Source organism: Bos grunniens, chromosome 8 (assembly GCF_055505025.1).
Source record: "Bos grunniens cultivar Pamir isolate PY7600 chromosome 8, Bosgru_T2T1.0, whole genome shotgun sequence".
Lineage (NCBI taxonomy): Eukaryota > Metazoa > Chordata > Mammalia > Artiodactyla > Bovidae > Bos > Bos grunniens.
Genome location: NC_141172.1, coordinates 58,805,004 through 58,865,951, shown reverse-complemented (window position 1 = coordinate 58,865,951; position 60,948 = coordinate 58,805,004). Strand labels below are relative to the sequence as shown.

Sequence of the window (60,948 nt, the reverse complement as noted above, 5' to 3'; positions counted from 1 at the left end):
CCTGATCTTCCTTGCTTCCGATGGGGATGACTCTAAAGAGCCATCCCACCCTGAGAGCTTCCTCATGACAGAGTTCTTCCTCTGCTCAGCCCTGCTTCCTTCCCCACCCCCTACTCCACAGGTGTTGATCTTAGCAGCACTCCCCAGTCAGCATCCTGCATGAAAATCTCCCCACCAGAGCCGACTTCCTGGGAGACCCAACCCAGGACAGAGAATAATGGTCAGTCTCGGCACTGATACATGAACCTCATGTGGGGTTCCCAGAGCACGTTCTTCTCAAGTGTTTCCTGCAGCCTGACTCCCAAGGAAAGTAACTCAAATTCCTTTTGTTCAGACAAAGAAAAAATTATCCCTTACAAACAACTTGCTAAATTCGATTCTCTTACTTTTCAGTTCTATGAATGGAACTTCATTTGTATTTACTGTATGAGTGTCTTTACTCCAACTCAGAGCATTGGCAACACCCTGGGCATATGAGTGCGGTATCAGGTCTATGAGGTTTTATCCGAGGACAAAGATGTTTGATGTCTGGAAAATATGTTGGCTCTTAACTACAAACAAAATAAATTAAATTAAAAACTCTTAAAAATCTCTTAATAATTGTATATTTACATGCCTATAAACGGGAATATATGTCAACCACAGTAATGGGTAAATTTCGGTATTCACGTGCCATATTTTAAAACACTTGGTACTTAGGTACTTCTATAGGAACTCCTGGGCTTTAATGATTATTGGTGAGAAGACATGGAATTACAAATTAAATAAGTCACTTGTAAGTCAAATAGTTTTAATAACAGAAGTAGAAAAATTATTTCAGATTTACCACAAGATCATACTTATAATGAGATGTAGGTACATTTTGACATGTTGTGGGGTGGGAACTCTGAGAGTCCCCAGGCCTGTGACAGCCTTCATATGGACCTGATAGTTACAGATATATTGGGTTGTAGTGCCTAAAATTTAATCAGCACACAGGTGCTCAATAAGACACACAGACTTCGCTCCCCAATTAACTTTCAACCTTCCCTTGCCCACCTTCACCTCTTGTGCTCAGAGAGACGTGGGGCGTGTGGCTGGTAGACTTCTTTGCGAGGTCCAAGATGGGGACACTTTTCCCTAAGAGATAACCCTAACCATGCCACCCTGTACCTGTGGGTGGTAGAGATCCCCAGGCAGGGGCTCTAGGGCCCCTTCTTCTCAGTCCTTATGAAAATGATGAAAGCGTGGATGGAGGGGGCTGAACCCACACTCTATGATGAGACCTCTGCATTTCCCGTGTACTAACAGGGACTATGATGCCTGCAGGGATGACAAGGATATAGAAAGAACTCGTATTGCAACTTCCTTCATCTTACTAATGAAGCATTAGTACTTAGGATCTTTTTATTAGCAAATTATCCTACTTCTCTTTAAAACAAATCTTTTTTTTTTTTTTTTAATACTACACATTTCTTCTCTTATTCCCCTACGTATGCTTACATCTGACTTTCAGGTAAACAAATCAGCAGTCAGTTTTTATATTTTCAGAACCGTGCTCACCACTAATCAAGGTCAGGTATTCCCCAAGAACATGGCTCTCACGAGGCTACCCTTGCAGGGGCCTGTGACTCAGCACCCCCTTTTCAGATTTTCGTTTTTAAATTGAAGTATAGTTGATATTCGAGGTTGTGTTAGTTTCTGATATTCAGCAAAGTGATTAGTTATATACACACACACACTAAGACCAGTCTTTATCAGTTGCTTTTGATAGAGATTAGGCTTCAATCTAAAGCTCCTCACCTCCTCCCAGCCTTCCCCCTCATCCACTTCTAAGGGAAACACCCCATCCTCAGGCCTCCTAAGCAGGCTTTGTCATGTCCCATACCACCTGACTCACCTCACTGGCCCCCGGTGAGACTACCTGAAAGATTCCATGTTCCTAGCCACCAGAGATCTCCAACTATCCAGAAGCCAGTCACCTGCCTGGCCTGTAACTCTGGAGCAACTTCCACCTACAGCATGACCCTGTTGCTCTTTCACCAAACCCAGAGCTCTCTTGGCCCCTCATGTCCTCTGCTTTAGCCTGTAATCCTCACTCAGCTCAGTATGATGCTGAGGGACTGCAGGGAGGGCCAGCACCTCTGGAGCAGAGGGATGACCACCTTTAGCCTTGCAGAGACAAGGGCAGAGTCCCCTTTAATAGATACCATTGTGGTCAAAGCACAATCAGACCTTAGTTCTCTCCTCTCCTCCCAGGAAAGTCAGCAAGGCAAGGACGGAAACTTCTTAATCTAAGGAATATTAGTGAGTTGAGATTTACACAGAGCTGTCTGCAGCTTATCTAATTGGGTTTATGGAACACGGGCCCTACACTCCTGTGAGGCCTCCACCAAACTTTAAATTGCTTCTGGGATTAAAACTGGCCCCGAACAACCAGAGCTCTAGATTGCTCCATGGCTCCTTGACAGAACCTCTGGAGAGAGGGCTGGGGCAAAGAGCATGACCGCCAGGACCTCGGAAAGCAGTTCCTTGAGCTGTTCTCCCTCCTGCTAGCTCACTGCGGGTGGACAAGGCCAGGGAAGGGAGCAATCAGAGCCCCTGCAGCTACGGCCAAGGCCCAATTCTCATTCACTGGCTGTGAACTCTGAAGGGACTGCTCGGCTCCAAGGCAGCTACACCGAACTTGCTGCATGCTTCCAGGCACAGCCTCACCAGCAGGGGATGGTCAGGGCAGGCAGTTCAAGCCATCACCTCCCAGCCATCTTCCCTGCCCAGGTGAGCTCCTGTCTCCACCATGGCCTCATCCCCACGTGGGCGCAGACCTGTTTCTCTCTGTGGCCAAACCTTCCTCAGATTGGTGGGGAGCAGAGGACAGGTGGCACGAGTGAGGACTGGTCACAGCTTCCATCTCTCTGAAGGGTTTTAAAGGGAAGGGAGCAGGCACGGCCTGGAAGCCTAGACCCACTTTGGGACAGAGCAGGGTTGAGGAGTGGGGATGATATTAGAAAAAAGAAGTTTCTGTTCAGTTTAAAGGAAAACTTTCCAACAATAGAGGATCTCTGATCAAGGAGTGGGAGCCAAGGTATTCAAGGTATTCAAATAACTCAAGGTATTCAAAGGAGCAATTGGAAAAATTGGGTCTCATAGAAAGTATTTACACAATGGAGGCGAAAGAGGCAAGACCAGTTATTTTACAACATTCCTGCCTAGTCTGACACTCTTTAGTCATTTTCTCAAATGTTCCTGACACCTACAGTTAATCTCCTCTAATAATTGCATGAGGGTAGCTTGAGACTCTGCCTGGTTTCTCCCACCCAATTTCCCCCAGCCAGCACCAGTGTAATAGTCACAGATGCAGTGAATGAAGCCCAGGGACACACTGCTATGAGGCAGATGTCTTGGAGAAATGTGTGACACCTCTATTTCACATGAGTGTCCTGGGGAAGTGAGGATGACCAAGACTTCATAATCAGTCCTTTGCTCCTCAGTAGACCTGCTCTGGCACGAATGGAGCAAAACTACATTCAGAGAGATGAAGGGAGAAGGTGAGGAGCCAGGCTCCAACCTAGCCCTATCCTCACTGAGCTTTAGTTTCATCTTTAGTGTGAGAACTCCAGGCTTGAGATTTTCTCTAATGTGCTAGACCTACTGCTCTATGGTGACTGAAGTGCATCCTACTTGCATGTCTCCTTTGAGCCACTCTTCTGCAAAGCTGGGTAGAATTTTTTCTGTGGGGGAGAAAGCATTGTCATAGCACTGCAGTGGCTTTAATCAGCTCAGGAATAGAAGGACCTGAGCTAGGAGCTGTGACTTACAAAACCGCTCCAAAAGCATGGAGCTTGGTCCAAAAGTCACTGATGCTCATACTTGGAGGCATGATGGACACTTGTCCTTGGACCCTGTCCCTGCTTCCCAGCCCCAGGAGCTGGTAAAGCCTGAGGAAACTGCAGTTCTGGGGGCAAAGGCCATGGGTAGAGAGAGGGGATATGGACTGGCAGTGGTCTTCTGACCAGAAACTCCTTATTGACAGTGCAACAAAGGGAGGTCGCCAACCAGACTCACAAGAAATGAAGTATTAGCCAGGCACCAAGTAACTAATGTTGATGCTAAGCAGACCCTAATACTCCTGGCCTCTGCTCACCACATTCTGTGTAGGACTCCATGTGGAGCCAAATTATCATCAGAAAAGTATTACACAAGCACAGAATTAGAGCCAGGAAAGTGAGTGAGGTGATGGCAATTGTCAGCATCACTAAGTGTGACAGCCTGAAGCCCCCAAGGACCTGCAGGGACAATGTGGGGACAGGCAGGCCTGGATCAGGCAGCACACCCTCAGAATTCCTCTCTTACAGTCCTCATGGGGATCCATCCTTACACATCCCTTTCTTCAAGTGAGTTAACATTACTGATCAGGCTAAAATTCTATGATATATCATGGTTTAATTAGATTTCCAGGGTCTACTTTTCCTGCTCTAAATTTAATATATCCTGACTTTTAAGGTAACTTTAGTGAACAGTGAATTTCATCCTTTAGATGCAAATACTATAAGTTAGCATGTCAAAGGTCAAATTTAATTATAAGTTCTGGAAGTACATATTGATCCCCATAAATATGTGTTTCCTGTCCTCAGTTTTCCTGAGGGTAGAAGAGATAATTTAAAATGAAACTGGCCAACCAATCCACTGTGGCAGGATTCGTCTTGCTGGGGCTGTCGGATCAGCCGAAGCTGGAGAAAATGTTCTTTGTGCTCATCCTGCTCATGTACCTGGTGATCCTACTGGGCAACGGGGTCCTCATCCTGGTGACCATCCTTGACTCCTGCCTGCACACGCCCATGTACTTCTTCCTGGGGAACCTCTCCTTCCTGGACATCTGCTACACAACCTCTTCCATCCCTCTAGTCCTAGATGGCTTCCTTACTCCCCGGAAAACCATCTCTTTCTCAGCCTGTGCCATACAGATGTTCCTCTCCTTTGCCATGGGAGCCACAGAGTGTGTGCTTCTGGGCATGATGGCACTTGATCGCTACGTGGCCATCTGCAACCCCCTGAGATACCCTGTGGTCATGAGAAAGGCTGTCTATGTGTCCATGGCTGCCAGCTCCTGGCTGGCTGGTGGAGCTAACTCCTTGGTACAGATCTCTCTTGCAGTACAATTACCCTTCTGCGGGGACAATGTCATCAACCACTTCACCTGTGAGATCCTGGCTGTCCTGAAGTTGGCCTGTGCTGACATCTCCATCAATGTGGTCAGTATGGGGGTGGCCAATGTGATCTTCCTGGGGGTCCCAGTTCTGTTCATTCTTGTCTCCTACATCTTCATCCTTACCACCATCCTGAGGATCCCCTCAGTTGAGGGGAGGAAAAAGGCCTTCTCTACCTGCTCTGCCCACCTCACTGTGGTGGTCATCTTCTATGGGACTATTCTTTTCATGTATGGGAAGCCCAAATCTAAGGACTCCCTGGGGGCAGATAACCAGGATGTTTCAGACAAGCTCATCTCCCTCTTCTACGGGGTGCTGATTCCCATGCTCAACCCCATCATTTACAGCCTAAGAAACAAGGATGTGAAGGTCACTGTGAAGAATCTAGTGAGTCAGAAATGCTTCCCTAGGTGACAGCGGGAGAGAGCAGTGAGTGTACCTTGCAGTTCTCTGCACACAGGAGATCCCCTAGGGAATGGCCACTTGGTAAGTATAGACTGGCTCCATGACCCTCCACAACAGTATCTTCACAAGACTGATCCCCAAGATGCACATACAGATAGGGCTTTTCTGAATATCTGAAAATGGAACATCAAGTCTTTAGAATGAAGAGGGGCTATGCTAAATCACCTAGAAGCAAGGATAAGTAACTATTACAATTTATTTTATTCTGAAAAAAAAATTAAAACTTTATACAAAAGTGCTTCTTTCTTTGTTCATGTGCAGACTAGCTCCAATTTGTACGTGTAATCATGCTGTTTTCTGCTCACTGTATAATGGGGAGCATGGCAGTGAGGAAAAGTCACTTCTTTTTAAAATTTATTTCTTTTTAATTGGAGGATAACTGCTTTATAATATTGTTTGTTTCTGCCCATACATCAACATGAATCAGCCACAGGTATACATAAGTCCCCTCCCCCTTAAACTTCCTTTCTGAAAAGTCATTGATTAACTGGTGTCCAAACCAAAACCCAATCTGCCATTTTGGAAAATTACCAAAACCAAAACATCCCAAATGACAATATTTAACCCCCTTTTCACCGCAGGGGCTCAGAGTGTTTCTCAGAGCCAATTTTATATCCCAAATATAAAATCCCAGCACCCATTTTTGGAAACTCCTTCTTCTCCTCTGTACATAGAGCACATCTATTCATATCCAGATTTGCAGAAGAGTTGTTTCAACACCAACTGAAATTAGATATTGCAGGCCAAGGGCAAATATTATAGAAGTCTGTATTTAATTATTGTTGTTGTTCTGTTGCTCAGTCATGTCCAGCTCTTTGTGACCCCATGGACTGCAGTGCACCAGGCTTCCCTGTTCTTCACTACCTCCTGGAGTTTGCTCAAACTCATATCCATTTGGGACAGTGATACTCTGAGTCCTTTCCTTTCCCTGGAATTAATGTTTGCAACCATCCAAACCTCCGTGGTCATACTTGATCATGTCTAAGATTTGGATTGGACATGGGCACCAGCTGCTAAAAAATCTATCTGTAACAACCCTTGTGGTTAAAAGCATAGACTGTGAAGCCAGACTCATATCGAGTGCCCCTGACTCGACATTACACTCAACTGGCACATTACAAACATGACTTAATATCATAGACTCTTGGTTTTCTAATGTGTGAAACAGTGATGATTAAACCAACCCCAAGGAGTTATGGTGGGGAATAAATTAAAACAGGGCATCATATATATTAAAAATGCACAGTGGCCAGCAAAGAATAGCCTCTCAATTAATAAATGAACAGTGTTTATTATTAATGAAATATGTTAAATAATTCCTTTGAGGGAACTTCATGACACAGAGTTCAAAATCACACTTAACTGGATCAATTTCAGTTTATTATTGCAGCACATTTTTAGCTAGATTTCTAGCTTATGAACCAACAATTTCTCTGGGCATTTTCCCATCACCCCTCATCCTCATCACAGAGATGAGGGACCCAGGTCTGTGCTGTCTGATGCTAACTCTGTCTAGAACAAGCAGGTTCTTTCTGCCAGGTTTTGGGGATTGTCATTAGTGCCCAAAGACTCACTGAATCTATAACATGCAAACATGGGAGCTACAAGGAAATCATGTTTGAACATATGTCTTGGGGAACTAACTGTACATAATAAACCAATATATATTCTATAGTATAATATATAGTTAATGTAGATATTAAGTCTAGATAGGGACTAAAGTTTATTTTGGCAGAGAGTGTTAAACAGAAAACAAGTCTGCAAAAATAAAAGAACAGCCAAAGAGCAAAGACAGGAGATGAAGGCATCTTCCTATGTTCTCAGTTCTTGGTTTCCTTTTTCCCCTCAATCTGGCCACATTACTGCACTTTTGCCTCCAAAGGACACCCCTGCATCCTGATACTAGATTCTATTTTTCACTAATCTAGATTGTTACTTGCTTTGAGGGGGGTAATAAAAGTCACATCTAATATGATTACTAACTGGTGTGAAATAGATACGCTCTTTCCTGTGCAAGTGCAGAGTGCCAGGCCTTGTGCACTGCAAAAGTCTTTTAGAAATCAGTCTTGAAATAATCATTCTGAAGTCAACATGTAGTGCTTCTTGCAATCAATTATCCATTCCTGCTACAGTGGATTTGCTCTCTGTCGATTCTATCACCCGTAAATTTGGAACATGTCTAGGGGTTGATGTATTACAGGAGGTCTAGGTTCAAATCTTTGCCCTCCCACATAGAGCTGGGTGACCATGAGTGTGTCCTCTGTGCTTGAAAAATATTCATTCTCACAATGAAGGGGGCCTACAGAATATCTCAGGTGACCCCCACCTGTGAATTTCCCTGAACCTATGGTTCCTTTCTCTTGTGGGATGGTGCCTTGAAGAGAACACAGCAATGTCTTATCATAGTATTTAATTATTTGAAGCTGAGTGGGGTATCTCTCACCTCCTTAACACTCTATGTTCCAGGAGATTCTTCAGAGTCTCCATCTTCCCCACTAGGCTCAACAAACAATAAAATGATTCAAGAAGTTGATGTTATCCAACCTCTGTTATTGGTACAACTGAGTAACCATGATAGCAGAAGGCTATCTATGGGCTAACCACCAGGGCCTCGCATTCACAGAGGCTGATGTAGCTACTTCAGCAGCTGAATATTCAAACTGGCAGCAAGAGACCAACCTTCATTTGAAAAGACTCACCAGCCACCTGGTAGTGAGCTGATTGCATTAGACCATTTTCCTTCTGGAAGGGACAGAGACTCACCTTGACTAAAATCAACACCTTTTCTGAGTATAAGTCATCTTTCCTCTCTGTAGGGTATTAGCAAATATCACTCTCTGAAAGCTCATGGAAGGTTTGATTTAACAGCATGGAATCCTGCATAAAATCTCATCAGACCAAGGGGCTCATTTACCAAAGTAGATGCTGCTGTGGAATCACGATTATGGGTTCCACTGACCCTTCCACATCATGCACCATCCAGAAGTAGCTGGCCCAACACAGTTGACATAATGGCCTTTTGAAAGCTAAGGCCCTAGCTGTTGCAGATGAAAACAACAATGAGATACCACTACACATTATCAGAATGGCTAAAATTTTAGACTGACAACACCAAATGTTGGCAAGGATGTGATATGAGACATCTTGTCCTTTTATGATAAGAATGTAAAATATTACACATGCTTTGGCAAAAGACCTATCCATTTCTTAGAAAACTAAGTGTAAACCTGTGTTATGATCCAGAATCTCATTCTCAGATATTTAGCCAAGAAAAGTTGAAATATACATCTACAAAAGGACTTGTATGAAAGTGTTAATAATGGCTTTATTCATAACAGCCAAAACTAGAAACAGCTCAGATGTCCATCAAGAAGGAGAGGATAAACAAAGATGTTCATTTAATGAAATACTACTCAGTAATAGAAAGGGACAAGCTAAAAAAAATGTAAAAACATGACAGATTTTAAGAACCTTATTCTGAATATAAAGACTTGCACATGATTCCATCTATTTGATGTTTCTGAAAAGGTAATACTTTACAAAGAGTGAAAAATATTAGGAGACTAAGACTGCTAATAATCATAATAATGAGGACTGACTGGTAAGGGGCATGAGAAAACTCTTGGTTGTGCTGTAAACATTCTATAGTGATAAGATTTGGTTACATGGGTGTGAACATCTGTAAAACCTCATTGGATGATATACTTAAGATTTATTTTATTATGGTTAAGAACACAACATGATATATACTCTTTTAGCAACATTTTAAGTGTATATTACACTACTGTTGACTATAGGTACAATGCTGTACATGGATCTCTAGAGTTTAATCATCTCGCTAAACTGGAACTTTATACCCATTTATTAAGTAACTCACATTTGCCCCTCCTCCTGGTCACTGGCAACTACATTCCATTCTGTGATTCTATGGATTGATTTTATTGGGTTAGCAATGAACTTAAGATTTATGCATTTCACTGTGAGTAGATTCTACCCAAAAAAGTGGACTACTAACTATCTGTCTGTCTGTCTAAATATACAGACTTTTTATAGTGACTGCTATTGGCAAGCCACAAATTTGTCTAGTAAATTTTCTAGCAGCTTCATTATAGAAGGAAGATGTATCCCATCGGGTGCTTGTTCTTGTATTTGTTACTATTTCTTTCCCATAAATAACAGTGAAAAGCTCCTCTTATAAGTAGGTCATCTAGGGCCTGAGATTCCCTGGGCTTCTTGGACTGATGGCAGAGTCTGATTTGCCAGGATAGCTTTTGGTCATGATTTTATTATATACTTATTGAGTTACTGTTTAATTTCTATTATTTGTTGAGTTATTGTAGATGGTTGTGCTTAGTTCAGGCTCACATCTTCAGTGTAACTGAGCACATCTGTAATGACTTATTGTCTTCCTATCTTTAAAGGGCTAATTTGTAAAAGAAGAAGTAACCATGTCCTGTTGTTGATTTTCAGTTGCTCAGTTGTGTGTGACTCATTCTTTAGGTTAGAAGCAGCTACTAAAGGTAACTGGTTATATAAGAGAGTTACATAAGGCCATGAAATCCAGTAGGAAAGAATTACTGGGGTCATCTTAAAGGCTGCTATCACATCCCAGATTCCTGTCCCATGATGTTTTTCACACATATGACATACTGAGGCTGTGGAAGAAATATTAAAGCCCAAGCCCCATGCCAACCTCCATCCCCAGGATGGTAAGTCCCTTTTTCCCATCCGTTGCCTGTCTCTTCATGTGTAAATTCGCCCTTACTCTCCCTGGCCAGAAAATATCTCCTCCTTGAAGTTTCCCCATGGCTCTGGGTGGAAGTTCCCCCAAGCATACAAATCATGACTTTGAGCACTTGGTTTAGAAACAGTGTGTCCATAGAGGCTGATTCCACAATGCTGTGACCACAGAGTATTCCTAAATAACTCTTCTCTCCCAAGCTGCTGATTTCAAGAAGTTAAAACATTTTGAAGTTTGTACAAATTCAAGCAGCACATGGAAATGCTTCCCCTGATGCCCTTCAGTGGCCTCAGAGTGGAAAGTTCCAGCAGGAACAAAGGAATGAGAAAAAGAAGCTTTTCCTGGAGTGCTTTCAGCATAATTGGATCTTGGGGACATTGTCCCAAAAGTATAAAAAGTTCCCTAACTTTGTATGCTTTCATTTCCGAACTTTTAATCACTTTAGGGAACACAATAGTCCCAACTGCAGTTCTGATTTCAAATTGCCTTCTACATGGACTGGTTGTTCCTTTAGAAAGTTTGCCTAAAACACAGAAGTAAGACAGAGTGGGAGGAATTGGCTTTCACGCCTTCTTCTCATCAGAGCTGGACATCTCAGCCTGGACCTTTCAAACTAGTGATGATATTTCTGGCCCATGTACTGTTCCCAGACCATAGGGACCCTTTCCCAGTAGGTTCCTAAAAAAGGTAAGTGAGGGTTCTTATAAGAGTAATCCTCAACCTTTTATCAGCACAGGGATATGTCCAGCTTCTGACTTGATTTTCTGAAGGGGTTGGGGGTTGGGAAGGGAGGAAATGAAACAATTTCAGTGATATCACAAAGACCAAGGGCCATTCAAAACCCCGGGTTAGAAAAACCTAGATGGCAAGAAGCCTCTGAAACTTTTGTCTCATTTCATGGATTCCTCTAACTTCAGAGACACCCCTAGGATGAAATGGTCCCACAGTTTCAGAGCCTCTTCTGTACAACTCCAGGGAGCACCATTCACACTATAGCCACAGAAATGGCTGCAGCTTTCCTGCTGTTATACTCCAGAGGTGCCATTTATATTGCCTGTAATGAAAACAGTTTCTGGGAGCTGCTCGTCAATGGCCTGGTCTCTGGCAGGCCTCATGGGCTGAACAACCCATACTTTCTGAGCCCTCCTGGCCCACTTCAACAAGCACAGCTCTACTTTATACTTGGTGTGATGTGTGCTGTGCTAAATCACTTCAGTCATGTCTGACTCTCTGTGACCCCATGGACAGTAGCCTGCCATGCTCCTCTGTCCATGGGATTCTCCAGGCAAGAATATTGGAGTGGGTTGCCATGCCCTCCTCCAGGGGATCTTTCCAACCCAGGGATGGAACTATGTCTTTGATGTCTCCTGCATTGGCAGGCAGGTCCTTTACCAATAGCGCCACCTGGGAAGCCCACTATATACTTGGAGTGGGGGTTCTGAATTTAAGGAAACAAAAGTTCTTTCTCTTAAAGAGTTTGAACATCATTGATCTGTTCCAATTCCAAAGCAGAAGAGGGTAACCTGAGAGTCTAAGAGAGGGAAGGAGCACTGAAGTCTACACAGCAGGTTAGAATGCAGCCCAAATCTCTGTGCTTACAGACCTGATGTATTTGCACAAATTCAATGCAATTTTTAAAGGAAGCTGACCACTGACCACCATCATATGGACAAGAAAAACTTAGAAAACTACCTGCTTGGTTCAATACGAAAAAGAATTTTCTAATACTCTAGAGCTCTGAAAATATGGAGTAGATTGTTTAGGAATGTAGTGGGCTCTTCATCACTAGAGGAAATCAAATTGAAACCGAAAAACCATGCATCAGTGTGGTGCAGAGAAAGATCTACAATGGGAGACAGAGTTGGACTAGATTACTTGGGGGGCATAATCAGTGACAGGATATAAGTCTGAATGACGTACCTAGAAGCTCAGCCAAAAGATTCAAGGACTATCAGTGTCCACTGATTCCTGAGTGGACATTTATGAAGAGGGAATGATAACAACAACAAAAAAAATAGTAACATAACAAAGATGTTGTTTAAGGGTACAAACTTGCCATTCCCTTCTCCAGGGGATGTTCCCAACCCAGGGACTGATGCTGGGTCTCCTGCATCGCAGGCAGATACTTTACCATCAAAGTCACCAGGGAAGACTTTTTTTTTCCTTCAGTCATGTCTGACTCTTTTCCGTCCTATGGACTGTAGCTCACCAGGCTCCTCTGTCCATGGGATTCTCTAGGCAAGGATACTGGAGTGGATTGCCGTGCCCTCCTGCAAGGGATCTTTCTGACTCAGAGATCGAACCCACATTTCTTACGTCTCCTGTATGGCAGGAAGTGGTTCTTTACCACCAGTGCCACCTGGGAAGCCTACAACTTGCAACAAGTAGTAAATACCCCAGTGATCTAACACATGGTATAATGAATACAGAGAGCAATACTGTACTATAATTACGTGATATGATAAATATCATGACAACAATCATATTACAATATATAAATGTATCAGAGTAACACATTGTACACCTTAAATTTACATGTTATATGTCAAACATATTCAAGACTGAAAAAAATCGTTGTTTTAGTTATCCAAGAGAACTAGATTTCCAGAAACTGTGACCCACTGTGGATTTCTGGAGACAGTCCTCTGTCTGTCTTCGCAGAACATCAGATTCAAACTATTAGGAACATAACAGCATTTCCAGATCACAAAGTTACTGTGGAGGCCTGCCCAAGTTCTCTCTCCATGTTCAGTGTCCTTTGTCCTTAAAAGCCAAGCTAGATTCTACACCGCTTAAGGATTATTTCATGACCCCTGTTCTACACTGCACGCCCATTTGGATGTCCTGGCCCCTCCAAAATCCTTCTGCTTACCCTCTCTGACAGGTGCTTGGGCCATGGGTCACCCTGTTCCTCACAGGAATTCTCACACTCATATACCGGGTGATCAACAGGCATTTTGATGAGTGGATCGATGTTCAAACATGGATGGATGGATGGATGGATAGACAAGACAGGTGGCTGGACAGACAGATGAATGGATAACCCTGGAGTTTGCATTGCTCATGAGGAAAAGAGGTCTTGGGAACAAGAGGAATATGTTTTCTGTGAAAATGATCTGGAGAAACAGAGTATTCACAGCTAATGATTTCCCTAGTCCCTAGCACAAATTGGAAGAACATGGAGCAAACTTAAAAGTCATTTTTCTGACCAAAGTTTAATGAGATCAATTGCCATATAGCACATAGAACCACTTAAATGAATGTGTTGTGTATACTGTCTCTGATCAAATGCATTAAATAATCAGAATTGTCATTTAAACAGTATAAATTTGATATTCTATGACCCCAAAGTAGTTTCTAATTTTATTGCTCCTTTTTCTTGGAAACAAATAGAGACTGCCTTCAGAACTGTTTCCTAATCACTCAGCCAGACTGGAACTCCTGAACAGATGCCCTGGAACTGTGTGAGACAACGGATGTGGAGTCTGGATCACTGAGTATTTTATTCAGTTGAAAGAGGAGACATACCATGGAAAGTGCCAACCAGACAGCCTCTGTGACAGAGTTCATTCTCCTGGGCCTCTCAGCCCACCCAAAGCTGGAGAAAACACTCTTTGTGCTCATCCTGCTCACGTACCTGGTGATCCTACTGGGCAATGGGGTCCTCATCCTGGTGACCATCTTTGACTCCCACCTGCACACACCCATGTACTTCTTCCTGGGGAACCTCTCCTTCCTGGACATCTGCTATACAACTTCCTCAGTCCCCCTCATCCTTGACAGCTTCCTGACACCCAGGAAAACCATTCCCTTCTCAGCCTGTGCTGTGCAGATGTTCCTCTCCTTTGCCATGGGGGCCACAGAGTGTGTGCTTCTGGGCATGATGGCATTTGACCGCTATATGGCCATCTGCAACCCCCTGAGGTACCCCATAGTCATGAGCAAGGCTGTCTATGTGTCCATGGCTGCTGGCTCCTGGGCAGCTGGATGGGCTGCCTCTATGGTTCAAACATCCCTTGCGATGAGGCTGCCCTTCTGTGGGGACAATGTCATCAACCACTTCACCTGTGAGATCCTGGCTGTCCTGAGGCTGGCCTGTGCTGACATCTCCATCAATGTGGTCAGTATGGGGGTGACTAATGTGATCTTCCTGGGGGTCCCAGTTCTGCTCATCTTTGTCTCCTACATCTTCATCCTCACCACCATCCTGAGAATACCTTCAGCTGAGGGGAGGAAAAAGGCCTTCTCCACCTGCTCTGCCCACCTCACAGTTGTGGTCATCTTCTATGGGACCATCCTCTTCATGTATGGGAAGCCCAAATCCAAGGACCCTCTAGGGGCAGACAAACAGGACCTTTCAAACAAGCTCACCTCCCTCTTCTATGGGGTGGTGACCCCCATGCTCAACCCCATCATCTACAGCCTCAGGAACAAGGATGTGAAGGCTGCTGTGCGGAACCTGGTGAGTCAGAAATGCTTCATCTGGTGATGTTTGGAGGACAGATGTCCCTGTAGTTCTGCGTCTCTTGGCTACTTTCACTCGTGAATCTCAGAAGAATGTGCCTCTCAAAGAAGATATGTGTAAAGAGTCATCACCAGAAAATTGAATTACACATACAAGGGAGAATTTCAGCCGTTACCGGACTTAATCTTTGAAACAATGAAACCTAAATAAAACCTGATGGGAGTGTGCCTTGAGGGGATAGAAGTGGAATGCAGCTGAAAGAACAATTTGTGATGTCCTGCTTCTCTACTGGGCAAGTCTGAATTCACCTTTGTGAGCAAGTTGCTCCTTTGCTTTGAGAAAAACAGACTAATTTACCTTTGTGTTACATAAAGATTCAAAATACTGCTCTAAAAGGAGGCACTGAAGACAGTGTGGGGTGAAACTTCATGACAGCAGTACAAAAAATAGTCTTCACTGTAGGTGAAATGGCACATCTTCACATTTTATTTGTCTTGGAGGCAAGGTTGAGACTGGATATGAAAAAGAAGCTGTCTCTGAGACGGAGAAGTTGGGACCTTGTAGATTATACACAGGGCGCTTCTTCTGAGGGCAAGTAAGGTGAATCCTGCAACACGTGTGTGGAGGGTCTTAGCCTCGCATCTGGATGCAAGCTTTGCTTTCCTGCCCCTGGTAAATCCTGAGTACACAGTCTGGTGCTATAGTCTGGAGAGTTAAAGGGTGGTTCTATGGGAAGAGCAGAGTCGGGGCAGCACGGTGATTTGAGAGATGCTGGAGTCAAGATGCTCAGATGTGACCAGCAAAAGGTGGAGCAAGGCGGCTGGGCTGAGGAGAACTGGGCGGCAAAACTGAAAGGTGGGGCCCATTCATATGTACTGACAAGAGGTCCAGAGGTAAAATGTGTGAGGATCTCAGTCAGTAGTGACGCAAAAGGGGACAAAAACACGTAAGGGAAGGAAATTGCCTTATTTTCCTTGAGGCGATCAGATGCCCATTTTCCCCTGAGAATCAAAACTTTGCAATGAAAACACATGCTCTCAGCCTGCCTTGCCGGGATGTCCGGGGTCCTCTTGCCTGAGAAGTGGCCAGCCATACTCTTGTGGGCCCCACAGCGCTTTCCTGTGCATTGCGGGCAGAAACCCAGACACAGTCACCACCCTGTGGTCCCTTCAACAGTCTCCGGGCTGTAGGAGTGCAGGGCATGTTCCCGTTTCACCCTTTCATACCCAGTATTATCTGTCCCACCCTAGGGGGATGTGCCTTTCCCTACTGAGCACAGAGTCCACTCATGCCCTTCTCAGCTCACTAAAGGGAGGAGGACATCAACTTGAGATTAGTTCTGACCTTTATAATCAAGAGTTTACTTAAAAATGAAAGGTACTTGCAGAGCAATCTTCCTTTTCAACACACTTCATTTCACTGGTTTCTGGCTTGGAGATCTATGCCAAGTTCCCACCCACATCTTTCTAAAGGACCCAAGGAGGTGTTCCTCTAGTTACTGAAAGAGCTGCTGGCAGACAGCCTTCAGCTGTCAGTCATCTTTGGAAATTCGATAAGAGGGCTCTTAGCTGAAGAGACCTGACTCACTCAAGGTCATACTCCCTTCCCCAAGGCAGCCTATATCCAATGACTGATTGGTAAAGGGATATAAACGTCTCCTTCTACTAGAGACATCTCTGAACAGCCATCCCAGTACCAGGGTCCCTGTGGGGTTGACTGAGGCCTTTGTTGAGACTGCACCACAGCCCATCGTCCCCCTCTGCCAAATCTTCCATCCTCATCCTCTCTTCCACCAGTATTGAACCAAAGAGCTCTCCCTAATAAACCTCTTGCACTCCAATCTCTTGGAGAAGGCAAAACTCACTCCAGTACTCTTGCCTGGAAAATCCCATGGACGGAGGAGCCTGGTAGGCTGCAGTCTGTGGATTCTCGAAGAGTCGGACACGACTGAACGACTTCACTTTCACTTTTCACTTTCATGCATTGGAGAAGGAAATGGCAACCCACTCCAGTATTCTTGCCTGGAGGATCCCAGGGACGGGGGAGCCTGGTGGGCTGGCATCTATGGGGTCGCACAGAGTCGGACACGACTGAAGTGATTAGCAGCAGCAGCAGCGACTCCAATCTCTGTCTCAGAGTTTGCTTCTGGGCAAAACCAAACTGTGACACCATGCAAAGTCCAATGCTCAAGTAATATGTGTTATCTTTTTAGAATCCTGGACACTGGTGATACTTAGCAAAATCATGGAGAATAGTAGGAGGATGAGGTGGCACCGTGTTGTGTTAGCATCAGAAGCTTTGGAACCAGACCTTGGTTAGATTATAGCTCCTCTCTTCATCACGGTTGTAACCTTGAAGTTTGTTTTATACTGTATGTAACTTCTCTGAAATCTTCCCATCAGCTCCCCTCCCCTGTCCATCTCTCTAATTTAATGTTTCCCAATCTTTTTCTTGTCATGAAACACATAGAAAATAATAGAGTTTGTATAAAAAAAAAGTTTGGGTTTTTAATGGCGTGATTAATCACTAGTGATCAATGTGACCTCCAGCAGCCCTCCCCTCCCTGGAAATCAGGGGTTAAGACTGAGAGTTCCAACCCTCTACTCAGAGTTGGTTCCCCTGGCAATCAACTTCAGTCTTAGGTGCTTTCCAAAAGTCACCTTGTTAACATAGACCCAGTTGTGGCTGAACTGGGCTTGTTAAGAATAACAAGATACCCCCTTCACTTTATGGCTCTAAAGTGTTTTTCAGAAACTGAGGATTGAAGACTAAACACTATGATGGAAGTTGCTCCCATTGTTCTTATCACTAAGGAAATTCCCAGGATTTTAAGAGCTGTGAAGGACTTGGCCAGAGAAGGCAACGGCACCCCACTCCAGTACTTTTGCCTGGAAAATCCCATGGACGGAGGAGCCTGGTAGGCTGCAGTCCATGGGGTCGCGAAGAGTTGGACACGACTGAGCGACTTCACTTTCCCTTTTCACTTTCATGCATTGGAGAAGGAAATGGCAACCCACTCCAGTGTTCTTGCCTGGAGAATCCCAGGGTCGGGGAAGCCTGGTGGGCTGCCGTCTATGGGGTCGCACAGAGTCGGACACGACTGAAGCGACTTAGCAGCAGCAGCAGCAGAAGGCCTTGGCAGTTGTAAGCCAGATGCTGTGGACAAAGTCCAAATATATGTGATAAAAATATCTTGGTCATCTGAATGAACAAATATATATTTTGTATAAATCACAATGTCACAGAATCTTAGTTTATATTTTGCTGATTATAGTCCTGTAGTATCTGTCCCTGTGTTTCCTATTAATTGATGATCAGATCTACATACTTGAGAGGTTTTTGTTTCAGTGTAGTGATGAGCCCATGGCTCCTGAGATCTTTTGACAGGGCCCAAGTATTTTTGATGGTTTCTTGCTTTCTGATTATGTCAAGTTGTTCCAGGCTCAACGTGTACAGTTCCTCTCCAGGCCTGGAAACAACCATTTTTTCTAAGGAGCTCTTGTTTCCTTTGGTATTCAAAAACCACAGTCTGGATGCTAGGGGTGCTATCGAGATGTCATAGTTTCTAGGCCTCTTCAGTGGAATACATATGTACAATTCAAATTAAGATCCACAGAATGTTTACTTAACCTCACTGACTTCTTCCCCTAAGTGTATATCCTCATTCCAGAAAAAAGCATGGAGAGGGCTTAAAGTTACATCAACACAGTAAGATGTCACGAGCCACCACAGACAGCTTCTATAAAGAGCAGAAGCAAGTCAAGCTGTCCCTTTGATATATATTTGATTCCCCTGTGCCTGGCAGTACTTAGGCCAACTGTAACAACCGAGGCACGGCGTGTGCCCTTCTCTTCCTCTTGCTCCTGAGCTTTCCTGAGGAGACCCAAGCTCATATGTAGAGTACTGGAGGGCAAAGGGCTGGGGAGGAGTTCAGGGAGAAACCCAAAGAGGGAGGAGAGGGAAAGAATGACTCCAAAGGCATCTTACAGCTCAGGGTTGACCTCCCAGAATCTTGGTGAGCACAGTCACCAGTCTCTATTCACCATGAGCGGTCTCTGATCAAAAGGCATATGGTACAGACCAGAAGGAAGCTAGCAGGTCTTCTCTGAATGAGGCCGAAAGTCCTGAATTCTGCAGTGCTGCTCTGCTCAAGATAGAGGTTTCCAAACTTTAAGAGATGTTTGTTGAATATTTGAAAGGGTGAAAATGTTGTAGCCACGCATTCCAGGAAACAAATTCACTCAGAAGGACAATGCAGATGGTGGAGTGCAGTTTATTACACCGGCAGGCCCAAGGCAGAGTCTCCTCTTAGCCAAGGACCCCGACCAGTTTTTGTGAAAACCTTATATACCCTAAGTGTATTTGCTCAAACTCACCTCCCCAAATTCCTTGAAACTAGTCTGAACAAGGTAAAAGAGAGATACAATCAAAGTTAATCCATGATTCATGTGTCACAAGACTAGATAAAAGTGGATATTTATCAATAGACCTGTGGTCATATTCCGATAAACTTAATGGAATTTACCAGTTTGTTCTGCTACAGAGATAATTAGCATATTCTTTTAGGCAACGGAGAGTCCAAGTACAAGTCCTGAGGCTCTTTTATCCGGGGGTCTGGTTTTCCATTGGTATGCCATTTCTATAGACACTGGGCACAAAGTTCAGAGTCCACTGGGAGGGTGACCATGTGTGTAGCCTAATGTTCGCAGCCTGGCCTAAGATGGAGTCCAGCTCTGTCTGTTTCCTCCTTCAAAACCATAGCCAGAAGCTTGGTATCTACTGTCAATGGTCTCCAGGGTATTAAAATCATGCTTTCCAACAATTTACACTGCATGTTTGTTTATTCATTTATAAATGTATAGATGTTCTATATCAATATGTTAGGATGCACATTATAAAATGTTTACAAAAATAGAAATTAAAAAGATGGATAGAGATAAATAAAATATAAAAAATAAGAGTTAACACGGGGAAAAAAGAAAACAAAAGTAGGTCACAAATTCACTTAATAACTCATTTAGCAACTGTTCATTGATGCCTACTGTGAGTCTGGTACATTTTTCATATATCTAGGATACATCTGTGAACAATATAGGAAAAAAACCTCTGCCTCTGTGAAACTGACATTCTAGCAGGAGAGAAACAGACAAAAAACAATGACTAACATGTATAAAAAAAACAATTGAGGGTGTTAGAAACTGCATGGACTCGGGACTGAGGCATAAAGGAGGACTGAACACACGCATCTAATTTTGCTCCTTTGTGAAACCCGCAAAAACTACCATAATACGTCTTTGTTTTGCTTAATTTTGTTTTTAATGACAAAATCAACAAGGTTAAGGAGAAGAAGGGAGATATCAGAGTGAAGACATTTTGAACACTGGAAAGTGAATGGGCTAGTGGCTGATCTAATAGAGCCAAATCCTAAGCCAGAAACTAGGAGAGCTGAGCTACAACCAGACCTACAGCACCGAGGACCCGCTGTTCCAGGTCTCTCTGGGACCAAGGATAAAGATGGATGCTGCTGAAATAAGGAGGATTGGGAAAAAAACTCTAAGAAACACAGGTCCTACACCCCCTCCCTCATTCTGTGACATTGGTTGACTGTCCCTTACCTACCTTAACAAAAATTTATTCTCTGGAGAGGATAAGACACATGCACCAAAGAAAGATTTCAAACAAAAGGACATCATTTCTGCAATCAGCCGACCATTTTCGGGTCCAGAGCTGCACTACCTGTGAAACCAGATTCATTTATGACCGCCCCAACCCCTCACCACTGAACGCCCTGTGAAGGCCTGGCCTGTTGTAGGCACTCTGAATTTATTTGGTGGGACACAGACAAGAGGGAACCTTCTAGGACACTTGCTTTTTTCCAGTCCTGAGATTCTAAATTTGGAAATGCCAGGGGTGCTAAAGGGTTTGTCCTGTGGGTTTCACATTCTTCCAGCTCTATTGTGGGCTCTGCTGAGAGTTCTCACTGACTGGGGGGGTCAGGTTAACTCTGGCAGGACCAGAATGACCCTTTTTCTCTAATGCTTTCTACTAGCTCAGCAGGATGGATACAAAGAGAGGGAGGGGGAAAGAAAGTGCTTCTGGCGGGACTTCAGAATAATTGGATCTTGGGGACATAATCTCAGATGTATAGAGTTTCCAAATTTTGTCACTTCAACTTCTAAACTTTAAATCACCTCAGGGACTAGAGTAATCCCAGTAGCAGAGTGGGATTTAAATGGCTTCTGGTATGCAATGGACAGTCCTTTGTGTATTTTTTCTGAAACAGAACAAAGCCAAGAAAATTTAGCTTTCATCCATCTCAGGTGCTAACTCCTCTGGCTGCTACTTTCAGACTCGATTGGCTATTTTAGGCTTCTTCCTCAGACAGAAGAAAAGTGATTTACTTTATTGACCTATTTACAAAAAAGGTAAGAGAACACTATATATATATATATATATATATATATATATATATATATATACACAATACTATATACATTAACTGTTGTGGACCCAGCATCATAAAGGACATCTTAGTGACAGACAGTTCAAGAACAAGAAATTCAAGAGGTCATTTAGTCCCTGGGATGGAATACCTTTCAAAACAATCCATTCCAGAGTGAGTATGAGGGAGCTGATGGCCAGAGAAGAAAAGGGACTTAACGATTGCCAGGCCATGCTGCTAAGTAGCTTCAGTTGTATCCGACTCTGTGTGACCCCATAGACGGCAGCCCACCAGGCTCCCCCGTCCCTGGGATTCTCCAGGCAACAACACTGGAGTGGGTTGCCATTTCCTTCTCCAATGCATGAAAGTGAAAAGGAAAAGTGAAGTTGCTCAGTCATGTCCGACTCTTAGCGACCCCATGGACTGCAGCCTACCAGGTTCCTCCATCTACGGGATTCTCCAGGCAAGAGTACTGGAGTGGGTTGCCATTGCCTTTGCCAGGCCATGAGTGATTGGCAAAGGCCAGCTCTTTGGGTAAATGCTTCTGAGGAGCTTTGGAAGGTGAGCGAAGGAATAAATGAATGAATATCCCAGGGGCTTGGGGGCTGTAAGAGAGGGAACTGTGAAAGAGGAGAAAGGTAACATCCAAAAATGCTTGGAGGGGAATGGTCAGGAATTAAGCACAAAGGAGATCAGTTATTTCCACCAGTCCTGTGCCCCAAAGCAGGTGAAATCATACAAAGGGAATGTAACACTTCTCAAAAAATTGATGAAAATAAATTGGCCATACATGGTATAACTTGAAGTAAATGTGTGACATCAACCTTGAACATGATTAGAAAAATTCAACCCAATCTGGTAACACTTTCATGGGCAGCCAAACACCATAAAGTAGATTTTGAAAAATTTCTCTCCATTTTACTTAGAACAACACAAAGAACTGCCCAGATTGCTAGAAGAGTTCTCTAAGCGCTCAGCAGGACAAGTTTCCTCACTGGTTTTCTGGCCTCTTTGGGTATCAGAGAATCATGAAGTTGGCTTTTTGAGTTCAAACAGGTGACAGAGAGGAGACACTATGGACAGATCCAATTGGACCTCCCCCCTGGTGGGGTTCGTTCTCCTGGGCCTCTCAGCCCACCCAAAGCTGGAGAAAATGTTCTTTGTGCTCATCCTGCTCATGTACCTGGTGATCCTGCTGGGCAATGGGGTCCTCATCCTGGTGACCATCCTTGACTCCCACCTGCGCACACCCATGTACTTCTTCCTGGGGAACCTCTCCTTCCTGGACATCTGCTACACAACCTCCTCAGTCCCCCTCATCCTTGACAGCTTCCTGACACCCAGGAAAACCATTCCCTTCTCAGCCTGTGCTGTGCAGATGTTCCTCTCCTTTGCCATGGGGGCCACAGAGTGTGTGCTTCTGGGCATGATGGCGTTTGATCGCTATGTGGCCATCTGCAACCCTCTAAGGTACCCTGAGGTCATGAGCAAGGCTGTCTATGTGCCCATGGCTGCTGGCTCCTGGGTAGCTGGAAGCACCAGTGCCATGGTGCAGACATCCATAGCAATGCGACTGCCCTTCTGTGGGGACAACATCATTAACCACTTCACCTGTGAGATCCTGGCTGTCCTGAAGTTGGCCTGTGCTGACATCTCCATCAATATAATCAGTATGGCGATGGCCAATGTGATCTTTCTGGGCATCCCAGTTCTGTTCATCTTTTTCTCCTATGTGTTCATCATTGCTACCATCTTGAAGATCCCCTCAGCTGAGGGGAGGAAAAAGGCCTTCTCCACCTGCTCTGCCCACCTCACAGTTGTGGTCATCTTCTACGGGACCATCCTCTTCATGTATGGGAAGCCCAAATCCAAGGACCCTCTGGGGGCAGACAAACAGGATGTTGCAGACAAGCTCACCTCCCTCTTCTATGGGGTGGTGACCCCCATGCTCAACCCCATCATCTACAGCCTCAGGAACAAGGATGTGAAGGCTGCTGTGAGGAACCTGGTGACTCAGAAATGCTTCAACTGGTGATGGTGGAGGGGTCCTGATAGTTCACCTGAGGGTCTCAAGAGCATAAGATGAAGGGATAAGTTCATGCAAGTTTCCATAGGTACATATAATTACACAAAACCTCATTATACCCAAGAACTTTGTGTGAATAGAAAAGCAGTCAGTGTGAATTTTCCCATCAATCTCTAGGCAATTATACAAAAGTATATTCTTGCTGATCTACAATCTCTAGGCAATTATACAAAAGTATATTCTTGCTGATCTAGTCTTTTACTTCTCTGTATCTTCCATGCATACTAAACAAATTGATGTCAAAGAAAAGTAACTCTTCAAGTTTTATTTTCTAATTCATAAAAGCTCTACTCTATAGAGCTTTTCATAGTCTATAATTCAGTCACTCCTTGGCTCACTCGCTGACCATATTTGAATGGGTCCATACTTTTATGGTCACCTGTCAGCTCTTCCTACTCCATATCAAACAACAGTAATATTTTTATCTTTATCCTCATTGTACTTTATTTTTATTGTCATTTTAATTCTTTTTTAAATTTTATTTTATTTTTAAACTTTACATAATTGTATTAGTTTTGCCAAATATCAAAATGAATCCGCCACAGGTATACATGTGTTCCCTATCCTGAACCCTCCTCCCTCCTCCCTCCCCATACCATCCCTCTGGGTCATCCCAGTGCTCTAGCCCCAAGCATCCAGTATCGTGCATCGAACCATTTTAATTCTTAAAACTGTTTCCTGAATCATTCTCTTCCTATGTCTCCATAATTAGCCTCTTTCCCTTGCCCTTAACCAAGGGCCCAATCAGAAAATCATTTACATCCTTGGAGCAGAGAGAAAAACAAGGTGTGGCAGACTGATGCAAAGGTAAAAGGTTCAGGCCTTTTTCTTTTCCTTTTCTGAAAATGTTATTCATCCTTGGCTTCTTTCCCTAGAAAACACTGGCTTCCCATGGGTCATCAGAGGATTGTGGAAACTGAGAGATGTGGAGGGTAATCAAATAAATTCTATTAAATACCTGACCTGGCTTGACCAAGCATGCAGCCAAGAGGTGACCATCACTTGCCTTTGTACCTAAGAATCCCCAGAGCCACGCAGTCAGTGTTTAGAGGGAGAGGTGGCGGTGCTCAGAGATGAAGGAAGAGATGCATAGGAATCGCCTTCATGACTGGTGAGGAATTCCCTAGAGTTATCCATCTAGAAGTGCAACTAAAAGAATGGGCAAAGTAGAAAACCTCTGACAGTTGATATGAATTTTTAATCCAACAGAGAGGAAACAAACTACCACTCAAAGCAACCAGCCTTTGCTGAAAAAGAGTTATTTCAGGAAGATGGTCTGAAATTAAAGAAAATTCTCAGTAGTTTTTTTCAGTGGAATTCAAGAGGGTATTGAATCAACAAGAGCAGTCTAAAAAAGGAGGCTAGGAGAAAAGATAACTGAGAAATAAGAACATTTGCTCAGGGGAAACAATCCCACTTACTTGGATTCAGTATGGAATTCATGAGGACACAGAGCAGATGAAAGACGAATAATAACTAAAAATTTTTTCATGGAATAGAAGTTTAGATATTTTGTTCATAAAAGGTTCATCAAACACCCAATAAGAAATTATAGCAAAAGACCCACCTACCTAGATTCAAAGATAAATTTTACTTCCTATACATACCAAAATAATCCTGCAGACTTTTCCACAGAAGAAAAGCATATTTCCTAATAAGGAATGAGAGTCTGCCAATGGCCTGCTGTTCCCCAACCCTAAATGTAGACATTGGCAGAATAAGGTTTTTGAAGTTCTGAGGGAAAGGAAATGGGTTGTGAATCCTGAATTCTATACATCCCTTATCTTTGCACAGATACAAGGGTTTAAAAGACACTTGCTGTCATGCGTAAGCATAGAAAGCACATATCCATACAATCTCTTCATGAAAATAATTTATTTAGAATGCTGTCCCAATAAACAGTTAAAAATAAAAAATTGAAAGGAAGTGATAGAATAAACAGTGGGGAATGATGAAATACATAGGACCAATCAAGTCTAGTCAATTCTTATACTGATTTTGCAAAGATGAATACATGATGGAATTATTAGCAATCGTGTCGAGGTGAATAATGATGATGAAGCAATGACAGAGCTCCATTTATAATTCTAGATGAATTCATCTAGCTGGGAAATGAAGAAAGAGAAAGTTACACCCCTAAAGGCTTCATCGGATATGGTGGGAAGGGTTCCTATAAATACAGTCCATTGCACTGATACTGAAGGGCAGCAAAAGTCTTAATATTCTTGTTGAAAATTTAAGAATAAATACCAACAAGTATTAGGGTGAAGTTTTTGAAAGAACTAGAGGGTTATGAAAGAACAAAGAAAGTTGATCAAATGAAAAAACTCATTTATTGAACCTGAGGGAATTTAAATCACTATATACTAAACAGATAATACATACTACCCAGAGGCCGCTTTTTTTTTTTTTTTTTTAGGATATGCAAGGTTTTGAACATCAGATCAATTACTGCAACCATTTTATTAACAGATTAAAAAAGAAAAAGTAATCTCACCCACAAATGTTGAGAAATAATTTGGTAAAATTTAGCATCTGTTTCTGACTCTCTTAAAGTAGTGGATTTGAATAGAGGAATCCATCCTTGACATGAATGAAATGATCAGAACAACAGCAAAGGGTGCATTTGACGGCAAAACATTGGTAACATGCTTACAACCTGGATTAGGACATCTCTCAATATCTGCATCATTCTGCAGAGTCTAGCTAATTAAACCAGATCAGAAAAATAAATGAGGAATGAAATACAGAAAAGAAGAAAACTATTCAGTAAGTAAACTACTGTTGTTTACTGAGAAAAAAATTTTAATCAAATACAAAACTAAAGTGGTTGTATATAATTTAAAGTAAGTTGTATATAATTTAAAGTAAGTTGTATATAATTTAAAGAAAGTAAAGTGGTTGTATATAATTTACACGAGTCACAGCAAAAGACCTAGGAAAAATACATAAAGAATTTGAGTATATCAGATATTTACAATGGTCATGCATTAACAGAAGAAATTTTTTAAATATGTTTTCATTTTGGAGGGAGGAAAAGACCTGAATGTAAGCTTCAAGACACTCTGGAGTATCCTCCAAGTGCCCTCATTCAAAGCCAAAACTGTTTCTAATAGGTTGGGATGACCCATGCTACATCCAGTTTCCCATCCTGAGGGCAGGTCCATTCTATTTGTTGGGAAAAGGTCCAAGCCCAGGGCTTGGAAGCAAACAGAAAGGCTCACTCATCAAAGGTTCTCAGAAGAATGAACAGCCAGCGGGGCGAAGGAAATGGTAGGGCGAATTGAAAGAATAGTATTGACATATACACAGTACCATGTGAAAATAGATAGCTACTGGGAAACTGCTGAGCAGCACAGGGAGCTCAGCTCAGTGCTCCGTGATGACCTAGAGGGGTGGGATGTGGGTGGGTGGGAGGGAGGCTCAAGATGGAGGGGATACATGTATATTTATGACAGATTCTCATTGTATGGCAGAAAACAGCACAACACTGTAAAGCAATTATCCTCCAATTTAAAGCAAATTGAAAAAAAAAAGAAGAAGAAGAAACAAAAACCAGCTTTTACTCCAGCCCTGGTTTTGGAGATAACCAAAAAGTTTAGACCAGACCACTTAGATGTGCAGATTAATTTCTACCTGATTACTTTGTTGTTGTTGTTCGGTCACTACATCATGTCTGACTTTGCAATCTCATGGACTTTAGCACACCAGGCTCCTCTGTCCTCCACTATTTCCTGCAGTTTGCTCAAATTCATGTCCATTGAGTCAGTGATGCTACCTAACCATCTCATCCTCTGCCACCCCTTCTCCTTTTGTCTTCAATCTTTCCCAGCATCAAGGTCTTTTCCAATGTGTCAACTCTTTACATCTCGTGGCCAAACTATTGGAACATCAGCTTCAGCATCAATCCTTCCAATGAATTTCCTTTAGGATTGACTGGTTTGATCTCCTTGCAGACCAAGGGACTCTGGAGAATCTTCTCCAGCATCACAATTCGAAGCATCAATTCTTCAGTGCTCAGCCTTCTTTTGGTCCAACTCTCACATCTGTACATGATCCTGGAAAAACCATAGCTTTGACCATAGAACCTTTGTCAGCAAAGTGATGTCTCTGCTTTTTAATATGCTATCTAGGTTTGTCATAGCTTTCCTTCCAAGGAGAAATCATCCTTTAATTTCATGGCTGATTACACACCTGATTACTACAGGTAACCATTTCTCTCAATTTAGGACAATCCCTAAAATCTTCAAGACAATTGAGTATCCAATGAAAGTTATCACAAAATATGACCAAATCAAACATCAAAGATGATCACAGGCAACATGTCAATAACATAATCACTCAGTTTCAATCAGAGCATTCCAGATGCCGGACAGGGACTTTAACTAAGGGGAAGGACCAGGTGGGGAAGCAGGAGCTAACTGCCTGTTCCTCCTAAGCTCCAGCCAGGCAGGAATGCAGGAAGGGGAAGGGGAGGGAATGCAAAGAGCTGCTCCCCATGCTGTAGTTTCCACGTTCCCCTCTGGTGCTTGCAGAGCTGAATGCTTCCCAGAATTCTACAGCAGTGTAAGAATTCTAAGATCAAACAAAATTTGTTCCTCAGCCACTTTTGCTATGGGTTGCAATTTGCGACCTCTACTAAACGCACACATCAGTCACAGCATTGCTGGAGTGTCTAAGGATGCCCTCACAGAGGTCACTTACATCTGTACTGTGCATCTATTGTTTCAGGAGGAAACTGCTCCCTCTCACTCTCATCATGTGATTCCAGGGGACTGCCAACTGTAGTATACCCACCCTTGGCCACAGCAATCAGTCTGAGGGAAAGCATGTGACCTTGGATTAAACTAATCAAAACCATTCCACAGCATATTTTAATTGGAACGAGAAGAAAAGGGGTCCTTATTGGCTTTCTATGCTGCATTGCAGATCACTACTTAGTGGCTTTAGACAATACCCATTTATAATCTTGCCGTTTCTATGAGTTAGGAGTTCAAGCAAGTCCTCTGCAAAGCTGCAGTCTAACGCGTTGGCCAGGGCTCTGTTCTCATCTGGAGACTAAGACAGAAGAATGTGGATTAGGCTGCTGACAGCTCTCTTCTCTAGCATGTGAGTAAGTCTGTTTAAAATGAAGCCAGGAAAACACAAGTAGAGATAAGAACCAGATGAAAGGACAGAGTCCTAAAGACATGTTGAGTCCCTAATTCCAACTGTGCCTGAGACTGAATCCACCTTTAAACTTCTCAGTTTTATGAGCATTATAGTTTGTATTGGGATTATGTTGGTTGGAATAAGTTTTCTATCTGGAAACTTACAAAGTCTTGACAATTACAAAGCCCAAAGGAAAAGTATCTTTACATAGTCACCTTCTCTTGCTGACCACTGCACACTCCAACTGCAATGTTATATTTATATTACATAGGAGATCATTTCCAACCGAGATACAAGAAACTGCAAACCAGTCTTGATTAAGTCTATGGCTGTACCACCCAATCTCATCTGATCTCAGAAGCTAAACAGGGTTCGGCCTGGTTAGTACTTGGATGGGAGTCTTAGTCAAATCCCAGGCTCTTTTTCAAATAAAATGAAAGGACTAAACTCTTTTCAGGCCTGTACTCTCCATGAACATTGATGCCAAAAAGCCAAATTATGAAAATCAGTAAAACAAATATAGTAATGCATTTAGAGGATAATACTCTGTGAGAAAGTTGCATTAATCCCCCCAAAAACGCATGGATAGGGTGAACATTAAAAATTTATGGCATCAACAAACTAAAGAATAAAACCCAAATGATCACATCTCAACAGATATAGGAAAAGTACTTGATAAAATTTAATTCCTGACAATAACCACTCTATTCCAGCCAAACACCTCAGAAAAAAAAAAACAAAAAACAAAAAAAACAATGGCCTCACCTTCACCCCACCAGCAAAGGCTGAGCAGATGATAGCCTGGGCTTCTATTCTCACCAAGCTATGACAAGGCAGCCCAACCACCCCCCTGCCAACGTGGTGTCAAAGGAGGCTGAATAGGAAGATGGGATGCGGGGCAGTAACAGGTCCTCCTCTCCCCCACAGAGTTAGTAGAGACCATGTATGAAGCTCCTTCTTCTTCCCACTTGGGTGGTATCAGAAGGGGCCTACGGGAGAGTCAGGGCTCGTGCCTGTGCTCCTGAGGCCACCCCTTCCCATGGTGTCAGTGGAGGGCATGGGGACAACACTAGGCACTCCTGCCACTACCAGCCAGAAGGGGATCCGCACAGCCTCAGTGGGGAGCTGAAACTCCCACTCCTTGCCCAGCGGTAAGGAGGATCCCCTCCTCCCAGCAATGCAAGGCTGGTTCAATATTCAAAGATCAGTCAGTGCAATCCAACTACCATGTTAACAGGCTAATTAGGAAAAATCACATGATTATACCAAATGAAACAGAAGAAGCTTTTGAAAAAAACAACATTAATTCATGGCTTAAAAAAAACAAAAAACGTTCAGGGACTTCCCTGCTGGTCCAGTTGCTAAGACTCCACTCTCCCAGTGCAGAGGGTCCAGGTTCGTACCCTGGTCAGGGAACTAGATCCCACATACTGCAATTAAAAGATCCTGCATGCCACTGTGGAGACTGAAGATCCTGAAGGCTGCAACTAAGACCTGGCATAGCCAAACAAATAAATAAATCGATTAGTAGTTAAAAAAAAAAAAAAAACAAACTTTCAGCCTTAGCCAGTGAGTTAGGACACTGGCTTCTCTGAGATCCCAGGGAAGGCTCAGAAGGAAGCTGGCATTTCTGTGCCTGCCTCTCCATTTCCAGTTGGGCATGTCCCAGTCACTGCCTCTAATTGCAACTGATGGCAGGGATGTGGCCCCTGGAGCCCCCAGTATGCTGAGCCCCAGTGCCCTGTGAACACTCAACATTCCAAACTAAATTGCTTCTGGGACTAGCAGGGTCCCTGTAGGAGTCTACGGCTGCAGCTCGAGGACTCCCTTCACTGCTGGGGAAAATGAGCCCATGGGATTCCTCAGGCTCAGACCAGGATGACAGGTCCTGTACATGAAGATTCTGTCACTGAGATACCCAGGACACAGCCGGGAGGAAGGATGGGAGAGAAACACCCACCAGAGGCTAAAGTTCCCCCAAAGATTCAGGAGGACAAGAAGAAAGAGAGTCTCAGAGGTAAAGGAAGTTAGGCAGGAGAGTCTGGGTTTTTCTCTCGCATCCAGGGTCTGGTCCTGGTGTGCAGTGAGGAGTTAAGAATCTGGGATCAGGAGACTCAGAGAAGCACCTGACGCAGGTGGGGAGAGTTGAGCCAGGATGGGACAGAGGCAGTAGCCATGCCTGCCTTCTGCAGAGCGCTTCTCAAAGACACACTTTCCTCTCCTCTGCCTCTGCTCTCAGAAACCTTCCCACAGCTGCTGCTGAAGCAGGGAGGAACAGCTGAGAGTAAGCGCCAGGCCAGGCAGTCCTTCCTTCACGCTCTCCCAGCCCCTGTGTGCCCTTGCCGCTCCTCCTCACAGGAACCCAGGGAGTGTGTGGGATTCCCATCATCCCCCTGCTGCAGAGGCTTCTGGGAAGAAGGGGCCTTCCTCAGTGTCAGAGGGTGAGTGGACCCAAGCTTGGTCCCTCTGGTTTCCCAATCTATCAATGGCTAGTTATTTCTGGTTTTTTCACTTTCCTTTCATGATTACTGAGACTTTTCCCCCACCCTGAATACCAAGTGATCTGTACCCATTGTATTAATAGAAGATGTGGTAATACTGAAGAGGAATACAAAGAGGAATCCCTCGAGAAATATTATCAGTGAGGAATCTGCATTTAGAATCCGAGCAATGGCAGCTAAGAGATTCAAAATCCTCTACACAAAGGCATATAGGTCTCCCCATAAGCTAGTTGTTTGTATGGAACCCAAGGGTGGGTTCCACACAAGAATATAATATGAGCATAAAAGGACAAAGAAAAAAAATATTTCTGAGTTATCTCTGGCTAAGAAGTTCACCAATATTCTAGTGAAATGGGGTTGGAGGTTAATGCTGTATAGCCTATCATCTGATAAGTGTAGTTCACATAGCTATTAATCATTGAGTTCACTGGTCAGTAAGCTGCAGAGCTGTCAGCCCCTAGAGTGGGTTTAATCATTCCAATTTTAATCATTCTGATCAGTCTTTGTGTTGACTTCATAAAGTTCTTCCCTGTATAGGTACCTCCCCATATACTGTTATCAGTTTGTATTAAAATAGGGCGATCCCAGTGCTGATAGTGGTCAAGTCTGTGTCACTGATGGTGGGCGGACTGAAGAAGTCATCCTCAATATCGTTGAGTTTTTACCCAGGCTTGTTTCTGTGTGGAGGTGAATTGACATTTTATACAAGTTTCTTCCAAATGTAGGTAAAATTTAAAGAAGTTTTAAAATTTGCTGGTTCTGAGAACTGGACCAGCCTGGGAATCTCAGAAAACTCAGGTTAAATGCAAAGACTATACATTTCCATTAAAGAGAAATCATTCATAGGATTTTCTCGCTGTTAATTATTTGTTGTTGTTTTTCAGTTGCTAAATCGTGTCCGACTCTTTTGCGACTGCATGGACTGTAGCCTGCCAGGCTCCTCTGTCCGTGGGGTTTTCCAGGCAAGAATACTGGAATGTGTTGCCATTTCCTTCTCCAGGGGATCTTCCTGACCCAGGGAATGAACCCGAGTCTTTTGCATTGGTAGACAGATTCTATTCCACTGAGCCATCTGGGAAATCCAGTCATTAATCATAATGCTGAGGAAAGGCTCTCCTTGACTGGGGATCTGCTCCACTGGGCTCAAGTCCTGTCTCTGTCACCAACTTAGAAGTCTTGGACAGGTCACTTCCCTTTTGAGACTTCAGTTGCTTTTATGGGCAATGAGAGGATGCGGCAACTTGGGAAAAATCCCTCACACAGCTAGACTGTTTGAGGCCCTCGCCCAGGACTGATCCATTGTAAGCTCTGCTCCAGCTCTGACCTTCGCTCATCTTTAGAGCTGAGGACACCCTGCTGCCTCTTTTTAAAATGTATACATATATTTAAAATTCTATTTGTTTATTTATTTTTGGCTGTGCTAGGTCTTCGTTGTTGCAACGGCTTTTCTCTAATTGCAGCAAGCAGGGGCTACTCTCTAGTTGTGAAGTCCAGGCTTCTCAATGGGGTGGCTTCTCTTGCTACAGATCACGGGTTCTGGGGGTGTGGGCTTCAGTAGTCGTGGCACATGGGCCCAGCAGTCATGGCTATAGAGCACAGGCTCAGTAGCTGCAGCACACGTAGCCTTAGTTGCCCTGAGGCATGTGGGATCTTCCTGGATCAGGGAGAGAACCCATGTCTTCTGCATTGGCAGGTGGATTTCTATCCACTGGACCACCACGGAAGCCCAACCCTACTGTCTCTTTCAGTTGTTTTCTCTAACACACATATGCTCTCCTATTACGCAGCAGGACTGGCCTCGTACCAGATAGCTGAGGTTTTTTCAGGAAAGCCTGATGTGATACTTTTGTAATGTGCTGATGACAGAGGGAATATCACATGGAAAAACCTAATCAGACCTCCCCCCTGGTGGGGTTCATTCTCCTGGGCCTGTCAGCCCACCCAAAGCTAGAGAAAACGTTCTTTGTGCTCATCCTGCTTATGTACCTGGTGATCCTGCTGGGCAATGGGGTCCTCATCCTGGTGACCATCCTTGACTCCCGCCTGCACACGCCCATGTACTTCTTCTTGGAGAACCTCTCCTTCCTGGATATCTGCTACACAACCTCCTCAGTCCCACTGGTCCTGGATAGCTTCCTGACCCCCCAGAAAACCATCTCCTTCTCAGCCTGTGCCGTGCAGATGTTCCTCTCCTTTTCCATGGCGGGAACAGAGTGTGTGCTCCTGAGCATGATGGCGTTTGATCGCTACGTGGCCATCTGCAACCCCCTGAGGTACTCTGTGGTCATGAGCAAGGCTGTCTATGTGCCCATGGCTGCTGGCTCCTGGGCTATTGGTGGTGTTGCTTCTCTGGTTCACACATCCTTGGTAATTCAGCTGCCCTTCTGTGGGGCCAATATCATCAACCACTTCACCTGTGAGATCCTGGCTGTCCTGAAGTTGGCTTGTGCTGACATCTCCATCAGTGTGATCAGCATGGAGGTGACCAATGTGATCTTCCTGGGGGTCCCAGTTCTGTTCATCTCTGTCTCTTATGTCTTCATCATTGCTACCATCCTGAGGATCCCCTCCGCTGAGGGGAAGAAAAAGGCTTTCTCCACTTGCTCTGCCCACCTCACTGTGGTGATAATATTCTATGGGACCTTATTTTTCATGTATGGAAAGCCCAAGTCTAAGGACTCTCAGGGTGCAGACAAAGAGGACCTTGCAGACAAGCTCATTCCCCTCTTCTACGGGGTGGTGATCCCCATGCTCAACCCCATCATCTACAGCCTGAGGAACAATGACGTGAAGGCTGCTGTGCGGAACCTGGTGAGTCAGAAATGCTTCAGGAGATGATGTAGGAGAAGTCTTCTGTGGTTCTCACCCCCATGGAGGAAAGGATTTCACTCATTACAGCTGCCATTCAAAAGCCAACAAGTCAACTTAACTGGAGTGATCTCTTGCCCTAAGGTCTATTTTCAGGGAATGTTTACCTTTTCAGAGTTTATCTGTGGGGTTTTGACCACATGTCTGACACTCAACAGATGCCAGACAACAAATCCTCTAACTGAATGATGAAGACATTCTGAACACGTGCTAAAACCAAGGAGACAGGGACCATTAGAGCAAGCCTAACGGTCCATGCTGTGTCTAAACTGCAGATTAGTACAGAGAGGTGAGATGGCTCTCACAGCAGCTTTGTTACCCCTGTTGGAATCATCGGGAGAGTCGGAGGAACAAGGAGGAAATGGACATTTCATCTGGGGCTCCTGTATATTACACTCAGTTTGCCTGAAGTGCTCAGAAGAGACAAAAGTTCACCACATACAAAGCCTCTGGGTGGAAATAATCTATTTTGATTAAATGAATTTCTTTTTAGCTATGAGAAAATTGAGACCTTTTTTTTTTCTTGATGGACTGCACATTTTGAAACACTGATAGTAAATTAAATTGAAGAAGGAGTATAGGGTTTGAATTTGATCTTCATCACTTACAGTAATTCCGAATAGAAAAGGTAGTATTCTATTACATAATGAATAAGACATTCTTAAAAAAAAAAAGATGATAGGCAGATAGATAGATAGATAGATAAAGAAAGAGATAGTGGCTAAATATGTTTGAAGACTTTGGGATGGTAGGTTAAAGTCTGACAAGTTTCTTTGCTCCAGGAATTCTCAGAGATTTTAATATACTAATGTATACTGTGAATGTCTAAGAGATATAAAGTCTACAGCACTTCCTGAGTCTCCCTGCTGCTGCTGCTGCTAAGTCACGTCAGTCATGTCCGACTCTGTGCAACCCCACAGATGGCAGCCCACCGGGCTCCCCTGTCCCTCTGATTCTCCAGGCAAGAACACTGGAGTGGGTTGCCATTTCCTTCTCCAGTGAATGAAAGTGAAAAGTGAAAGTGAAGTCGCTCAGTGTCTGACTCTTCCTGACCCCATGGACTGTAGCCTACCAGGCTCCTCCATCTATGGAATTTCCCAGGCAAGAGTACTGGAGTGGGTTGCCATTACCTTCTCTGAGTCTCCATCAGTTCAGTTCAGTCGCTCAGTCGTGTCCGACTCTTTGTGACCCCATGAACTGCAGCACGCCAGGCCTCCCTGTCCATCACCAACTCCTAGAGTTCACCCAAACTCATGTCCATCGAGTTGGTGATGCCATCCAGCCATCTCATCCTCTGTCGTCCCCTTCTCCTCCTGCCCCCAATCCCTCCCAGCATCAGAGTCTTTTCCAATGAGTCAACTCTTCGCATGAGGTGGCCAAAGTACTGGAGTTTCAGCTTTAGCATCATTCCTTCCAAAGAACATCTCTATAGTTTAACACAATAAAACCAGGAAGCACTTTCTTACTTATGACCTTGGGCAGGTTGCTTAACACCTTTCAGCTTATTTCTTCATGAAAACATCACCACTTTATTTTACATGGAATACATAAGATACCATAAATAAATTCTTTGTAAATAGTAAGCATCATAGAAATGTAAGATATTGTTAGAAGTATGAATGCAGTATAATGTGCCATATGGAACAAAGCAAGATATAGTTCCTATCAAAAACAGACACAGAAGATGGATGAGACATTCAAGATGGCAGTAAGTGAATAGAAGCAGTTTTATGACAAGTTATATAAAGTTCTGAGAATATTGGAAAACTTAAAAAGAAAATTTAGAAAGAAAACCCAACTTTGCATATATAGAAGATCTTGGAAATGTTTACTTCAAATGATATTTAAGTTTTTTATATTTATTAAAATTGAATTGTATAAAATAGGGATGCACATTTTGTGAATAAAATTTCACTATCTTGTTAGTCTGTCAAGTTTCTGATTTCTGCTATGTCCCAGCGAAAAACAAAACAAAACAAAAAAAACCTTGCTATTGCGAACATACAAGAGCGACATCTAGCGGCCATACAAGCAAACTTCAGATACTTGGGGAGTTGCATAATAGGTCTTCTTGTTCAACCCCACGCTTCACAATCAAATCCTAATCCATCTGCTCTACTTTATGAGGACAAGCAGCTGCTGAGGCTCAAAAGCTGTGGGAAATTCTAAGGCTATATTAGGATCCTAAAAGTTGGAAGTGGTGCAGGAATTTTACTCCTCTGTATAAGGAGATCCTGGAGACAAGCATCAGGGTGTTGGGGCAGAAAGGGACGAAACTCCGTGGTTGTCTTAAGAGAGTCAGGCTGGGCGATTCTTGGACCACACAGGGGCAGGGCTATGGCTTCCATGTCAGGGTCTCTGCAAGAGCCCAAGGGAGCCCAGGGGTTTTTCTGGCCCAGAGCAGAGAATGCCCCAGATTTTACTCACCTCTGCAGGGGTGAGTAATAGGGGCCTATTAAAGTACTCACAGTGGCCAGTGTCTCACACTCTAATACACACATGAGGACTACAGTGTCTGCCCCACTCCCAGGATGTGGCTGCCTAAAGAGTGCCAGCAGCAGGGCACCCAGCAGGCAGACAGAGGCGCACACAGAACCTAGAGAAACAAGATTCCTGATGTAAGTGAACTGCCAGAGGAACAAAAACATTCCAAGAGCACTCTAGGGGGTCAACTCCAGCACAAAAAGTCTTTCTGATAAGACCGCAGATTGAACACTTGTAACACAGTGAAGTTAGAGAAGGAAAAACACGATATGATGCAATTTGAGGAGAATGCAAGGTCAGAGGAAGGTTTGGAGGGGAAGGAAGAGGGAGGTGCTGAATAAGAAAGACTTAAAAATGTTCAGAGTAGGAAATGCCAGGATTTGAATCCAACTTCGTCTAACTCCAAAGTCCATGCCTTTTGGCTCCAGCAGCACTTACCGAGGCCAGCATAGACCCTGCTAACGTTCAAGAGGTTTCAGGGAAACGGAGAGGTGAGCAAGCAGGTACCCATGAATTATCCTGGTCTTTCTCCCAGAAGGGGAAACACACATCTCATATCTCTCAAGTCTGGCTGAAAGAAAATAGGAGAGATTTTAGGCCCAGAACCCTGGCAAAAAGACTAGGTGTGGCAGTTTTGGGTCTATACCACACTTCATAAAGACTCAGCTCACTGTTACCAAGTATGAGACCCCTGTAAAGAGATTTGAGTTGCTGTCACTCCCTGATCTCTCCCTTCTCAGCCACACACTTAGCCCAACAATGACAGGTCAGTAATAACTTGCTGGTGAATTTAACTCAGATGACCATTATATCTACTACTGCAGGCAGGAATCCCTCAGAAGAAATGGAGTGGCCATCATGGTCAACAAAAGAGTCCGAAATGCAGTACTTGGATGCAATCTCAAAATAACAGAATGATCTCTGTTTGTTTCCAAGGCAAACCATTCAATATCACAGTAATCCAAGTCTATGCCCCAGCCAGTAATGCTGAAGAAGCTGAAGTTGAACGGTTCTATGAAGACCTACAAGACCCTTTAGAACTAACACCCAAAAAAGATGTCCTTTTCATTATAGGGGACTGGAATGCAAAAGTAGGAAGTCAAGAAACACCTGGAGTAACAGGCAATTTGGCCTTGGAATACGGAATGAAGCAGGGCAAAGACTAATAGAGTTTTGCCAAGAAAATGCACTGGTCATAACAAACACCCTCTTCCAACAACACAAGAGAAGACTCTATACATGAACATCACCAGATGGTCAACACCGAAATCAGATTGATTGTATTCTTTGCAGCCAAAGATGGAGAAGCTCTATTCAGTCAGCAAAAACAAGACCAGGAGCTGACTGTGGCTCAGACCATGAACTCCTTATTGCCAAATTCAGACTTAAATTGAAGAAAGTAGGGAAAACCACTAGACCATTCAGCTATGACCTAAATCAAATCCCTTATGATTATACAGTGGGAGTGAGAAATAGATTTAAGGGCCTAGATCTGATAGATAGAGTGCCTGATGAACTATGGAATGAGGTTCGTGACATTGTACAGGAGACAGGGATCAAGACCATTCCCATAGAAAAGAAATGCAAAAAAGCAAAATGGCTGTCTGGGGAGGGCTTACAAATAGCTGTGAAAAGAAGAGAAGGGAAAAGCAAAGGAGAAAAGGAAAGATATAAGCATCTGAATGCAGAGTTCCAAAGAATAGCAAGAAGAGATAAGAAAGCCTTCTTCAGCAATCAATGCAAAGAAATAGAGGAAAACAACAGAATGGGAAAGACTAGGGATCTCTTCAAGAAAATCAGAGATACCAAAGGAACATTTCATGCAAAGATGGGCTCGATAAAGGACAGAAATGGTATGGACCTAACAAGCAGAAGATATTAAGAAGAGATGGCAAGAATATACAGAAGAACTGTACAAAAAAGATCTTCACGACCCAGATACTCACAATGGTGTGATCACTGACCTAGAGCCAGACATCCTGGAATGTGAAGTCAAGTGGGCCTTAGAAAGCATCACTATGAACAAAGCTAGTGGAGGTGATGGAATTCCAGTTCAACTATTCCAAATCCTGAAAGATGATGCTGTGAAAGTGCTGCACTCAATATGCCAGCAAATTTGGAAAACTCAGCAGTGGCCACAGGACTGGAAAAGGTCAGTTTTCATTCCAATCCCAAAGGAAGGCAATTCCAAAGAATGCTCAAACTACCGCACAATTGCACTCATCTCACATGCTAGTGAAGTAATGCTCAAAATTCTCCAAGCCAGGCTTCAGCAATATGTGAACCGTGAACTTCCTGATATTCAAGCTGGTTTTAGAAAAGGCAGAGGAACCAGAGATCAAATTGCCAACATCCGCTGGATCATAGAAAAAGCAAGAGAGTTCCAGAAAAACATCTATTTCTGCTTTATTGACTATGCCAAAGCCTTTGACTGTGTGGATCACAATAAACTGTGGAAAATTCTGAAAGAGATGGGAATACCAGAACAGCTGATCTGCCTCTTGAGAAATTTGTATGCAGGTCAGGCAGCAGCAGTTAGAACTGGACATGGAACAACAGACTGGTTCCAAATAGGAAAAGGAGTTCATCAAGGCTGTGTATTGTCACCCTGTTTATTTAACTTATATGCAGAGTACATCATGAGAAACGCTGGACTGGAAGAAACACAAGCTGGAATCAAGATTGCCGGGAGAAATATCAATAACCTCAGATATGCAGATGACACCACCCTTATGGCAGAAAGTGAAGAGGAACTAAAAAGCCTCTTGATGAAAGTGAAAGTGGAGAGTGAAAAAGTTGGCTTAAAGCTCAACATTCAAAAAACTAAGATCATGGCATCTGGTCCCATCACTTCATGGGAAATAGATGGAGAAACAGTGAAAACAATGTCAGACTTTATTTTTCTGGGCTCCAAAATCACTGCAGGTGGTGACTGCAGCCATGAAATTAAAAGACACTTACTCCTTGGAAGGAAAGTTATGACCAACCTAGATAGCATGTTCAAAAGCAGAGACATTACTTTGCCAACAAAGGTCCGTCTAGTCAAGGCTATGGTTTTTCCTGTGGTCATGTATGGATGTGAGAGTTGGACTATGAAGAAAGCTGAGCGCTGAAGAATCGATGCTTTTGAACTGTGGTGTTGGAGAAGACTCTTGAGAGTCCCTTGGACTGCAAGGAGATCCAACCAGTCTATTCTAAAGGAGATCAGCCCTGGGATTTCTTTGGAAGGAATGATGCTAAAGCTGAAACTCCAATACTTTGGCCACCTCATGCGAAGAGTTGACTCATTGGAAAAGACTCTGATGCTGGGAGGGATTGGGGACAGGAAGAGAAGGGGACGACAGAGAATGAGATGGCTGGATGGCATCGCTGACTCGATGGACATGAGTCTCAGTGAACTCCGGGAGCTGGTGATGGATAGGGAGGCCTGGCGTGCTGCGATTCATGGGGTTGCAAAGAGTCGGAAACAACTGAGCGACTGATCTGATCTGATTATGGCTTTGAAGGTTATACCACTTTACAGACAGTGACTCCTTTAATTTAAAAAAAAAATTTTTTTTTTCAGAATAACCATGTTTTTACCCAGAGAAGTATACTATAGGAAGTAATATTTTGAGGTTTTGGTTTCAGGCAAAGACACTTGCCATCAAGTGTCATCAACTTCTTATTACTGTGATGAGTAACTTATAACTCAGCACAGTGGTATCTAGCTGGAGAGTATCAGATGGAACAGCTAGGAACTGCCTGACACATAGGGGTGAACCTGAAATGCATCGCCAAGTGAGACCGATGAAAAGGCAGTACCTCCTGAGACTCCAGTGGGCTGGGCACACGCATTGTTCTTTTTGTTTTGAAGCGCTGGTGTATTTATTTTTATTTTGCCCTAGACATATATTTTGTGATATGACTTTATAGTACAGTTTGAATGCACAATTACTATGAACTTCCAAAATGTTGAAATATTGTTGAATAGGGCAGGAAGAAGACTGCACCTTCCAAAGAATCCCTTCTCACCCCAGCCCCACCACCATCAAGTCTTTCTTCCTCCCTTGGAAAGTACTGTAAACTTCATTATACTACCTTTTACATACAAACTCTATTTGCTTTCTAACTGCTGTTTATTGCATAAAACTGCTTTCACTGTTAAACTAATATATTCTTCTATCTGTGAATATTGTTAGGGTATCCTGGGTCAGGATGAAACATATCCTAATTTTTCATATTAAAATGAATAGATGGAGAAGAAAATGGCAACCCACTCCAGTATTCTTGCCTGGGAAATCCCATGGACAAAGGAGCCTGGTGGACTATAGTCCATGGGGCCACAAAAGAGTTGGGCGTGACTTAGTGGCTAAACAAGTCAAAGTAACAACAACAACAGAATAATATCAATAGAAAAAAATTCTATCTATTGGCCTTTTTCCCTTAGCAGTGTTTTTCAGAAACAAATTGACATCTTTAAGCAAAGGATAGGTATATATTTTACATCAGCAATGCTCTCTGAAGAAAAAAACTATAGTCATATTACCTCACAGGGCCCATGACTATTCTCTTCGGAACCAACTGAAACAGCCAGAAAATTTAAATTCTTGAGACGTTCACTGGACCTGTCCCTGTTCTTATCCTGTTGGGTTTGTTATCCTAAGGACCAAGGTTTGGCCTCTTACCCCTGAGAGGAAATGGCTAGAGACCTGCTGAATAAGGCCCATGAAGAATCAAGTGAACATCAAGATAAGGTTTTGTATCAATGAGGATTCAGTTCAGTTCAGTTCAGTTCAGTCGCTCAGTCATGTCCGACTCTTTGCAACCCCATGAATCGCAGCACGCCAGGCCTCCCTGTCCATCACCAACTCCTAGAGTTCACTCAGACTTACATCCATCGAGTCGGTGATGCCATCCAGCCATCTCATCCTCTGTCGTCCCCTTCTCTTCCTGTCCCCAATCCCTCCCAGCATCAGAGTCTTTTCCAATGAGTCAACTCTTCGCATGAGGTGGCCAAAGTACTGGAGTTTCAGCTTTAGCATCATTCCTTCCAAAGAAATCCCAGGGCTGATCTTCAGAATGGACTGGTTGGATCTCCTTGCAAGTCCAAGGGACTCTCAAGAGTCTTCTCCAACACCACAGTTCAAAAGCATCAATTCTTCAGCGCTCAGCTTTCTTCATAGTCCAACTCTCACATCCATACATGACTACTGGAAAAACCATAGCCTTGACTAGATGGACCTTTGTTGGCAAAGTAATGTCTCTGCTTTTGAACATGCTATCTAGGTTGGTCATAAATTTCCTTCCAAGGAGTAAGTGTCTTTTAATTTCATGGCTGCAGTCACCACCTGCAGTGATTTTGGAGCCCAGAAAAATAAAGTCTGACACTGTTTTCACTGTTTCTCCATCTATTTCCCATGAAGTGATGGGACCAGATGCCATGATCTTAGTTTTCTGAATGTTGAGCTTTAAACCAACTTTTTCACTCTCCCCTTTCACTTTCATCAAGAGGCTTTTTAGTTCCTCTTCACTTTCTGCCATAAGGGTGGTGTCATCTGCATATCTGAGGTTATTGATCAATGAGGATTAGGTTTAATCAAATATAGCAGAGCATCACATTAGCAATGCTCACACAAGGCGGCAGTTCCTTTCTGTCCTGTGAAAAGACCTGCAGGGCAGGTAACCCAGGGATACTGTGGGATCTCTATTCCTCAAAGATTCCAGGGACTTGACCTCCTTCTAGTTTACTGCTTTCCTATCCCAGTGGTGTTGTCCTCATAGTCCAAGAAGGCAGCTAGAGCTCCAGCTCTCACACCACACCACACAGTGGTGGGACGGAAAGAATGACAAAGAAGAAGGGAGGGTGATGGTTAATTTTTTGTGTCAACTTGACTGGCCCTGGAATGCTCAAATTAAATACTGTTTCTATATGTGTCTGTGAGAGTGTTTCCCAATGAGATTAGCATTTCCATTTGTGAACTTGATAAAGCAGACGACCCTTCCCAATGAGGGTCAGCATCATTGACTATGTTGAGGGTGTGACTAGAACAGAAGGTGGAGGAAGGAGGAATTCACTGAGATGTCTCATCTCATCTCCTGCCTCAAACTGGGATTTTCGGTATCAGTTTCCCTGGATCTCAGGTCTTTGGATACAGACCGAGTCTCCAAGATCTGCATACAGCATATTGTGGGACTTCCCAGACTCCATACTTGTGTAAGCCAATTCCTCATAATAAATTCTGCTTCTCTGGAGAATTCTGAATAATACAGGGTGCAAGGGCACATACCAGCTGTCCTATAAGAAACGTTTCTAGGGCTTCCCTGGTGGCTCAGTAGTAAAGAATCCGCCTGCCAGTGTGGGAGACATGGGTTCAATCCCTAGTCTGGGAAGATTCCACATGCCTTGGAGCAACTAAGCCCGTGCACCACAACTATTAAGCCTGTACTCTAGAGCCCAGGAGCCACAACTACTGAAGCCCGTGCACCCCAGAATCCATGCTCTGCAACAAGAGACACCACTGCACTGAGAAGCCTGCATACCACAGCTAAAGACTAGCTCCCCCCGCTCTCTGAAACTAGAGAAAAGACCACACAGCAACCTAGACCCAGCACAGCCAGACATATATAAATAAATAAAATTATATTAAAAAAGAAAGGTCTCTAGAGACTGTCATGCTTCAATTCTATTTGCAACCCATTAACCATAACTTAGTCATGTGGCTGTAGTTAACTGCGGGAGATGCTGAGAAATACATCCTCAATTCTGGGCAAACATCTGACCTAGTTAAAAATGGGGGATTCTTTGATTTTTGAAAGAAGGAATGTCATTGTTGTTGTTCGGTCATTAAGTCATGTCTGACTCTTTGCGACCCCATGGGCTACAGCACACCAGGTTCCTCTGTCCTCCACTATCTCCCAGAGTTTGCTCAAATTCACGTCCACTAAGCTGATGATGCTAATCATCTCATCCTCTGCTGCCCCTTTCTCCTCCTACCTTCAATCTTTCCCAGCATCAGGGTCTTTTCCAATAAGTCAGCTCTCCACATCAGATGGCCAAAGTACTGGAGCTTCAGCATAAGTCTTTCCAATGAATATTCAGGGTTGATTTCCTTCAGGATCGACTGGTTTGATCTCTGTGTAGTCCAAAGGACTCTGAAGAGTCTTCTCTAGCACCACAATTCAAAAGCATCAGTTCTTCAGTGCTCAGCCTTCTTTATGGCCCAACTCTCACATCCATACGTGAGTACTGGAGAAGCCAATAGCTTTAACTGCACGGACTTTTGTCTGCAAAGTAACATCTTTGATTTTTATTAATAATACGCTGTCTAGGTTTATCATGGAGAGGGCAATGGCAACCCACTCCAATACTCTTGCCTGGAAAATCCCATGGATGGAGGAGCCTGGTAGGCTGCAGTCCATAGGGTCGTGAAGAGTCAGACACAACTGAGCGACTTCACTTTCACTTTTCACTTTCATGCATTGGAGAAGGAAATGGCAACCCACTCCAGTACTCTTGCCTGGAGAATCCCAGGGACGTAGGAGCCTAGTGGGCTGCCGTCTATGGGGTCGCACAGAGTCGGACACGACTGAAGTGACTTAGCAGCAGCAGCAGCAGGTTTATCATAGCTTTCCTTCCAAGGAGCAAGCATCTTTTGCTTTTCATGGCTGCAGTTACCATCCACGGTGATTTTGGAGCCCCCTCAAAAGTAAAAATCTGTTACTGCTTCCACTTTTTCTCCTTCTAAACAGTTTTGACCACAAAGTCCTCATAATTCTAATTCTGCACTGTATTGCTTTAAACGTAAAAGCTGCCATTTACTCCCAGAAAGCTCTTTGTCAATCGAAACTTAGTTGCATTGGGAAAAAAATAAGAGTTAACAAAATAGTTTCTTAAAAATTAAATCTCCATATGTATCTGTTTCCCAGCCTGTCTCACAATCATCAGGACAATGCCAGATCATGATAAATTAGCTATTATACGTCTTTGAACTACGGGCAATACACATCAAGTTTAGCTAATATGGCATTACAAATTTCTTCATCAAGTGATCAACACATTCTTCACTTTTAATTCTCACTCAGTTTCATCAGAGATGGACCTGGGTAACATAACTATGATTCGGATTATGTGTACATCTAAAATAATAAATAATACGTTTGGATGTGGAGTCAGGTCCTTTGAGTGGATCCAGATAATTAAAATGTCTTTTACCTTTTGGGACATGCTCCCAACAAGTATGATAGTAAAGCTTCACTTTGTGTTTCTTGGAGAATATGAAATGTATTTATAATAGTTATCACAATTCTCTCTCCCAGCATCTAGGCTGCCTAAGAGCTCATCATGTGTTGTACCACATCAAGCATACAGCCAGATGACCTACAGTCTTATAACAAAGGCAGCATGCTCGCTTCATACCCTTATTTGTAAACTAGAGATCAACAGCAATGACAGACATATATGTTTATGTTTCAATTTGGGTCCAAAAGGACCATCATGGAATTCCCATATTATTAATCCCCCAAAGAAATTCCAATGAGAAAAATCATGCAGGTACCAATGGAAGGACACTGGCTGCTATGATACAGACAGGGACACGGAGCAAACTCACTATAGCTGAAACCGTAAGGATTCTCAGAAAAACCCACACACAACTAAGAACTGCCTTTCCTCATAACTCTGTCAGCCCTTTTCAAGGACAAATTTCCTTCCTTGGAGCCATTCAGTTTACCCCAAAACAAAGATCATCTGCAGGTTTTGTTTTTATAAACCTCACCTTCATCTCTGTCCAAGGAGACAATCTATGCAAAGTTTCCCTTCTCCCTATACTGCACTCTAACTAAATGTCTCTGCATACACTCTGATTCTCTAATAATTTTCCTGTGTAAGAGCATAAAGACCACTTTAGAACAGAATTGATTCTCCCACTAATGAAACACTTCACTGTTCTACTTCACAGACTCTTGCAAACAGTCCTCAAAGTGCACAACTGAATGTTCTGGCAGAAAATCCCCAGTCGCAAGAGGTATCTGGGCCTAATGATATAATCAAACCAATTTCACCAAACTCAAGGGCATACAAGGAGGCTGCAGGGACTACAGAGAGGTGTCTGAGGCTGGTTCACCATCCATTTGAAAATACTGAGAACTGATAACATTTTGACCCATCCACAGGTGTTAAATGCCTATAGTTACGACCCATAGATCTTGCTATAGGCTCCTACTCTACGCAGATTTACAGTCCAGATTTAGTTTAGCCTATAACTCTAAAGGATCTCACTAGTTTCTCACAAATGCTCACCTCTAAGGGAACATAAAGTTCTCATCAGAAGTCTTAGGTGACTTCATCTTCCTAGACTACAAGCGGGGAGTACTTGGGGGCCAACTTCTGATCCTGTTGGTTAATCACAGGCTTCAGCATCTGAGTAACGTGGACTTGGAAAGTACCAAGCCCTTCAAAACCTGGCTGAGGTTGCCCACACTGGGATCTGACCTGTCAGATAGGAAGATGCTGTATTTTGACTGTAGGTGTAAAGAAATGGCCCTTGGCCTACATGCATTTGGAAAGGATGCCCACGAGACTTCACCGGTATTTCTGTCATGTTGCTCCACCAGGTGATCCAGGAACCCACTTCTTTCTTTTTGCTCCACTCTCCCCATGTTGTTATCGTCACCCAACTGATCAAAGCTGGTTTATCTCTTCAATTCAAACGTTCCAGCCAAAATAAACGGGGACAGAGAGGGCATGGACAGTTTCTTTCTCAAGGACTTGACCTGGAACTTGAAAACATTTCCACTCAATCCCACGTGGCCACCCAGATACAAAGAATGGTAGGAAATAGAGTGTCCAGCCAGGAAGTCAGAGCTTAGTTAAAATTTAGGAGTTTCTATTTATTGAAAGGGGAAATGAAAAATGTATATTGAAAGATTATTGGTCTCTGCTGCAATGACATTTATTTAATGACTGCAAGAGCATGACTAGTGGTTGACTAGATGACTGGGAAAGCTGCTGATAAGCTACTAAGTCGCTTCAGTCATGTCCGACTCTGTGCGACCCCGTAGACAGCAGCCCACCAGGCTCCCCCATCCCTGGGATTCTCCAGGCAAGAACACTGGAGTGGGTTGCCATTTCCTTCTCCAATGCATAAAAGTGAAAAGTGAAAGTGAAGTCGCTCAGTCGTGTCCGACTCTAGCAACCCCATGGACTGCAGCCTATCAGGCTCCTCTGTCCATGGGATTTTCCAGGCAAGAACACTGGAGTGGGGTGCCATCACCTTCTCCGGACTGGGAATGCTAGGGGAAGGAATTTGATCACTTTGAGGGGAATTGGTTACTTTAGGGGAAGTTATTAGCTTTAGGCCTAATTAGGCTTGAGGAAAAGAAGACTATTGAGTATGTCTGGATTGACAGTGACTGTATTTGGTGAGACTAAATTAGTTGATTAGATAAGAATTTTGATAAGATATATAACTCCCAGTTTAATACCAAAATGCAAAGTTATATTTGGTCATTGTGAGAAGTAATCTTTTTGGTTTGCCAAATTTTAAAACTCTGAAGTGAAAATTGGTTATACTTATTCAAAAAATAAAAGTATTCAATTCTCTCTCCTGCTTTTCCTTGTGCACTGGACATTCGTGTCAACACTCATTCCATCTGAGGTCCATTTGGTCTCTTAAAAGCTAGCTACAAATAGCTCTCAATAGCTCCTCTGGGCAGACACCAAAGAAGTAAATCTGATTCTAAGTAAAAATCTAGTAGCTTGCGAATATTTTCACCAGTTAGGAATTATAGGAATTTAGCCATAGAATTTGAAAATAAATTGAAGTCTCTTTTTAGCCATTTTTTGTTTTTAGTAGAGACCAAGATCCCATTCATTGCAAAATGTTTTCCTAGACATGAATGCCTGTGTTTGATCCAGGAATAATAAATGATTTACTGTTACCCAGCAGCAAGGTGGGGTGGGATTCCTGGTACCTTTTTTTTTTAAGCAAAGGAAAAAACAACTGAGCAGAAATTTGTTCTTTCAATAGCTTTTTGTGGAAATGTAGAGAGACTAGGGGACTTTTTAAATCCCTTATTGCAACATTTACAAATATGGTTACACAAAGCCAGCAGGAATGCTGTTTTAAGTCACTACAATTTATCTGACCCTGACTTTGCCATTAGGGGCATTAACTCACAAGACATCTTCAGCTTTTTAACTTTATCTTAACGAGTTCTGAGTTCAAATGTTTTCTTTTTTAAATATAAATATTTGCTTTTGTGAAAACTAATTTGAAATTCTTGAGCGTTGCCTTGAGTACGCACAGAAAATATCAGTTTTGGTGGGAGTTGCTGGGAAATCCAGTGTTGGAACTTAAACCAGCTAATGTGTTGTAAGTCTTTATCTCTCATTGTAAAATTGTTCACAATATAGAAGAAAATTTAAACTTCTTTTTAAGCAAAAGCTTGATGCTAGGCATCACAAAAGAAAAGTTCATCTCATTTAAGAAGTGCTCTAAACCAGCAATTCTCCAACATTTTGTCTGGAAGGTTAGCAGAAATTAAGACTAATAATAGCTTTAGATATTGATGTGGACAGAGCGAAATAAATACTCATATTCTATTGGTGCTAATGTAAATTAGATCAATTTTTTATGTAAAGCTATAGTATTAAGTAGACAGGAGAACAAGAAGAAAGAATAAAGAAATGAAAATCCAACCATCCTCCAAGGAAGAAAACCTTGAGAGGCCTAAAGGTCAAACACCCTGTTTGACTGGTGGAGTGCTTACCTATTGATGCGAGTTACCAGATTTAGCAAATAAAAGTACAGAATGAAAGTCAAAGTCACTCAGTTGTGTCAGACTCTTTGTGACCCCATGGACTATACAATCCATGGAATTCTCCAGGCCAGAATACTGGAGTGGGTAGTCTTTCCCTTCTCCAGGGGATCTTCCCAACCCAAGGATCAAACCCAGGTCTCCTGCATTGCAGGCAGATTCCTTACCAGCTAAGCCACAAGGGAAACCCAAGAGTACTGGAGTGGGTAGCCTATCCCTTCTCCAGGGGGTCTTACAGACCCAGGAATCCAACCTGGGTCTCCTGCACTGTAGGCAGATTCTTTACCAACTGAGCTATCAGGGAAGCCCAAAGGTACAGAATGGTCAATTGAATTTGAATTTCAGATAAACAATGAACACATTTTGTAGTGTACAGATATCAACATACCCTGGACTGCGTCTGGTATGTCCACTAGAATCACCTTTGCCGCAAGCGTTACCCCCACCTCCCGCATTGGCCGTAAGGCAGTTTGACAGTAAAAGATAAAATAACGAAAAATAAAAGGGGAACGAACATTTAAAAGGACATAATGAAACATGAGGAATGAATAGCAAAATTAAAAGGACTTTATTACAAAATATTTGAATATACTTAAAATGTGTGTAGATTTCATGGCAATAATGCTCAAATAACTGATTTTATTTGCACATTATACCTAAGCCCTTGTCCTCAGAATCTTTCGTTCATAGTATTTTATGGCACCCACCCCCCCCACCCCCGCTCCCTGGCCGCCGCCGCTGCTGCCCCCGTCTCCCTTTGTTTTGCTTGTTGATTCCTCTTCTTGTTCAACATCATGCTTTTAATTTTTTGCTTTCTTCTTTTGTTAAGAGAAGGTCAGTTCCCAGAAACAGACTCACGGATAGAAAACAGACCTGTGGTTGTCAAGGGTATAGGGAGGGTTGGATTGGAAATTTGGGATTAGCAGATGCAAACTATTATATATACAATAAATGAACAATAAGGTCCTACGTATAGCCCAGAGAACTATATTTCAATATCTTTTAATAAACCATAGTGGAAAAGATTAGGAATATCTATCTATACATGTATCTGAATCACTTCACTGTACACTGGAAGCTAACATAACATTGTAAATCAACTATACTTCAATAAGAATAAATTTAAGAGAGGTATCAGTTTGCAAATACTATGAGGCATATTTGTAAACAAGCTTTGTATTGCATTATGAAAGCCTCTCCATTGTTGTTTGTTCTTGGCACATCGTCACATCTGTTGATAGACCTTCCAAAGTTCTGTGGGAAATGTGGGTTCAACTCTATGCCTTTAAGGCTGTCCCAGGCCTCTTTCCCTGCCATCCCAGTATGTTTCAAAACAGGAAGCCGACTATGGCCGCAGATCATCCTTATCTGTCAGCTCCACAAAGCCATCAATAATGTCACTGACTGCAATGCTAACACATTTCAACCAGTTAAACCAAAAACTGTCAACCCATTATTTCCTCTTTCATGCAAAATTGCTTTAGAGCCAATTAGTTATGTGGCAAAAATATCGCGGTGAAAATGCTTGCAGCAAAGATATCTACAGCAGAACTGCTTCACGAAAAAGGATCTTTGGGACATACTTAAACTTTGGAAAGCATTCTCTGTTTATCTGAAATTGCAATTTTACCAGCAACCTATGTTTTATCTAGCAGCCCAAATTTAATATAAAACCCTGAGAAGAAAGGAAAGATTTACCTTGGATTGTGGTTAAAAACCCTGCCTTCAGTCTCCTCTTTTATGTTGTCCCTTCCTCCAGGGACTATCCCTGCCAACCGTTTATCACAGGAGTTGCTCAGCTAGTCCCTTTATTTTACCCTTATCCTTGAGTCTGTCTTACAAATAGCCTCCAATAGCAGCCATTCATTTCTCTTTTTTTTCTTTTTAATTCATAAGTCTTTTCAGTTTCGAGTTGCAGTTAACAGAACCAGGTACATTCCAGAGTCCATCCTCTTACCTGCTTCAAAACTAGAAACTACTAAATTGCCCTAGGGAAGGATATAAGAGGCCAAATGCAAATTGGAGAGCACAAATAAAGGAAAGGTTAAATTTGGGGGGGGTGGGTGCTCAACTGCAAAGACACAGTTGTTTCACTACTCTTTGTGCTATTAGAAGAAAGCAAACATCCTGGAACAGACAGGCCAGGCAAAGATTCTTTAAAGTACCTGTACATGAGGTTTACCTGGAGCCTGATTAGTTCAAATCCCACCTGTCTTGATTTAGAACTAAATCCCCTCTACTACCATCCAGATCTTTAGAGGCCTAAAATGACCAGTTACAAATATAAGAGAATATAATCAACTGAAACATTTTCAATTACACAGAAATTTGGATACTGACTTGATATTTGATGATTTAAGGAATCATTGTTCAATGTTTCAGGATATGATAATGGTGTTGTGGTTACATTTTTAGTAAAAGTTCTTATCCTTTATATATATCCTTGAATGTTTGCAGATTAAGTGATATTTCTGGAATTAGCTTCCAAAGGTAGGATGTGGACTGGAAATATAAATGGAATAAACAAGCTTATTGAAGCTGGATAATGGGTAACTGGAAGCACAATATACTATTCTCTGTGCTTTTATATATGTTTGAAATTTGCCATAGTAGAATTTTTAAAATAAAAATTATCCATCCAACAGAATATTATTCTTAAAAAGGAAAAAAATCCTGAGGCATGCTGCAACACTGATGACCCCTGAAGACATTCTAAGTGAAATAAGCCAGTCACCAAAAGACAAATAGTGTATGATTCCACTTATATGAGGTACTTCGAGTACTGAAGTTCATAGAGACAGCAAGTAGAGTGGTGGTTGCCAGGGACTGGGGGATGGGGATGGGAACGTAGTGGTTAACTGGTACAGAGTTACAGTGTGGGAAAATGCAAACAGTTCTAGGGGTGGATAGTAATCATGGTTTCAGGACAATGGGAAGGTACTTAATGCTACTGAACTGTACACTTTGAAATCATAAAAATTATGTTGTGTATATTTTACCATGGTAAAAAATATCAGTGTAGTTTCATAAGTGAAAATTGAGACTTTCATAATAGGTAATGCAAATAAAAATGGAAAATAACATTAAAATATAAATAAGGGAATTAGAAACTAACTTTTATTCTTGAAGAATAAACACACATTCTTTTCAAGATGGAAGAAAAAAATCTATCCTTTTAGTCTCCTCAGATAGCAAATTTAGATTTCCTTTTATCTTTAGATTTACAAAATAAAAATAACAAATCAATAAAAATTATCATAGAAAACAAGCCTTGCCATGAGATAGCTTTTACCCAAACAGTTAAGTAGGACAAGTTCCATAAGCCCCTATGTCATCACCTTCCCTAAGAACCAGACCATAAACATCAGGTGAGAGCCATTCCATATGGCTGAAATCCCTGTGCTGGGCACCCTCCACCCACACTCCAATTGCTCTTCTACAGTCATCTTCCATCCTAGTGCTCATTACCTAGAATTCCAATCCCTTTGGCCAAATCTCAGGAGCTTTTCAACGTTGGAAAAAAAAGCAGATAAAATGATAAAGCAGCAATTCATTAGCAATTCTAAGAATATCCCATTATGATCTAGGATGGAGGTTGCAATTTTGTTCATAAGATTAAACATCTCCTCCTTGCCTTCACTGGTTTTCATATTCTATTGCCTTTAAAGATAACTGCCAATACTCAATTACCTCTAAAATGTCAGCCCCCATGGAAATAATCTAATTCTTGCAGGGTTCCCTAGGTACCGATCCCACCACATGTGTCTCTAATCCAAAGAAAGCACCACGGGCTTAGAGCTGAGGACTTTATGGGTCCTCTGACTGGGGTCTTCCAGGATGCCAGCCCTCCAGGGAACTCATCCTTATTTAGTGATCTGGTCACCTCCTCCACATCAAGCAAACAGCCTGAGTGACAAGCAACACTGCAGTGAATGTAGCAAGGAAGACCCTGCCTCCATGGGGCTAGGGCCAAGAGGAGAAGATGAACACTGAAGGAGCCAGTGTAAGTATGGTGAGTGCCATGAAGGACGGTAATCCAGGACAGGCTGCCTAACCTAGCCTGGGGTGATAGTGGACAGGGAAGACTCCTCTAGCAAGAGACAGGATGAAGGAATCGAAGTTATAGCTCCTCCTGGAAAAGAACCTTCCAATGGGATGCCCTGACTTGGGAGGTATGTAGACAGCAGAGCTTGAGTGGAAGATGCTGTGGAGAATGGCCCCCACCCTGGATGGGCTGGAAACAGGTGAAGTAACATTGTCATAAAGAGCACAGGCTATAGAGACAAACAGTCCTGGGTTCTGTCTTCAGCTCTATCACTTAACTGCAGAAATGAATGCAAGTTGCTTCACTACCATGTAGCTGATATTCCCTTAGTATATCATGTATGTATTATTATGCCACAAAGTCTCTGTCTCTTTCTGTGCTTCAACTTGTGTTGCAAAAGGCGAACTCCTGTTATCCCAGCTTGGTATGGTGAGTCTAACTCATGCCAAAAGGGAGACTTGGTGTGTGATGAGCCCTACTAAAGGAGTAAGGAGAGGGAAAATCCTGCCACATAAAAATGGAGTTAATGCCAACTGCACAGGTAGGACAGATAGAAGGTGCACAATAAATATTTGTTGGGTGGAACTGATGAACAAAATTAGTAAAAAGGCACCAAGCTCAGTGCCTGAGGAATTGTGAATTTTCAATAACTACAACTATACAATAAGTATTAGTATCAGATATGTGCTGAGATCTCTCCCATCTAACTACCAAAGCGCTAAGGCATGAATGAGTCAGGATTGGGCCCACACCCGGCGGACGACTGAGCCCACTTCCTTGGGGCACAAAACAGGGTACCCAGAGGAGATGCTGTGCTCATGAAACCCGTCCCTCTTCAGTTACCTTCTCCCACTAACTCTGCACTCGTGGGAAGGCAGGACATCTTCCCTAGAGCCTTGGGGTTCCCATCTCACATTCCAGTCTTGGAATTGCCTCTGGAATCAGCCCCTTTGCTGGCATAATAGTTATATCTTCACATTCACTCCAAGAGGGAAACAGGCTGAATTCTTACCCACATTCTGAAGGTAAGAAACCTGAGGCTCAGAGGAAGAAGCCTTCCTACTTAAAAGGTGAGCTCAGAAGTGACCCAAATCCTTAGCTCTGATCCTCAGGCCAAAGTTAGTTCTTTTCATTTACCCTATTTCTTTTTCATTATTTTCAATCCAAAGATGGTTTTTTTTTTTTTTTTTTCAGAGCACAAAATGACACGTGGCCTTTGTAGCAAGTTTAGCTGAAATCAAAGCAGTATAAGAAGGAATTTGATCTCCTTATAGTTAACTGTTCTAAAAAGTTTGAAATAATTTCCTTCTGTTCAGTCATCCTTACACATAAATATTTTTATGATTGAGATTATATTGTATGTACACATTTATATCTTACAATTCACTGAATTTTATATCAAAACCGTCTCTACTATGTTACCGCAAATGCTTTGTTGACATGCTTAAATATGAGTAATTGTCCACTTTCTGTTTCCATGAATATACCACAGTTATTGAGGATGCCATTTATTAGTAGATAATGACTTTGCTAACAATGTTTCTCTTGTAAATAACTCTAAGATGAAAATCTTTGTTGAGGAAACTTGATCCACTTTTTTTAAAAGAATTTTTTTGGCTGCACTGCAGGGCATGTAGGATCTAGCTCCTGACCAGGGAGCAAATCCACATCCCCTCTATTGGCAGCACAGAGTTTTAATCCCCGGACCACCCGGAAAGTCCCCTGATCCACTTTTTTTAATGATTTCCTTAGGACTGAGTTCTAGAAGGGGACTGCTGGTTCAGCAGCTATCATCTGATATCTGATGCTGTCACCAGCAGGAAGTGCTGAAGGAAAGCCCTCTCCAGTCAATACAACTGTCATTCAGAAGCGAAGTAACTTCTAAATAAGTAAAATTCAGCAGAAAAGCGTAATTTTTAGCTTTTCAAAATATGCTTTGTATGTCTTGGAACATGTTGGTTTTATATGACAGCTTCACAGGATCTTTTTAGGAATGTCTGTAATCTTAACTTTGTAGCAACCAGGCTCCTGGAAGACATAGAACGTGATTTATTGCTCCCACAGATGAAAGTGTTTATTACTAACACAGGGCACAGTAGAGCACTTAATACATAGTAGGGCTCAATAAATGTTTGTTGAATGAATGAATGAGGTAGAAAGCTTTCAGTGTGAAGAACCTGTTTTACATTCACTTTGACTTATTACAGAGAAGGACAAAGGAAAGGTCATTCTCTGCAACTTGAACTACCATTGAGAGGGAATGAACTATAAGGACTTCATAAAGTGTAAACCACCAAACAAATACAGATTATGATCACTAATGTGACGTCGTGCTAGATGCTGTGTGCTCTGTAAAATGGGCAGGACGTAGTCCCTGCTCATGTGAATAAAGTCATCAGCCAGCTGAGATGCTCACGGAAAGCTCTTGACCAAGAGGAACACTTTATTGCAGGTACACTAAACTTATGAGGATATTGGAGACCTTTATTTAGAGAAAGCATTTAAGGTAGTAACCATTTCTGTTTTTAGAACTTTGAAAGTTAATGTTGTTTTCAAACAATAATAAAAATTAGTATTTATTAAAACGTTGCTTTACATGGAAAAAATGAGTACTTTGTCAGTAGAGTTGCTCAGTTGTGTCCGACTCTTTGTGACCCCCTGGACTGTAGTCTGCCAGGCTTCTCCATCCATGGAATTCTCCAGGCAAGAATACTGGGGTGGGTAACCATTCTCTTTTCCAGGGGCAACCCAGGGATTGAACATGGGTCTCCTGCATTGCAGGCAGATTCTTCTCCGTTTGAGCCAACAGGGAAGCCCCAGTAAAGTTTAATTTACTGACTCAGCAGTGGCCACAGGACTGTAGAAGGTCAGTTTTCATTCCAATGCCAAAGAATGCTCAAACTACCGCACAATTGCACACATCTCACATGCTAGTAAAGTAATGCTCAAAATTCTCCAAGCCAGGCTTCAACAGTACATGAACCACGAACTTCCAGACGTTCAAGCTGGATTTAGAAAAGGCAGAGGAACCAGAGATCAAATTGCCAACGTCTGCTGGATCATGGAAAAAGCAAGAGAGTTCCAGAAAAACATCTACTTCTGCTTTATTGACTATACCAAAGCCTTTGACTGTGTGGATCACAACAAACTGTGGAAAATTCTTAAAGAGCTGGGAATACCAGACCACCTGACCTTCCTCTTGAGAAATCTGTATGCAGGTCAGGAAGCAACAGTTAGAACTGGACATAGAACAACAGACTGGTTCCAAATAGGAAAGGAGTATGTCAAGGCTGTATACTGTCACCCTGCTTATTTAACTTCTATGCAGAGTACATCATGAGAAATGCTGGGCTGGAGGAAGCACAAGTTGGAATCAAGATTGCCGGGAGAAATATCAATAACCTCAGATATGCAGATAACACCACCCTTATGGCAGAAAGTGAAGAACTAAAGAGCCTCTTGATAAAAGTGAAAGAGGAGAGTGAAAAAGCTGACTTAAAGCTCAACATTCAGAAAACTAAGATCATGGCATCCAGTCCCATCACTTCATGGCAAATAGATGGAGAAACAGTGGAAACAGTGAGAGACTTTATTTTGGGGGGGCTCCAAAATCATTGCAGATGGTGACTGCAGCCATGAAATTAAAAGATGCTTGCTCCTTGGAAGAAAAGTTAAAAAAAGAAAAAATCTAGACCGCATATTAAAAAGCAGAGACATTAGTTTGCCAACAAAGCTAGGTAAAGCTATGGTTTTTCCAGTAGTCATGTATGGATGTGAGAGTTGGCCTATAAAGAAAGCTTAGCGCCGAAGAATTGATGCTTTTGAACTGTGGTGTTGGAGAAGACTCTTGAAAGTCCCTTGAACTGCAAGGAGATCAAACCAGTCCATCCTAAAGGAAATCAGTCCTGAATATTCATTGGAGGGACTGATGCTGAAGCTGAAATTGCAATACTTTGGCCACCTGATGTGAAGAACTAACTCATTTGAAAAGCCCCTGATGCTGGGAAAGATTGAAGGCAGGAGGAGAAGAGGACGACAGAGGATGAGATGGTTGGATGGCATTACCGACTCAGTGGATATGAATTTGAGTAAACTCCAGGAGTTGGCGATGGACAGGGAGGCCTGGCGTGCTGCAGTCCATGGGGTCGCAAAAGAGTCAGACAGGACTGAGAGACTGCACAGAACTGAAAGAAAGTAGATCCCATTTCTGGATTCTCTATTTGCACGGAAATTATTTATCTGCTGTAAGTACCGGAGAGGGCAATGGCAACTCACTCCAGTACTCTTGCCTGGGGAATCCCATGGAAGGAGGAGCCTGGTGGGCTGCAGTCCGTGGGGTCGCGAAGAGTCGGACACCATTGATGCGACTTAGCAGCAGCGGTAGTAGCTGCTATAAATACACAAGAGTGCCATCTAGTGGCCACTAGGATGAACTACAGCTCCTTGAAAGGTCAAGTAGGAGAAAGTTTGAGAGTCATTTCATCCATCTTGCGGGTTACCAGATTTCCAGATTTCACAGAAATTTTATTTATTTTTAATGGCGACTTACATGGAGTTGTTGAGGTTTTCTATTTTTTGTTGAGTTATGATGTTAAACAACAACAATAACAACTATTATCTACTATTTAACAACAAGAAGATAGATCAAACATAGTCTCAGAATAAATGAAATGTACTTCAAATTGCAAATTTAAAATGTACCACACTGTCTTTTCTTTCTTAATAGGAAAATGAGACCTGGAAAACTTTATGGACAGGTACCAATGTACAGCTTGGTAATTGGGAACTGCTGCTCAGTTGATAAATTCTTTCTTCAACATCCTCTGCTTCAGTATTCCCAGCACTGGAGACGTGCCCCCTCCACTACCTCCTTCCAGCCCTAGTAGGTAGGAGATTTCTCTTTAGGTAAGAGTTAAATTGGCAGCCTTAACACATAGGTCCTGATTTTGGTCCCGGGCAGTCTCCATGAAAAAGCCTAAACCGTTTTTTATTTTGATGTGTGAAAGTGGCTCTCTGATCCCCAGTGTTCACCTCCCATGATCTCGTTCCTAGGCTGAATCCCCTTGTTCCCTCAGCCAGTATTTACACCCTAAGCTGGCAGAGCAATAAAGTACATTCTAAGCCTTCTAGGAGTATGGTTCCTACAAAGTGAAGATTACAGACATTCCAGAAAAGATCCCGGGAAATTAGAAATCAGAAGGCTAACCAATTCAGAGCTGTAGAGAAGTCTACTTATTCACCAACCTTCTTGGCAGACAGGCAGTAGGCACCTGGGGCTACAGTATCTTATATTACAAAGTGTATCATTTGTAGGTGGAGGTCAACTCTCCTCACCCACGCCTTCTGAATCACTGAACAATGCTGAGTTCTTTCATGGATCACACTCCATTACTGACCTTCCTAAGCTTCTTGCCAGTGGTCTGTGCTTTCACTAGGAACAGATGGGTTAGTCTGCCGTTTAATTTGTTCTAGCTATGAGTGATCAAAGAGAAGACTAGTACGCCCTGCCTATTTAAGGACATTTTCCAGACATTGCACCCCACTTCTGTTGGTCATTTCTAGCTCTGAGGGAGGCTGTGTTGTTGTTGTTGTTGTTCTAATAATAAGAATGAAGGGGAAAACGGAGGTTGGAGACAACCAGCTATGTTGACAGCTAGCTTGTGCCACATGTGCAAGACCAGACAGAGGTCAAATGATCACAAATCAATCCTAGTGGTCAGCCATTCTGTAAAATCACTATACTTAACATCACATTGTATAGGACTCCACACCCAAAATCCCCTAAAATAAGATGGCTGACAGTGACCAGTGGGCAAAATTGGGACCAATGAAAATACATCCAGGAGAATCATGATCATTCAAGCAAATGGACTGTTTTAACTCAGACCTACTGGTTTAGTGCTTCTCTGCAGGAATTCCTTCCCAGCATTTCTCAGACATGTAATGTGTTTCCAGAGCCTGAAAACCCTAATAAAAATAAGTTAAGAAATCTAGAAGCCTGGGAAACTATTCCCCTGTGAGAATTAAAACTTAATGATCAACATAGAGCTGTCACTAGTTCAAAGGAATCCACTGATAACATATCATAAGCAAGAGTAGAAAACACTGAAACATGGATTGGAAAAGTCAGGTTGACAGCTCCTGAACAGAAGGGGAGCAGGAAGGAGGGAAGTGGTCACAGTCTAATCGGCCTGGCCTGTAGCTGCTGCCACCTTAGCAGCAGTGATGTTGAGGAGCAGGCGCACAAAGGAGAGAGAGAGTGTGGCAGCCAGTTAAGAGCATCTTTTTCTGACTTTTAGCGGCGTCACATCAATAGTTCAAAATTGACCCTGGTGGGAATATTTATACCTCCCCTCCTCAGAAACTGGCAAAAGCTACATATCAGGACGTCCCTCCCTGCCCTGCAGAGGGTCGACTTACCAGCACACACTGGTTACAAGTGTATGTTTGTAGCCTGGTCTGTTTCTAACAGTAAGTCATTTCTATAAATAAAATAAATACTGGTAAGTTCATACACATAGGATACTTAAACAAATCCTATGAGTGGTGTCAGGAAAAACAACAAACTTTGGAAGCAGTTTGTTGGCATTTGCCTCATATTGGCAGTTTCAACAAGTGATTCTGTGTGGTTCTATTAAAGTTGCTAGCAGTTCTGAACACTCATGCCATTTGAAAATTTTCCAGTAATGACTGCTGTCTTTTCCAAATATTGCAGTATTCACCATAGGCTACAGTTCCTTGTAAATACTTAACAGATGAGCTGCAAAAAGAAAAAGATGTGATTGTTGCTATAGGACACACAAACACGAAATCAGAAACTGCTCCAAAATCTGAATTGGCAAGAGCGATATTTTTTTTGGAAAACTAAGGACTGGATTTATTTGCTCAGTATGCATTTTACTTTCAGTAAAGTAAGGACAACCAGACAGGGGATCTCCAATCAGGCCCAGATAGCAGCCACCAGCAAGAGAAATATTGAATTCAATGGCAAAATCAAGACTAGGGCAAGCAAACCAATATATATATATATAGTCCATTTATATATAAAGGAAATGAGCTTCTGTGAAGCAACATGTACCCTCTGGGACACCCACCTTGAAGATGTTTGCATGCTCAGTGAGTGTTAGTCGCTCAGTCGTGTCTGACTCTTTGCAACTCCATGGACTATAGGCCGTCAGGCTCCTCTGTCCATGAAATTCTCCAGGCCAGAATGCTGGAGTGGGTTGCCATTTCCTTCTCCAGGGAATCTTCCTGACCCAGGTCTTCTGCATTGCACGCAGATGCTTTACTGTCTGAGCTATGGTCACTAGTGTAGAAGGGAAGATGTTTGGGACATCTTCTTAATTCAGCCAACATCAATGCAAAATTAAAGTTTCCTACATCTGGAATATTTGTCACAAAGCAATGGTCAAGACTATCTTTAACTCTTTTTTTTTTTAAGTTGAAACAATTGATTCATTTTTTTCTACATTCTATTTTCTTCCTTTTTAAAATATTTATTTATTTGGCTGTGCCAGGTCTTAGTTATGGCATGCAGGATCTTTTAATTGTGTCATGGGAATCCTTACTTCCCCAACTCGAGATGGAACCCAGTAACCAACCCTGCATTGGAAATTTGGAGTCTTATCCACTGGACCACCAGGAAAGACCCTATAGTTCATTTTTCAAATGATAACTTTTAAATATCAAATATTTACAGTATTCTATTTCAATTTTAAGTGACTTTATTTGGCCTTTATTGGGGGTTAACACTCCTTTCCTCTTCAGTTCAGTTCAGTCTCTCAGTCGTGTCTGACTCTTTGCGACCCCACGAACTGCAGCACGCCAGGCCTCCCTGTCCATCACCAACTCCTAGAGTTCACTCAGACTCACGTCCATCGAGTCAGTGATGCCATCCAGCCATCTCATCGTCTGTCGTCCCCTTCTCCTCCTGCCCCCAATCCCTCCCAGCATCAGAGTCTTTTCCAATGAGTCAACTCTTTGCATGAGGTAGCCAAAGTACTGGAGTTTCAGCTTTAGCATCATTCCTTCCAAAGAACACCCAGGGCTGATCTCCTTTAGAACAGACTGGTTGGATCTCCTTGCAGTCCAAGGGACTCTCAAGAGTCTTCTCCAACACCACAGTTCAAAAGCATCAATTCTTCAGCGCTCAGCTTTCTTCACAGTCCAACTTTCACATCCATACATGACCACTGGAAAAACCATAGCCTTGACTAGACGGACCTTTGTTGGCAAAGTAATGTCTCTGCTTTTCAATATGCTATCTAGGTTGGTCATAACTTTTCTTCCAAGGAGTAAGCGTCTTTTAATTTAATGGTTGCAGTCACCATCTGCAGTGATTTTTGAGCCCCCAAAAATAAAGTCTGACACTGTTTCCACTGTTTCCCCATCTATTTCCCATGAAGTGATGGGACCGGATGCCATGATTTTCCTTTTCTGTTCGTTTTAACATTAGCTTTAAGCATACTTTTTCACTCTCCTCTTTCACTTTCATCAAGAGGCTTTTTAGTTCCTCTTCATTATATATCCAGTGTCTGTATTAGGTAGAGAACATTTTCCCATGTTATTGAAATAATCTTGTCATAATATATTGATTCATAATCTTAGGAAACTATAAAACCATGTTATTTACTGAAAACTTCTGAAACTTTCAGCATCATTCTATCACAGAAAATTGTTCAGTATTTATTATCATGGTCACTCATTATTTAAAAG

The 60,948-nt window shown here is 42.7% G+C and overlaps 4 protein-coding genes across 4 annotated transcripts; all 4 read left to right on the top strand.

The window, feature by feature from the left end:
* The first annotated feature begins 4,643 nt into the window (after positions 1–4,643).
* LOC147367154 (olfactory receptor 13C7-like) lies at positions 4,644–6,264 on the top strand. The gene has a single exon (XM_086414163.1). It carries the CDS (start codon positions 4,644–4,646, stop codon positions 5,598–5,600), a length of 957 nt encoding a protein of 318 aa, XP_086270289.1. The 3' UTR covers positions 5,601–6,264.
* Positions 6,265–13,921: 7,657 nt separating this feature from the next.
* On the top strand, positions 13,922–15,308 carry LOC147367153 (olfactory receptor 13C7). The gene has a single exon (XM_086414162.1). It carries the CDS (start codon positions 13,922–13,924, stop codon positions 14,879–14,881), a length of 960 nt encoding a protein of 319 aa, XP_086270288.1. The 3' UTR covers positions 14,882–15,308.
* A 7,062-nt stretch (positions 15,309–22,370) lies between these two features.
* Positions 22,371–23,395, top strand: LOC147367152 (olfactory receptor 13C7-like). Its single transcript, XM_086414384.1, has one exon. The coding sequence runs from the start codon at positions 22,375–22,377 to the stop codon at positions 23,332–23,334; it is 960 nt and encodes a 319-aa protein (XP_086270510.1). The 5' UTR covers positions 22,371–22,374; the 3' UTR covers positions 23,335–23,395.
* Positions 23,396–32,915: 9,520 nt separating this feature from the next.
* On the top strand, positions 32,916–34,884 carry LOC147367151 (olfactory receptor 2S2). The gene has a single exon (XM_086414383.1). It carries the CDS (start codon positions 32,916–32,918, stop codon positions 33,873–33,875), a length of 960 nt encoding a protein of 319 aa, XP_086270509.1. The 3' UTR covers positions 33,876–34,884.
* The last annotated feature ends 26,064 nt before the right edge of the window (positions 34,885–60,948 follow it).

Coding starts and splice junctions, on each gene's coding strand:
- LOC147367154 (XM_086414163.1), top strand. CDS start 4,644: ATGAAACTGGCCAACCAATCCACTGTGGCAGGATTCGTCTTGCTGGGG.
- LOC147367153 (XM_086414162.1), top strand. CDS start 13,922: ATGGAAAGTGCCAACCAGACAGCCTCTGTGACAGAGTTCATTCTCCTG.
- LOC147367152 (XM_086414384.1), top strand. CDS start 22,375: ATGGACAGATCCAATTGGACCTCCCCCCTGGTGGGGTTCGTTCTCCTG.
- LOC147367151 (XM_086414383.1), top strand. CDS start 32,916: ATGGAAAAACCTAATCAGACCTCCCCCCTGGTGGGGTTCATTCTCCTG.